At 35.4% G+C, this 72,089-nt stretch overlaps 5 protein-coding genes across 5 annotated transcripts; 3 read left to right on the top strand and 2 right to left on the bottom strand.

Moving 5' to 3' along the window:
* Window positions 1-10,099: 10,099 nt before the first annotated feature.
* Window positions 10,100-12,212, top strand: LOC111397886. The gene is made up of 7 exons (XM_023024854.1): window positions 10,100-10,494; window positions 10,536-10,599; window positions 10,742-10,869; window positions 10,915-11,317; window positions 11,445-11,798; window positions 11,886-12,005; window positions 12,150-12,212. The coding sequence occupies exons 1-7, from the start codon at window positions 10,100-10,102 to the stop codon at window positions 12,210-12,212; spliced, it is 1,527 nt and encodes a 508-aa protein (XP_022880622.1).
* An 18,942-nt stretch (window positions 12,213-31,154) lies between these two features.
* LOC111397885 lies at window positions 31,155-32,637 on the bottom strand. The gene is made up of 4 exons (XM_023024853.1): window positions 31,951-32,637; window positions 31,726-31,834; window positions 31,293-31,385; window positions 31,155-31,198 (listed from the first exon to the last, which is right to left on the bottom strand). The coding sequence occupies exons 1-4, from the start codon at window positions 32,635-32,637 to the stop codon at window positions 31,155-31,157; spliced, it is 933 nt and encodes a 310-aa protein (XP_022880621.1).
* A 2,152-nt stretch (window positions 32,638-34,789) lies between these two features.
* LOC111396974 (UDP-glycosyltransferase 83A1-like) lies at window positions 34,790-36,769 on the top strand. The gene is made up of 3 exons (XM_023023623.1): window positions 34,790-35,459; window positions 35,552-35,842; window positions 36,039-36,769. The coding sequence occupies exons 1-3, from the start codon at window positions 34,979-34,981 to the stop codon at window positions 36,629-36,631; spliced, it is 1,365 nt and encodes a 454-aa protein (XP_022879391.1). The 5' UTR covers window positions 34,790-34,978; the 3' UTR covers window positions 36,632-36,769.
* A 7,171-nt stretch (window positions 36,770-43,940) lies between these two features.
* LOC111397884 lies at window positions 43,941-46,276 on the top strand. Its single transcript, XM_023024852.1, has 3 exons — window positions 43,941-43,986; window positions 45,662-45,735; window positions 45,890-46,276. Exons 1-3 carry the CDS (start codon window positions 43,941-43,943, stop codon window positions 46,274-46,276), a joined length of 507 nt encoding a protein of 168 aa, XP_022880620.1.
* Window positions 46,277-61,620: 15,344 nt separating this feature from the next.
* LOC111397883 lies at window positions 61,621-63,718 on the bottom strand. The gene is made up of 4 exons (XM_023024851.1): window positions 63,635-63,718; window positions 63,008-63,545; window positions 62,638-62,821; window positions 61,621-62,575 (listed from the first exon to the last, which is right to left on the bottom strand). Exons 1-4 carry the CDS (start codon window positions 63,716-63,718, stop codon window positions 61,621-61,623), a joined length of 1,761 nt encoding a protein of 586 aa, XP_022880619.1.
* Between the last annotated feature and the right edge of the window lie 8,371 nt (window positions 63,719-72,089).

The raw sequence follows: 72,089 nt of genomic DNA, 5'->3' as shown, positions 1-72,089 counted from the left end.
CTTCCAAAGTTCTTTGGTGTTTTTTAATTTACCCACCTTTCTTAAAACAGCGTCAGACAAGTGTAAGATAATTGAGGTATAAGCAAGCTCATCGGCTTCTTTTTTTGTTCTTGTGAAAAATCAGTTGAAAAATTGCCTTCAATGGCTTTTGAAACCTTTTGTTGGACTAAAATACCCTTCATTTTTTGTTGCCAAATAGCAAAGTCACCCTTTCCGTTAAAAATTCCCAAATCAAAACTATGAGTTGTCATCTTCACACAATAGCCAAAAAATGCACAAACCACAATCAAACCATACAAAGTAGTCCTAGGGGTCACAGACAATATACTCCGTTCTAGATTCCCAGGGTTTCGTAAGACTTGCGGTCTTAGATCAAGGGAATGTTCGAAAGGGTAAAGTCACGGTATTTCTAACGGAATAAGTAAGCAGCGGAAATAATAATGCAGCAAAAAATACATCTAGCAGATAACTAGTCCCACAGTAATTTTGATCACTAAAAATTACAAAACTGATTTTAAACCCAAAAAACAAATACTCAATCAAAAGGATCAACTAAGAGCACATAACACTAATTCTAGCACAAGCAATGGTTGCCAAGCAATGACAACCCCCAACCTATTGTCACCCCACACGGTGACGCGCTAATGCTGAAAAATTAACGGTTAAGCCAATTTACCAGAGCGGACGTGTCTGAGTCCGTATTATCGAGAGAGATGCGAATCTACTGCTTTAGGACCACAATCTTGGCCTAAAGTAATTCAGTAGATATATGTAGATTCAACCGTCGATCCACCGGGGGCAAAATTGTCCAACTTTTTCTGTATAACCTGTAACAGAAAATAAACAGTGTCAGTGCGTTCAGGGGATTAAAATAAGCAAACTGCCCGAAGGAAGCTCGCCCAGAACCGCCGCCACGCGCCGCCGTCGGAGCTCCACGCGCTGCCGCCTCCCCCACGCGCCGCGAGGGAGTGCCTCAGCCTGCTGATCCCGAATATGGGTTCGATTTCGTCGGAAAGTGGCTGGATTGGCCGAAAATCAAGGTTGCAGCCGCGGTTCTTCAACCCCAAATCGCGATTGCCACCGATTTTTTGTCAATTTTCAGGCTGGGAAAGCTTCTACTGGGTCTGATACCACATGTAGGACCGAATTCCACAGCCAAGCAGTGCAAAATCGGGCTCAGTTTACCAAAAAATCGACACCAAGGCTTGAGACAACTCCAACACCACCCTATGCCGCCACCGGTCCAGTTGCTATCGATTGGGAAGGAGAAGGCCAAGAAAATACCCACAATATATCAACCACAAAGGTCACAGTGAGAGGGGGAGGAAGAGGCCGAGAGAGAGAGGCTCACAAAGAGGGGTTGTTTCACTCTAATGGAGGCCAAGAGAGTGAGGGGAATATATGCCAAGAATATTGTCCAAAAAGGTAAGTTACAATTAGGGCTAAGTGGTGGATCAACAAACAAGGCTCGACTCAAATGATTGGGCCTCAACAATAATAATATAGCCTTCCAAGGAATGGTGCGAGAACCGTGAGCAACACTATTAAATAGGTTACTTCAAACGGTCCATAACAAAGTGGATTGTGTTGTCTCGTTAATTGCGTCGATGTGCTAACCAATCATTAGGCCGAGGCCGATTGATAATAAACAACCGAGGTTACATCATCGCCCGGGGAGGTCGTTTGACAACAAAATTGCCTAACATCTATCTTATACTAATCTTGTTTTTTCTTCGATTTTAAAGTTTTCCATATATCTTATGTTCTGATATTTCCCAAAGACACCCTCATTGTGAATCTGTATATAGTCCCAATCACTTTAAAAAAATTTCTTATTCCTGGACATAATTTGGTTTAGGTCGGTTTTGACTCCAACTAGAAACCAAAATCAAATTAGTCGGTTTGAGTGAATTTCAACTTATACCAACCCACTCTAGCTTTTAAATCGAACCAAAACCAAAGGTTTGGTTTGGTTCAGTTTGGTTATTTAGTTTGAACTTTTAGTCCAAATTGATTTTTTTTTAAATTGTCGAAGTTTTGGGCTCGCTTAGATTACAAGAACTAAAATAACTAAATAACTTTATATTAGTAGAATTATTGATTAACAAATAAAATTAGGTTAATAGAGACATATCAGTCGAAAACTTAATAATTTTGTTGCGTTTTTATGCATTATGTAGCTTGATTGTTTGAGTAGGAAAAATGCTAAGTATAACATAATGAGCTTGTGAAAAAAAATTTCGAGTGCTCTTAGTTGCCAACAACATTATAGATCGGAGGGAATCGAGATACAGTTATGAGATTAGGACTTATCTTTTGATTTTTATTTTTCTTTTAAAAAAAGTAAACGTGTAAATGAATTGGGTTGGTTCAGTTAACCAACATTTTGAGGTTTCAAACTATGACTGGACCAACCCACCATGATTGTATTTAAAAGCTAACAAACCAAATCAGTTACCTGTATTAAACTGACTCGAGTTGATTTGGTTTGGCCGATTTTTTTTTTGGCTCAGGCCTACTTTTCACCATAAAATTCACATTATTTCCTTTTTATATTCTTGTGCTAATACTATGCTGAACCTCTTTACAGGACAACCCATGAACATTCAAATAATTCAACTTTCATCAATGATGCCTGTCATGAGAACAATGGATTTCTATTGAACCTGTGTAAGTCATGAACTGATACAAAACTCTTCGTCAAATTCCGGGTAAAAAGTGTAAAGCTAACAAAATCAGTAGATAGGTTGATCTGCAACTCATCAAATTGATTGGAATCAGGAACATTTGCCTCATATCCGGACATTTTACCCATAGGCTCTCTTCTAGCTAGCAACCGGCTCAGAAAATCAACAGGCTACTTCTGGCGAGAAGACTTAGGTTGGGTCAAGTACCTTATCAAAAAGTAGGACAAATCTTATGGTTGAATTTTGTCTTTTTAATTCTAATTCTTGAAGTTGCAACACATGATTTTGTAAGTGGGTACTTGAATTTATTTGGATTTTGTGTTCAGCAGGTTGCCTAGCATGGCTTGATTAACAACCTCAAAACTCTATCATTTATGTTGCATTTGAGAGTTTTACAATCAGTTCCAAAAGCCTGTTTGGCTTGATTTTAATTTAAGTCAAAGTCAAACAATCAATATTAATCACATCTTTTATGGGTCCCACAACTTTTCAACCACACGTTTCAAAAACTTCTATCACAGTCTACTAAAATGATCTAATTTTAATCCCTATCGAGCACCCTCTAATTTGTTCGAGAATTTAAAATTTTTATTGAGCACTTCCATCAAGTGCATGTGGAATTCATTTTCAAACATGACTTGAGCATATTTTTCAAAGTTAAGCGGCAATGAGACTCGATCTCAACATCGTTACTACCATGTTGAACAATCTTATCTTCTATTTGCAATAGACTTTGAAGAAAGAGTGCATGGTTGGGGACTTGTGGTTAGTTGGTCGCCACAACAAGAAGTTCTATCTCACCCTTCTATTGTTTGTTTCATTAGCTGCCATGGTTGTAATTCTACCATTGAAGGCATAAGCAATGGAATCTCCTTTTCGTGTTGGCCCTATTTCACAATCAAATGTTTAATACGACCTACATTTGTGATTATTTGAAGATTGGATTGGAATTGAAGAAAGATGACAATGGAATCATTAGACATGAAGAAATTAAGGATAAGTTGGAACAATTCTTGGGTGATGAAGGATTCGAAGAAAGGGTGTTAATCAGATTAAGAAGATAAATAAATCTAAAGGGTAGACTGAAGGGGAATTGAAATTGAGCACTTGTTTGAGGCAAGGATTTTTTTTTTTTTTTGGGTCCAAAATGGATTTTGAAATAGTATTTTGATAGATAATGTATTGTTAAAAATTAAGGAAAAGTTTATGGTTTGTCTGTAATATTATTATTGAAAAAATGTGTATTTGAAAATAAGAGAGAGAAAAATGTAATTTAAAAAATAGTGGGGACCAAACAAGGGCTGAATGTTGATATTGGGGTGAAGGATGAAGTTGGTTAGAAGGGAGAAGAGTTCGTAGTTCGAGACCATCTCGGAACTGTGGTGGTGGCCGATGCTTGGACAATGGTGGGAAATTTCGAACCTGAGGTGACGGAAGCCTGCCATGCAATGGAGATTAATTTTTGTCAAAGGTCATGATTTCCAGGTATGGTGATCGAGAAAGATTGCTTGAGAGTCGTCAGCCTTGAAGCTGAGTTTCAGCTTACTGTCATATGCTACAATTCAATTTGATATTGCAGCTTTACTTGGACATGTAAGTTATAGTTTGTATCAACATGTGGGGCCATAAACTTGCATCTCTAGTACCTGTATTCTAATACTGGGTTGATTGTACCTTTTTCTTTTCCATGAAGTTCATGGTGATTTAATGAACTAGTATTATTATTCTGTTTAAAAAAAATTAATAAGGACAATGTAATACACAGTGAAAACTGTCAAATTTCACTCTCTCTTAAAGCATAATCTGACTTGGTTGTCAAGAGTATATCAAGGATAGGAATTGTTGGGCAATTTTCCCTTTTGTTAGAATAAATTCACATTCCAAGCAAACAACGAATTTAAATATAAAAAAATATGTAAATAAAGAAAAAACACACCAAATTTACATGAAAAAACCTATTAGTGTAGAGGGAAAAAACCACATGGAAACTTTGGCCAAATTCTATAATAAACAGAGGTCACAATATTTAGGTTTATGCCTAAAACTTAAGTTTTCAACAATTTGGGAAAACAACCATAATCAATCTATAAGAAAACAATAATCTCAACCTAAAAACCATTGGTTTGAACTTGTGAGATCTCCGCTCCAAGTACTACAACTCCTTTGTAGCACTAGAGTAATCTCTCAGAGAAATTTCCAATTTGTTTTTCAATAGAGAACAAACCTATGTGAAATCCACATTACAAGAAGGAAGTAAAATACTTGCTTCTTCTCTTCAACGTTTCTACGAAGCCGAAACAAAGTTTTTTTCCTCTGTTTTTTATTTCTCTTGGGATCCTATGTTTTTGGATTTTACGTGTAGCAACAGTCAAGAAAAAGAGAGAAAATTAGTCCTCATATGTTGACCTACCAACCATAATAGTGGATTGGGCTTTTAATTCCCTTATGGGCTGGACCAAGCCCATATAACAATTCCCCCTCTCTAGCCTACTGTGGAAGGAGATTATCTTCTAATAGATTAGTTAATGTCCATGCTGTCCAGCTTGACACAAAACTCAAGCTTTTTTCTGGTCACAATCTTTGTCATCATATCAGTTGGATTCTTTTCGATATGAATCTTCTCTAACAATATCAATTGCTCTGCTACTACTTGTCATAGCCAATGACATCTTACATTAATGTGCTTCATCAAAGAATGATAAGTAGCATTCTTGCTCAAATCTAATGCCACTCTGATTGTCGCAATAAATTACATACCCGTCTTGTTTCAAACCCAAATCTTGGAGAGACCATTTCTTCCAAAGCATTTCTTTTGCAGTTTCAGTTGCTGCAATATATTCAATCTTAGTTATAGATAATGCAACACACTTAAGTGATTTTGACTGCCATGAGACAGTTCTCCCTGCAAAAGTAATCAATATCCTGAAATTGATTTTCTACCATTAAGATCACCATCCATATCTACATTTGTATAACTCTCCAAAATTGGTTTTGAACCTCCAAAAGTCAAGTTCATCTTTGAAGTATCTCTCATATATCTAAAGATCCATTTTACTGCCTTTAAACGATCTTTATCGGGATTAACAAGAAACCTGCTGACCACCCCAACTGCATGAGCAATGTCTGGCTATTACAAACCATAGATATATCAAACTCTTAATCGCTGAGGAATAAAAAATTAATGCCATTCTTTTTTTTTTTTTTTTATCTTCCTTCTCAGAAAGACAAGTCATCTTACTCAATTTGATGTGACTATCATGTAGTGTCCCAACTGGTTTAGCATTTTTCATGTTAAACCTTATCAACACTCTTGTTATATATTTCTTCTGTGATAACCATAACTTTTTAGCTTTCCTATCACGAAAAATATGCATCGCCAAAATTTGCCGTGTCGGTCCAAGATCCTTCATGTCAAATGACTTGAGCAAATCTACTTTTAAACTGCGAATCAACTGAATATCTTTTCCCACTATCAACATATCATCAAATATAGCAAAAGGACGATGAAGTTACCACCATAAAATTCTTTGACATAAACATAATGATCTGCATCTGTCTTGGTATAACTATGACATACCATAAAGGAATCAAACTTCTTATACCACTGTCTTGGAGCCTATTTCAGCTGATACAAACTCTTTTTCAACCTGTAAACCATATTTTCTTTTCCTTTTACTTCAAATCCCTCTAGTAGAACCATGTAGATTTTTTTCCTTCAATCCCCTATGAAGAAATGTGATTTCACATCTAACCGTTCAATCTCAAGATCCAAACTAGCTACTAAACCTAAAACCACTCAAATGGATGACAATAGGAGAGAATTATCTCATCGAAGTCCATCCCTTTCTTCTGATCAAAGCCTTTCACCACCAATTGAACTTTATACTTTACTAGCTTTTTACCATCTTTCTTCAGCTTGAACATCGATTTATTTTTCAATGCCTTTTTATCTTTAGAAAGCTCTGCTAGCTCATAAGTATTATTCTTTAGCAAAGAATTCATCTCTTTCTGCATAGCTTTCACCCAGCTCTTTTTGTCCTTATAAGATTGTACCTCCTAAAAGTAATATGGCTCCTGATAAGTGCAATAAATGCACAAACATCACTAAATTACGAGTAAAATATTTAAATTGTGGCTTAAATTTGTTCAATTGTTGGATTGTAGGGTATAGTGATGGACATGGTGGAATTCACAAGAAAAAGAAGCAAAAAGGACCAAAACAAATCAAAGTGATAGTTCAGGGCCCAAAGTGCAAATATCCAAAAGATGAGCCAAAGGAGCAATCTAAAAATTAATAGTGCCAAGTACTAATTGGAGGTTATTATGAGGTGATGGAACAAAATGGTCGAAGAAAAGAGGTCAATAGACAAGAAGATTTAGTTTGGGGACTAAAACGGCGCAAAGTGAAAATTTGTTATACCATGCAATTGCGACCGCATATAACCTAACAGGGAATTCCAGGACCCAACCCACTTCTACCATGCGGTTGCATGGTGAAAAATTCTACCGCGATTCTGCAGTTTCCTATTTTCACCAATACTCTTCTCGAATTCGATTGGGACGCAATATAAAAACCTAGAGCCATCATATTTCGGGGAAGAACGTATTGGGAGGCAAGAAACCACATCTTGGAGAGGATTTTAAGCGGAATTAACGAGGATTTACACGAAGATCATCAAAATTTCAAGCAATTTCATAACCCGGTGATGTTTTTTCTTCAATTTATCATGTATTCAGTAATTTTCTCCATGATAGGCTAGATTTTTCATGTACTAGGAGATCGATGTACCATATGATGTGATTTCTTTAATTTCTAGTTTTCAATTTGACAATAAACACGTATTGAATGTTTGAATGATTTATATATAATAATTTTTGTCCATAATTAAGTGCACGTAATTATGTGATGTTTGGTGGTTTATTTCATCTGTTCGAGAGAAGAGAAATAAATTAGACACAGTGTAAATCGTTGTAGGGTCCGATAGAGGATAGAGATATACCCTTATGGTTTGCGTGAATCTTTAGATGTTCATAAAACCACATGCATTCTTATATATACATTTGTCATAGAGATATAGGCCAGTTGTGTATAAGAATAGGTTCAATACATCTCAAGAGAGAGTGTTAAATAGATTTACGAGCATTGATTCATCAATAATTCAATCGTGTTGTCATTTTGTGAAATTATGGTTAAGTTTGATCATTGTATGGGAATTCGCGATCCTAGTGCTTTTAATTTTCATTGAATACAACCAATTCACGTTCTAAACACATAATTTGCATTGTAATTCATTAAAATATCATTTTGCATACTGAGTTCATTCCAATCTTCAAGTTTGCATAATTAGGGTTTTACTAAATTAGGGGTTTTCTAAGAATAAATTCCTATTTTGACAAATTTGTTTCGGTTAAGGTTAAAATAGTTAGAATTGAACTACTCAATCTCTGTGGGACGATACTCAAAACTTAACATTCCACTTTATTACTTGCTAACGAACTGTACACTTGCGGAGAATTAAATCAAAAGAAAATATTTCGTGAACAAGTTTTTGGCGTCATTGCTGGGGATTGAGTATTCATTTTTATCTATATTGGCACTAATTCGAACATCCATATTCAAATTTTTTGTTATTTTGTTGTGTGTTGTTTCATTTTATTTAATTTCATTTTTATTTGTTTGTTTAATATTTCATTTTAACATCTCAGGACTCTTTTTGACTCTTCTCACAGATTTGCATGTTAAGGTTCGCTGAAGGAGAATTGATCCCAGCTGATCCAGAAATCGAACGAACTCTACATCGAAGGCAGTGAGAAAATAGAGAGGCATAACAACAAATGGCTAACGTGCAAAATAATCCAATTTTTCGGGCCAATGAAGAAGGGGCAGCGGATGAAGGAAATATACTTGTAGGAGATTTCATGACCCCTCAGATAATTCAAAGCCAGTCAAGCATCGTGTATCCACCGTTTGGACAGCCGAATTTTCAACTGAAAACTAATGTGATACAATTATTTCAAAATGGCCATCAATTCTATGGAAAGATCGAGGAAAATCCACATACGCATGTTTCTCATTTTTTTGGAGATGTGCCAATACTTTAGATATCAAGGAGTCTCAAATGATGCAATCAGATTAAGGTTGTTCCCACACACACTACGTGACAAGCAATTGAATGGCTAGATCTGCAACCAATCGCAAGCATTACCACATGGAATGATCTAGCACAAAAATTCTACACTAAGTTCTTCCCACCTTCTAAGATTGCAAAGCTCAAGCACGACATTTCTGTCTTCCACCAAGGCAACTCGAAGAATTTTGATGAAGCTTGGAACAGGTTCAAGAATATGCTGAGCAAGTGCCCACACCATGGGATTAGCAAGGGATTTCAGGTCCAATACTTCTATGCGGGATTGCTCCTAGCCTTCAAAAGCATGGTTGACTCGTCATCAAATGGATCATTATCCACAAAGACAATTGATGAGGCATTGAAACTTTTTGAGACTATGGCTACGACTTCGGCTATGTGGACATCGAAATGAGCAGTTCAGAAGAAGACACTGGGAGTTTATGAAGTGGACGTTTATTCTACCTTTTCAGAAAAATTGAATTGTTATTTCACAAGGTGAAAAACATGACACAATCAGCTACCGCAGTATAGTTAAAGAAAGCCAGTTGTGAAGAATGTAGAGCTGAACATGTAATAGCAGATTGTCCAATCTTGATACAAGGAGTAGAGCAGACAGAGTTTGCTCAATGGGGACAGCGGCAGCAAAATAACACATATGGGAAAACATTTAATTCGAGTTAGAAAAAGCACCCCAACTTCTCTTGGAGCAATCAAAGTCAGAATATGCCACAGGGTCAACATCAGCAGCTAGAGAAAAATCCTCAATTAGAAGAGATGTTTGGCAAATTCATGGAGAAGACTAATCAATACATGGAAGCAAACAATCAATTCATGAGGAAAATCGAGGCCACTCTTCAAGACCAGAATGTAGCAATCAAAAATTTAGAGACTCAAATGGGACAAATGGCAGTTGTTTTGACTGGCAGAGCACAAGGCAGGTTACCAAGTAACACAGAAATAAGCCGGAAGGAGCATGCTAAGGCAATTACAACTCGAAGTGGAAAATAGCTGCCGTAAATCCACGTAAAAAGGTCAGGTGCACATCAAGAAATAGAATCTCCAATGATAGAAAAACCAAAAGAGCATGATGAGTAGATAGAGGAATTCACCCGACTTGAAAAATCAAGCAAAACACAGGGTAAAGCAACCGTTAACCCTCATGAGCCTCCCATACCATTTCCACAAAGACTAAAGAAGTAGAAGTTGGAGTAACAATACAAGAAATTTCTTTAAGTCTTCAAGAAACTCTACATCAACATCCCACTTGACGATGCACTGTTACAGATGCCTAGCTATGCAAAGTTCTCGAAGGACTTACTATCAAATAAACGCAAGCTAGGGGATCAGGAAACAGTAATGCTAATAGAGGAATGCAACGCCAGAATTCAGAAAAAGCTCCCACCAAAATTGAAAGATCCTGGGAGTTTTATTGTTCCTTACATGATTGGTAAAGTATATTTTGATAAAGCTTTGTGTGATCTTGGTGCAAGTATAAATTTAATGCCTTTATCTATTTTCAGAAAACTTGGCTTGAAAGAGGCTAAGGTAACTACAGCGACACTGCAACTGACAGATGGGTCATTGACACATCCCAGGGGTATAATAGAGGGCGTGTTTATCAAGGTTGAAAAGTTCATATTCCCTGCAGATTTTCTAATCTTGGATATGGAAGAGGACAAGTACATTTCATTGATACTGGACAGACCATTCTTGGCAACAGGATGACCCTTAATCGACGTTCAGAATGGATAGTTGATTTTGAGACTGGGAGAAGAGAAGATCTCGTTTAATGTTTTCAAGGCAATGAAACTACCTACAGAGACAGATAACTGTTTCCAGATCGATGTGCTTGACAAAGTGGTCCAAGACTAGTTCTTGCTACATAACCCCTCAGATACGTATGAAGCTTGCATCGCACATTCGCAGCCAACGCAGTCTGATTCAGTGGAGATAAAAACATGTGCAATATTTTTGGACACCAACCCACCTTATACACGTAGAAGGCATTTTGAGGAGCTTGGAACAGGACCCACAAAACCTCTACCATCCATTCAGTAGCCACTGAAATTAGAACTCAAGCAGCTACCACCTCTTCTCAGATATGCATACTTGGGGGAGTCGTGTACACTTCCAGTGATCATCTCGAACACAGTCAGCAAAGTGGAAGAGAAGAAACTGCTTAGAGTACTCAGGGAAAATAAAACAGCAATTGGAGGGACCATAGCAGTTATCAAAGGGATTAGTCCTTCACTGTGCATGCATAAGATTCTCATGGAAGAGAATTTTCGGCCAACCATTGAGAGTCAACGAAGGTTGAACCCAAGTATGAAGGAAGTGGTTAGATCAGAGGTTCTCAAACTTCTAGATGTTGGAATCATCTATCCAATATCAGATAGTGCATGGACTAGCCTAGTTCAAGTGGTACCAAAGAAAGGAGGAATAACGGTAGTGCCTAATGAGAAGAATGAGCTGATACCGATCAGAATAGTCACAGGATGGAGGGTTTGCATCGATTATCGCAAACTCAATGCAGCAATAAGAAAAGATCACCTCCTTCTCCCGTTTATAGACCAAATGCTGGAGAGATTGGCAGGCCACTCACATTAATGCTTCCTTGACGGGTATTCAGGTTATAATTAGATACCAGTGGCTCCAGACGATTAAGAGAAAAAACCTTCACTTGCCCTTACGGTACTTTCGCATACCGCAGGATGCCTTTGGCCTTTGCAACATCCTTGTCACATTTCAATATTGTATGATGGTGATTTTCTCAGACATGGTAGAAAAATTTATGGATGACTTCTCGGTCTTCAAGTCTTCATTTGACAAGTGTTTGGAACACTTGAATTTGGTATTATTAAGAAGCAGGGAAACCAATTTAGTAGTGAACTGGGAAAAATGTCATTTCATGGTGCAAGAAGGGATCGTACTTGGGCATCGGGTCTCAGCAAAAGGAATTGAGGTGGACAAAGCAAAGATTCAGGTTATTGAAAAGTTATCGACACCAACATCCGTTAAAGGGGTTCACAGCTTCTTGGGACATGTCAATTCTACAGGAGATTCATAAAAGATTTTTTCAAAAATTACCAAACCTCTCTGCAACCTGTTAGTGAAAGACGTGCCCTTTGAATTTAATGAGGAATATCTGACTGCTTTCAACACTTTGAAGGAGAAACTTACGTCAGCGCTGGTAATTTTATCACCTGATTGGGAGTTACCTTTTTAGTTAATGTGTGATGCCAGTGATCATGCCGTAGGAGCAGTATTAGGACAATGAAAGAACAAGATCTTCCATGTAATATAATACGCAAGCTGAACATTGAATGATGCCCAGATCAACTACGCGACCACTGAGAAGGAACTCTTGGCGGTGGTCTATGCCTTTGACAAATTCTGATCATATCTCATGGGATCTAAGGTCATAGTCTACATAGATCACGCTGTATTGAAGTATCTAATGACAAAGAAGGATGCTAAGCCGAGATTAATCCGTTGGGTATTACTACTACAAGAATTCGACATTGAAATTAGGGACAAGAAGGGTAGTAAAAATGTGGTGGCAGATCACCTATCGTGATTAGAACAAAAAGAACCAGAAGCATCAGTGGAAATCAATGAAAATTTTCCAGATGAGCAGATGTTCAGTGCAGAAGAAGCCCCATGGTATGCAGATATCATCAATTATTTGGCTAGGTCAATCCCACCACCAGAATACTTGAGTCGCCAGAAGAAGAGTTCTTTACCGAGCTGAAATATTATTTTTGGGAAGATTATATTCTTTATAGGCGAGGGGCTGATCAAATTATGAGAATGTGTATACTTGAAGATGAAGTACTTGAAATTCTTGAGCATTGTCATTCATCTGCATATGCGGGGCACCTTAGAGCTTCAAAGACTGCTGCTAAGATCTTACAATCAGGATTCTATTGGCCTACATTATTCAGAGACGCCTTTGAGTTTGTTAAGAGGTGTGATAGATGTCAACGCACTAGTAATATCTCAAAAAGGAATGAGATGCCACTAAACAGCATATTGGAGGTCGAGATATTTGACTTATGGAGAATCAACTTTATGGGACCATTTTCCCTATCGTCTGCAAATCAGTATATCTTGGTCATGGTTGATTATGTATCAGAATGGGTGGAAGCAGTTGCATTGCCAATGAATGATGCGAAAGTGGCAATTAGGTTCTTTAAGAAATACATCTTTACTAGATATACCACACCGCAGGCAATAATCAGCGACGAGGGCAAACACTTCTGCAATCGCCAATTCGAGCAATTATTGAGTAAATATGGGGTTAAACACCATGTAGTAACCCCATATCATCCACAAACCTCAACGCAAGTTGAAGTATCCAATCGGCAGCAGAAAAGAATATTAGAGGTTACATTGAATTCCTCCCAAAAGGACTGGTCTAAAAAGTTGGACGATGCATTGTGGGCATAAAAGACATCATTCAAGACACTGATAGGCATGTCTCAATTTCGCCTAATTTTTGGAAAAGCATGCCACCTTCCACTGGAGATAGAACACTAGGCATACTGGGCTATGAAACAGTTGAATATGAATTTGAAAGCCGTCAGTGAAAAACTTTTATTACAACTCAATGAGTTAGATGAATTCAGAATGGAAGCGTATGAAAACTCCAAGCTTATCAAAAAACGCACCAAAAATTGGCATGATCTACATATTCAGAGGTGAGAGTTTGAAGTGGGGCAGAAATTCCTATTATATAACTTGAGGCTCAAGCTTTTCCCTAAAAAATTAAGATCAAGGTGGTTGGGCCCTTACACTATCATTAAATTTCTGCCATATAGAGCTATACAGGTCAACCATGAAACGAAAGGAATGTTCACAGTTAATGGGCAAAGGCTGAAACACTACTGGGACGGGGACTTTTCCAAGCAAAAGTTCACCGTTCAACTCAGAATAATTAATTGAAGCAGAAGTGGAGGAGTCGAACTATCGACTATAAACTAGCGCTGAGTGGGAGGCAACCCACTGTATCCCTTAATTTGTTCAATTTTCATTTGTATTAGCTTAGAAAATTTTAATTTCATGTTTGCATTAGGTCATTGATCATCCATGCATGTCAATAGACTTTAAACTCCGTTCACACGAATTCCTAGGCATGGAGCACATGTTCGGTAAGCTTGAAGTGGTTTGGGGTGATTGGGGATATAATTCACACATCTCAAGACAAAATGACATTTTCAAAAATTTAAAGGGCCAATGTGTGATTGAGAGTTCAAAATTTGGTTGAGGTCGTATTTTTGGGGGGAAATCAAATTTTTTTACTTTATTTTGTTTTGTTTTATTTTATTTATTAAAAAAAAAGTTGTCTATGCGGTTGCATAGACAAAGTGTCCACGCGACCGCATGGATACCTACCAAAAATAAGGAGGGTTTGTACTCAACCATGCGACCGCATGGATTGCCAGTTACAGATTTATAACCCGTAACTTGGCCATTCAATTCCCATCTCCCTCTCTATTCATCTCTTGCGCCCAACACACACAGGCATCGACACCTCTCCCAAACCCTCAATCCATGAAAACAACACAAAATCACACACAAATCTTTGTTTTATCACACATTGAAGTGAGTAGAGACTTCCAATCCTACAATTCTACTAAAGGTTCCAAGGTAAGTAGCCTACACACTACTTTACAAATTTCAAATTTGGGGATTTGGCTTGTCTTAATTTTTAGTAATTGGTGAAGATTGGGTGTTATGTTATGTTTGTGATTAAGATGTGAATGTGGGAGCTAATTGATAACGCATCAGTACCAAAGTAGGAAAAATTTCATAATGCACACAATGTGTTCGATTAAATGCTGAAGATATGAGCTTTATGCAGTTTTGAAAATTTTGCTTTTGTCATGCATTACAAATGATATGAATAGCAATTAGGTAATGAGAATTCACATGAAGGGCCATGAAAAATAGAACACCCAATACCACAACACATAGGCACAAGAATGGTTAAGTCATGGCACCTCACGTCTCCTACTTTGTACCATATTTTGACAACCCAAACGATCTTCAGATTAATTAAAATTTGAATATGTGGTAGACTGCATTGAATACTTCCATATGCCCAAAAATTGCTCGAGAAAATTTTGATATTTCTCAATGATGCCCGGGGTCAAACGTGCGTACTCAGTCAGGTGTCCAATTTTTATAATGTGTATGTTTAGGCCTAATTTTCTTAGTTTTTCCTGTTGGCACAATATTTATACTATCTTGAACATCATATCTTGAATATTGCACACCAAGGTGTTATACATGCATCTAGGAGTAAGGTTGGGAATTCGTGCATCTAAAGTCTAAGGTTGGGAATTCGTGCATCTAAAGTCGACTTTCGTATTTTTGACATGCCTTTTTCTTTCCATTCTATGGTTTTGACAATAAATTTGATTTTTTTGTAGGATGCCGCTTAAAAGAACTTCGAAGGGCAAAGAAAAAGTCGGTTCATCCTCCGAAACTACATGAACTAGGAACTCGAAGGGAAATTACAGAGGTTCTTTAGTGCAGAAACCATTGCCCGGTATGAGAACATCATACGCCACTGGACAATGAACCTTGAAAGACCAGTTAAACTTGAAGATTTCTCGAGGTTTGAATTGGTGAATTTGGTCCAGATTTGTGGGTGGGAAAAAGTGGTAGAGAGACCTCATCCAGTTTATGAGAATCTAATTCGAGAGTTCTATGCAAATTTCAACAGTGAAATCGATGCCCTAAGTTCAGAGCATATACATCAGACATGGGTGTGAGAGAAATGGATTGTGTTCTCCCCGGATATCATCCACGATTATTATCAGCTCAACATGGAAAATGTGGTTCCCATCCCTACTGAATTCAACTGGACTGAAGTAGCTGAGATTTTGTTGGGATGGGAAAGTGCATGGCCCCTAGCAATTGCTGAGCGGCATCAGATAGAGTTCACACCATCCATAGCCAATTTATAGCTCTTCATGTGCCAAAACATCGAGCCCATATCACACAGAACCACATTTTCTGATCAAACAGCAGGCTTCATTTACCATCTGGTTCGGGGTTGCAAAATAGACCTCGCCATCCTTATCTACAATCAAATCCAAAATTTGGGCACTTGGCAGGATCGGCGTACCACTTTAGTCTTTCCCAGCCTCATTATTAGTATATGTCGGGCTGCAGGTGTTACAATCTTACCAGAGGAGGTACTTGAAAACCCTGCCCTCTAATAAAGCATACTACATTTTAGGCTCAGGAGTGAGCTCGGTTAAGACATCGAGGAGAACAAGAGAGAGAGCGACGAAGACAGCAACAGGCCGTATAGGGCTAGGGACCCGATGATGCTGAAATGCCCTAGGCGGCACCACCACCGATGGCAACTGACACACAGTTACTGTATCAGATGTTTACGACTCTCACAAGGGCTAGCCGCGATATAGAGGGCATCCAGCAAGCCCTAGGGTCTTTGACTACTGACATGCAGATAGCCAGATGTGATATCAGTACCACTCAAACTATGGCATAGGCTGCATATTAGGAGGCACGATTAGTTAGGCGGGAGATGGAAACTATGAACGAGCGGCTGAGCATATATGTGGATGAGTGGATGGAATACAGATAAGAATGAACGACACTTGGGATTGAGTGTGTAACATGGAGGGCGAAGTTAGAGCACAGAGTAGCATGATGAGAGCCATGCAAGTAGAGCAAGTCTAGCAGTCGGATCTATTGAGGCAGATCTTGGCTTATTTCTCAACATCTACTGGGCGACGACACCGCAGGACCCAACTACCAGGCACTACCACCACAGTGATCAGGGGAGTTTTATTTAACTCATTTTGCTATTTTTAATGCACACTTGTCCTTCAAATTATGCCTTTTGAAACTTTTATTTTTCACATTGAGGGCAATGTATTGTATAAGTTTGGGAGGTGGCGGTATATTTTGAACGTGACACATTTTGGAAACAAAATTATCAGTATGTAATGTAATCCTTTTGAAACGATCACATTCCATCAATACCTTGTTACTGATTACATGTTGTGTACCTGATACGTGATTATTGGATTATGTATTAAGTTCATTGCATGCCTGTGTAGGTTTGATAGCCTTGCTGGCAATGATGTGATTATTGTAATAGGTATGTATGGAAACTATGAATATAGTGCAGAATTTGATTAACTGATACTTGTTGAGGTAGTACTTGACATTCCATATGCATGCCACTCATACCATACATGTCAGGTGAGTGATTGGGTTTGAATAAAGCAGGAGAAACCAGAATAACCTCGATTGATTAAACCGTAAATTAATGTAGACCCATAAACCAAAGTGCCTTGATGAATAAATTGGAGACGGTTTAACAACTATAGGGGAACATTGAGATAAGTGGAGGTTTCATGTATGAATTACGATGTGTAGATTGCCTAGACAAGTGAGATGAAAACTAAGAGAAAGTCTTCAATTGGGGAGTTGATTCGAGAGACCAAATGTCTAGAAAAAAATAAAAAGGGGCATAATTTTTAGTTTCCAAAAATGTGACACCTTTCCAAGCTTTTATGACTCGAGCAAGTAAGCCTGTAAGGATATCTCGAAATCTGGTGCCCTAAAACCAACTGATTTGGGAGGCATCGGCCCAAAGCTCGTTACAAGGGTCATATAGAAAGCAAGAGGGAAAGAAGTTAATAAAAAGTCATCTGATCAAGCATTTATAACTCGAGTGAATAAGCCTGCAAGGGTTTTAAAACCTGGTGCCCTAAAGCTAATTGGTTCGAAAGTCACTGGCCTAAAACTTACTACAGGGGTTGTATAGAAAGCAAATGAGAAGATGACATAAAAAATAATAATTTAATGAAAAATACAAAGTATGATAGTATAGAAACATCCCTTGGACATTTGGTTGATAATAGTCACACCTTCAATGTGAGGCAAGTAATTTAGTTTAATCTTGAGTGTTAAAGCAATCAAATAAAGGAGAGCCTTCATTTGTTGACATGCAAACCCGTGATGGTGAGATCTATCCAAACAAAGAGAGAGTAAGGACTACAATCACCTAAACCTCTAACTTTAAAACACAATCTCGGGATATTTGAGTGAAAAGAATAAGTTTGGGGGGTTGTGTATCTCTCGAGCGAAGTAAGGATATATTTGACCATTTTGGGGTCGGGATTGAACCTATCATGAGCTAGTTATGTTGGCATGATTTCACACACACACACACACACACAGTGAGTCCTACATCCGACAAGTAAAGGTAGATTCTATTCTCGCACTATTGAAACTGTTTCCTGTGTTAATTACTGAATTCCAATCCTGAGATAAGGCAGGTTATTAAGCCATGTTTGTTAAGATTTAAGTCACTATCTTGTTTGAGGACAAACAACAGTTCAAGTTTGGGGGATTTGATAAGTGCATTTTTGTGCACTTATTTAATGCACAAACATGACTAAATTACGAGTGAAATATTTAAATTATGGCTTAAATTCGTTCAATTGTTGGATTGTAGGGTATAGTGATGGACATGGTGGAATTCATGAGAAAAAGAAGCAAAAAGAATCAAAACAAATGAAAGTGATATTTTAGGGACCAAAGTGCAAATATCCAAAAGATAAGCCAAAGGAGCAATCGAAAAATTAATAGTGCCAAGTACCAATTAGAGGTCAATATGAGGTGATGGAACAAAATGGTCGAAGAAAAGAGGTCAATAGACAAGAAGATTTAATTTAGGGACTAAAACGGCACAAAGTGAAAATTTGTTACACCATGCAACCGCATGGTGTTATTTCCATGCGGCTGCACATAACCTAATAGGGAATTCCAGGACCCAAACCACTTCTACCATGCGGTCGCATGGGTTAGCACCATGCGGTCACATGGTGAAAAATTCTGACGCGATTCTGCAGTTTCCTATTTTCACCAAAACTCTTCTCGAATTCGATTGGGACGCGATATAAAAATCTAGAGCCATCATATTTGGGGAAGAACGCATTGGGAGGCAAGAAACCACATTTTGGAGAGGATTTTAAGCGAAATTAATGAGGATTTACATGAAGATCATCAAGATTTCAGGCAATTTCATAGCCTAGTGATGCTTTTTCTTCAATTTATCATGTATTCAGTAATTTTCTCCATGATAGGCTATATTTTTCATGTACTAGGAGATCGATGTACCATATGATGTGATTTCTTCAATTTCTAGTTTTCAATTTGACAATAAACATGTATTGAATGTTTAAATGATTTATATACAATAATTTTCATCCATAATTAAGTGCACGTAATTATGTGATGTTTGGTGGTTTTTTCATCCGTTCGAGAGAAAAGAAATAAATTAGACACGATATAAATCGTCGTAGGTTCCGATAGGGGATAGAGATATACCTCTATACTTCGCGAGAATCTTTAGATGTTCATAAAATCACATGCATTCTTATATATGCATTTGTCCTAGAGATATAGGCCGGTGGTGTATAAAAATAGGTTCAATACATCTCGAAAGAGAGTGTTGAATAGATTTAGGAGCATTGATTCATCAATAATTCAATTGTGTTGTCATTTTATGAAATTAGGGTTAAGATTGATCATTGCATGAGAATTCGTGATCCTAGTACTTTTAATTTTCATTGAATACAATCAATTCACGTTCTAAACACATAATTTGCATTGTAATTCATTAAAATATCTTTTTGCATACCAAGTTCATTCTAATCTTCAAGTTTGCATAATTAGGGTTTTTCTAAGAATAAATTCCTGTTTTGACAAATTTGTTTCAGTTAAGGCTAAAATAGTTAGAATTGAACTACTCAATCTCTGTGGAACGATACTCGAAACTTAACATTCCACTTTATTATTTGTTAACGAACCGTACACTTGCGGTGAATTAAATCGAAAGAAAATATTTTGTGAACAGCTCTCCCTCATCAGTTATCAATAGATAATCAAGTATAGGATACTTGGTTGATGGATAAGCTCCCTGGTAGATTTTCTAATCTAAGGCTCCAATGTAGTAGGTTGCTTTCCCTGCTCAACATCCTCTAGATTATTCTCATCAGTCTCTGCTGGCTCAGCAGTATGACTATCAACACGAGTTCTATTATTTGAGTGGTACTTTCTGAAGATAAAGAGATAGGTATAAGGTCATCGACACCTTCAGTAACACGTCTTTGATTCCCAGATTTCTCGAAATCTGCTAACTTATGATTTTCATGAAAATTCACATCTCTACTTCTAATTATTTTCTTCTTTTTTGGATCTCATAATCTATAGCCAAATTCTACATCTCTATAGCCAACAAATATGGAAGCATTAGCTTTATCATCTAGTTTAATCATTGTTCCTTAGACACATGCAAATGCTTTGCACCTAAAATCCTTCAAGTGAGAATAAGAAACATCCTTTCCTATCTACACCTTTTCTGGAATCTTAAAATCCAAAGGAACTGATAGAGACCGATTGATTAGATAGCATGATGTTCGAATTGCTTCACCCCCAATTTGATTTAGGTAATCTACTCATCTTTAACATACTTCTGACATTTTCCACAATGGTACGGTTCATTCACTCTGCCACATCATTGTGTTGGTACCAGAAACTATCTTCTCATGTCTAATACCATGCTCTGAGCAGTAATCTTCAAATAGTTTAGAAGTGTATTCCTCTTTATTATTAGTTTGGAGAGATTTCAAAACCTTTCTGCTTTTCTCATTCGACCATGGCGTTAAACTTCTTGAACTGCTGAAAAACATGGTCTTTTGATCTCAAATAAAACCCCACAACGTTCGTGAAACATCATCAATAAAAGTAAGAAAGTACTTATTGCCACTAAGAACTCCACCTCAATTATACCATAAATACCAGAATAAACCAAATCTAAAATATTAGATTTTCTACTTGAGCACTTCTAAAAGGAGACTCTATATTGTTTACCAAGTAAACAATAATTACAAGAATTTAATTATGTACATTTGGTAAAGGAATGAGGGACTTTCTTGCCAAAATCTACAATCTTTTCTCACTTAGGTGAACCAATCGCCAGACCACAAGTCTTGTGAAGAATCACTTTCAGTTGCATTCACCGCTTCACTACACACCTTTACTTGTGTCTTATAAAGTGTGCAACAAACATTTCCTATAGCAAATATCAGTGACCCTTTTATTAGTTTCCATCTTTCACTGTCAAAATAACTGTCATATCGTCCTTTATCAAATGCATGTGTAGATAGCAAATTCAGGCGCATGTTTGGAACATGTTGCACATTCTTCATTGTCAGGCTACATCCGATATTAGTTTGAATACAAATATCACTGATTCCCACAATGATTGTAAAACTATTATTACTCATTTTCACCCTGTTAAAGTTACCCGATTTGTATGAAGTTAAGAACTCACATCTTGGAGTAATGTAGTAAGAAGCCACTAAGTCAATAACCTATTCAACAAACAAATCTGCAATATGACAAAACTGCTCATCTTCTGCGAGAAAAACTGCTACCACTATTTCCTCATCTGAAGAGCTAGCTGCTATATTTTGATTAGTTTTTTCTAATTTTTCTCCTCTTTCATTTTATTTTTCCAAGTCATGCAATGTTTCTTTATATGATCCTCTTTATTACAATAAAAACATTTAACATTTCATCTTACCTTTGACTGACTTCTGAAGTTATCACGTCCCTTAGGATATTTGCTTTTACCCATTCCTTTGTTATTAGTAATAAGAGCCTTTACATATTCTTGTCTAAGTCTTTCCTTTTTATTTCTTCATTAAACAAATTGTCTTTAACTAAAATAAGTCCAAGCACACCATTCGGAAATGAGTTACTAAGTGATACAACCAAAGTCTCCCAAATATCAGGCAATGAACTCAGAAATAATAGTGCTTGCATCTTATCATCTAGCACTATTTTCATTGTGGTCAACTGATTTACCAAGTCTTGGAATTTACTTAAATTCTCAGCAAATGATTTTCCCTCATTTAGTTTCAGATTCACAAGCTTTCTAATAGTAAAAGCTTTATTTTTTTAGCGACCTTCTTCTCATAGAAACCCTCTAGTTTCTCCCAAAAGCTATGTGTATCTATCTCTTGAGATATATGATGGAATACTTTAAGATCAACCCACACTCTAATTTATTAAATGGCTTTCTTATTCATCTCCTTCCAATCACTGTCACTCGTACTGTTTGGCTTAGCACTATCACTTTCAATAGATTCATGTAAATCCTTACAATAAAGGATATCATCCATCATAGGCTTCTAAATAAAGTAATTTGAAGCTGATAATTTAATCATAGTGCTCGAAGTGTTCTCCATTTACTTCTACAATAAAACCACAATCACACAACCCAAGCTTTGATACCACATTGTTGGGCAATTTCCCTTTTGCGAATAAACTCACAATCCAAACAAACAACTAATTTAAATACCGATAATAATAATAATAATAAAGAAAGAAAGAAATAAAGAACACACCAAATTTACATGGAAAGAACCTTCCAGTGTAGAGAGAAAAAAATTACAGAGCAATTTTGGCCAAATCCACTATAATAAACAAAGATTACAACATTCAAGTTTATGCCTAAAACTTAAGTTTTCAGCAATTTGGGAAAACAACTATAATCAATCTCTAAGAAAACAATAATCTCAACCTAAAAACCATTAGTCCAAACTTGTGAGATCTCCACTCCAAGTATTACAACTCCTTTGTAGCACCAAAGTAATCTCTTAGAGAAATTCCCACTTTGTTTTTGAATAGAAAACAAACCTGTGTGAAATCCAAACCCCAAAAAAGAAGAAAAACACTTGCTTCTTCTCTTCAATATCTCCACGAGGTCGAAACCAAGTTTTTTTTATTTCTCTCGGTAGCCTCTGTTTTTTATTTTTACGTGCGGCAACAATCGAGAAAAGGGAAGAAATCCAGGCCTCATATTTTGACCTACAAACCATAATAGTCGATTGGGCTTTCAATTTCCTTATGGGCTGGACCAAGCCCATATAACAGGAATCACATCACATGGTACCAAGCGAATAGTATATATTTAAGTGTGAATTGGGTCAAATAGCCTATTTCATACTACATTTTGGGATTTTAGCCTTCGACCAAAATAAAATTTTTAAAATAAATATTTTAAATCATAACTTATAAACTACCTAATATACCCTTATTCAAAACCTAGAAAACGTAATTCCCAATTTCTCAAATCAATTGAATTCATTCCTAAAACCTAAATCTAATAGTTCTTCTCTCACTCGATGGACGATCCCCAAACCAACCCTTCTTATTTTCTCTTTGTGGCTTCCTCATCTTCAAATCCCGCTACATTCAAAATCAGTTTCCCTCATGTTCTTGATCGCAAGGAGGAATTTGGTATGAGGGTTTCGTCTATTTTTTCAAGATTTATGGATTCGAAACTTGCCAAAGAGCTTCCGTATGTGAATGTCCACTTCTAAGAACCAATTTCATAGTGGGTTATTTTATTCATGTTTCTTGTATGTAGTGATTAAGTTTTTATGTGACCTCAGACATAACAATGCCTTGTAGGTTGAAAAAACATTTCTTGTTTTTTATTTCTATTGTTTCTGTTATAAAATGGATATTCTTACGTCACCATAGAGGATGATATGCTTATAATTTGATGTTATTATCCTGTAAAATGTAGTTATCCTCGAATCTAGACTCTGTTATTGTGGAAACCACAGTTATTCCCCATTGTGGATCCATTTCATCTTGAATTGATCAGCATTTCTATAGAATGTAGAGCAATAACCTATTACAATTTAAAAGAGATGATGCGATGTCATTGCATGACAATTTAGGAGATTTCAGAATAAAAGTGAGCACATACTATTCAAAAGTCTTTAAAAAAAATATAGGCCATGGTACAGAAACTTTTTGCATTTGATAGTCTTTTGTGGGGAATTATGAAGAATTAAATTGACATTACCCAAACACATTGGTCACAAGAGGGAGTAATGTATTAATTACTAAACTGCAGAATTGATAATCAAGAAATGAGTTTGGATCGTGAAATCTGTGGCCAAGATATGACTCATGCAAATTAGGGTTCTAGTTAGCGATGCAAGCTTATCCAACTTTTTAAGTCTGAAAGTTGAAATTGAATGTTTGTTCTAAGTAATTGAATTCATGTTAGAATGTTTGTCATGGTTATGCTAGATTTTATTATTAATAGCTATCTTTATTTATGGGTTAATTTATGATATGATGATTCATGATTTTAGTCTGATTAAACTGTGTCGTCTTGAGGTGTTTAATTAGTGTTAATTTGATGTGCATTTGTTTTAACTGATGAAGTTATGTTGTTTCAACTTATTTATCCCAAATGTGTCACATGTAATAATTAGGGCAATCTTTTTTACTTAATGTTCATAAAATGGAAAAAGAATTGATTGAGTGATTGCTATTGAGGCGTTGAGTTGAAGTGAATTAATTCGTGGAACTAAAAGAACCGTAGATGGTATACATGAATCTGATTTCCTAGGTTTTCTCATAATGAAATGGTTATTTGTATTATTCTTTTTATACAACAATTCTGTCTCATGTGTACAAGCATTTAATTATGGTGTACATAAGAAAATGTCTGTCCTATAGTCCCATATAGAATAAACATATATTTTCCAGTTCATAAATGGGTTCATCTTAAATTGATCCTTAATATCTTATGCCAAGCTAATATTCGTTGGGTGCCATGGACTGAACTTGATATCTTCCTTATTATTATTTTTTTATCATTTTTTTCACTTAATATCTTATTTTTGATAAAATGTTTTCAAGTTTAATGTGAGTATGAAAATCCATATGTTTCTATTGTTCACTTTCATTCCGAAATGCACTTGTCATGGGTTTAGTAGTTATTTGGTTGGAGTATAGTTGGTTGAAAATTTGCAAGGAACAACAGTAATTCATAAATTATGTCAGTTTAATGTTGTCATAATATTAGTTTATATTTTTACCGTCATTGAATTCATGGTCAAAACTCAAAGTCTGGCCTTGATGAAATTTTACTCGCACTAGAACATTATTCCTCATTCCTCTCCTTCTATTCAGCTAGTTTTTTATTTCTTTGAGTGCCAATGGAAATTTGGGTTTTCAAAATGCTTATTATTATAGAGTTTTCTATAGTTTATTGATCCAAAGGTTCAGAAACTAAAATCTATGCGAAAACTTGAACATGGTTTTAGTGGAAACTTGTGATTGTAACAGAATGATGGTAGACAGCTAAAATCTTCACATCTTCTTTAGGAATTCTGAAAATGTCACCCTGACCTTTTTGTAATTTTGATAACTTAGCATGATCATTTTATGTATTTCATTACAGAAATGGAACGCTCATTTGACTATGTGATTTCCATTGAACATAGAATTAAAGGCAGACCTTCGTAGAAGTCTTCCCTTCAAAAACTTGGCTATGTTCGGGAAATGTTAGATGATGTTCATCAAGAAATGCTGATGGAATCTTGTTTCGGACATATATCGAATGAAGCACATACCTTTTTCAGCACACCTAGTCCACCAACTTGTATTATGATTGTAACCAAAAAACAAAATGAGATCTGATTTTCAATTGGAGGTAAGCCAACATGATTTTCATTATACGAGTTCTCATTGATAAAGGGGTTGAGAGCTAGTGAGGAGCTTTCGTTGGAGCCCCATATTGTGTCTAATGATAGATTGGTGAAGAAACACTTTAAAAAGTGTAAGAAAGGCATAACGGTGTACAATTTGAAGGAAGCTATTGAAAGTCGCAAAGTGCGTATGGAAGACAAGTACAAGATTGGGCTTGTATATATTTTGGAAACGGTGCTACTGCCTAAAGAAAGCTACACATACATAAATTTAGAACACTTGTTAATGGTTGATGACCTAGAGACTTTTAATAGTTATCCTTGGGAGAGAAAGGCGTTTGGCTGTACAATAGATGTATTCATGAGAGACTGGAAATCATTGATGAAGTCATACTTGATAAATAATGAGAAATATCCATATTCAATTTATGGATTTCCATTTACCTTGCAGGTAATGCTTTTAAAATTACAATTTATTATTCATTTTGTTTAGATTGTAATATTTTGCATGTTATGCAGATTTGGGCCTATGAAGCTATACCATCTATTGGATGGAGATATGGTGAAAATCTACAGGAGGTTGACCTCCCCAGAATATGTCGATGGAATTCTTCCGAAATGCCTAACTCCAAGGATATTGGTGCAAGTCTGGATGAACCAAATGTAAGTAAATTTTAAATATACATCAAAATATATAGTGTACTTTATGACAACTAAGTGGGCCTCTCATTTTTCATATAGATTGTTATTCATTACACACTGAAGCCTACGTCGGAATAGGCATCTAAAGTATATTGGATGGAGATTCATTGATTCGAGGATAAAGTAGAGGATCTAACAGTTGATATCTTTGTGGATAAGGAAAATGTAGCAGATTCATCCATTCGTGATGATTTTCCTCAGCAAACTTGCCAGTCTCCTAATGCCTCTACATCTCCTCGGGATCTATCTTCCTTTCATAGGCCACCTACTTCTACAGATGCTCATACATTTCATCCGAGACCAACTACATCATATCCGTCTCTTTAACCATCTAGAGATGAGTTCGCTTAGGATTTGAGAACGCAATTACTACAGATGGTAGAGATTTTAGAGAGAAAAAATGACAAGCGGATAGATGAGATGCGGTCTTACATAGACCAAAGGTTTGATTGTGTTACATCTTTGTGTAGACAAATTGATGAGAAGATATCATCTATTGTAGAGTGGATTAAGAATTCTAACCCGTCAAAAACACCTTACACATATCACTCTCCTCTTCGTAGTGGATTTATGAATACTGGAGAGGCATATGATGTAAATGAGGATCCACTTGTACATGTAGAAGTTCAAAATGATGAGAATGAAGATGTAAATGAAGAGAGACAAGTGGAAGATTATGTGTTAGCAAATGAAGCAGTTCTTGTTAAAGAAACAACATTACCCGCAGATGGCAATGAACAAAAACAAGCAGCTGATATGAATAACTGTCCAAATCCTATTGAAGTGGAAAATGAGCAAAGACAAGCAACAGATGTGCTGAATGATGATCAAACTCGTGTGGAAGAGAGAGATACCTGTGTACCGATGGATTTAATATCACATGGTGATGCAATGAAGTCTATCCCTAAAGTGGTGAAAGATGAGTTTGATAAGTCAAGTCAGAATGGGCGCGGGATGAGAATCAAGAAAAGGTCATTCATTCTTGAATCTCCATTCACAAATCCAGAGAAGAGGAGGAAGCTTTACAATGTAAATGCAGTTGACCCATTTTGAGAGCTAGATCAAGCTAAGGCAGATGACTTAGAGAATTGGTTGGTTAATGTACCTGACAGGTAACTAATCTTACATTAATTATTTTTGTGAAGTTGTAATATATGTTCTTATGTTATATGTTTTATGCCGTGAACATGCGGAAATGATGTTGGTCATGAAGCCAAAAAGTTTTTTTGTTGAAATTCAGAAGCAATTTGGATGGCTTGATAGTGATGTAAGTATTTTAGCATTCTATATTTTGCTCAGACTTCATTTCATTCTTAAACGGCTTTATACATTTGCAGCACATTGACATAGAATTGTTGTTGATGAGGACACGAATACATACATATCCTACTGTGTCCCACAAGATTGTGCAATTTTGGATTGTGCTTTTACTAACATGTGCACCAAGAGGTTTGAAGATTTTTAGTTGCATAAGAAACAAGAAAACCAGTAGAAGACTTTAAATGGCTGAAAAATATGACAAGCAAGCGACGGGATTCTTGTACATCGTTGTATATTCTCTGCAATGCAATGTGAAAATGAAGCACTGGATTGCACTTAAAGTGGACATTGCCGAACGAACTATATATGTATATGACAGTATGAAGAGTTTGACACGTTTTGGAAAATTGCAAAAAATCATGCGTACAATTTTGAAGGTGATTCCTAGAATGATGAAGGAAAGTTTGTTATTCGGGGAAAACTACTCATAGAAGTAGTTTCTATGGCACTGACATGAAGACGTTCCACAACAAAACAATGTGTAAATAATCTATCTTTAAAATTTTATAGATTTTCACTCATTTTGAGAGTGTATATATTTATTATGACAAATATACATTTGCAGGGGAGATTGCGGGAGATACGCTATCAAATTCATAGAACTTTTATCGGCCAGATTAGACATGAAACTTATGTCCGATGCTATGATTGAAAGTTGGAGGAAGAAATTAGCCGCTGAAGTTTTTGCTATGCATTTAGCTCCATAATTGTTGTTGTGGTATATTTTGCACGTTTATATGGTCAGAAGATATAGAACTCCGATGCTATTTTTGTCTATATGGTAGTTTTTAAATGATTTAGTTGGAAAACATGTGCATGGATGCTATTTTTGTCTAGTCAGTTTTGGATGTTCATCAGTCCTCCTATGAAACTTATGGATGTTGATTTTATCTACTTAGATCTGGATGTTGATCAGTTAGATTTGTCTAACTTCTTTAGATGTTGATTTTCTAGTCAGATTTGTGTAGAAGTTAGTTTTTTTGGATATTGATCAGTCTTTTTTACAAATTTTGTTATTTTCATTATACGGATATTTCATTCAAATATTGAAGCATACATGGTTGAAAGGAAGATGCTGTCTGTCATGACAACTTATCTATATGATGTTGAAAAATAGACTATTATATGAAAAACGGCAGTTCTGCATTTAAAACAACAGCATGCCGTTTAGGTCATACGACTAAAGTGTTCTCCTAAAGTGCACCGAAATGTGCTATGTTTTTGTGTACCCTAAATGGTAGTGATACTTGTAAAAGGAACGCATGTACTGAATGATTACACGTGATTTTTTGTATATCGTATACCTTAAATGGCACCCAGACGAGTAAAATGCTAATATGTCATTTTGGGTCAAGGAGTCTCGAATTTACTCCAAAACTAGAAAAATAATGTTGAAACATCTTAAAAACACTGTACGTTGAAAAATTGTAGAATAGGTTTAAACCCTATACCCTAAATCCAATACCCTAAACCTTAAACCCTAAACTGTAACCATACGTTTGAAATGCCTAGCTGCCGTATTGGGTCAGGAGGTAACGATTTCACTCCAGAACTAGCACAACGAAGTTCGGGACATGATACATGTTCGATATACGTTGAACGACTACACGTGCTTTGATTTGCATACCACACTTGCCCATTAGGTTGTTCTTCATTATCAAGTGAAGTGTAGTGTAGTCAATTCCCTCCAACCATAGAGAAACTCACTATAGTTTCAACAAATGTGTTGATCGTAACGTCGAAATGTAATTCAAACCTTCGTTCTTCAATTTTCAAGTGGTTACGGGCTTCATTACACCAAACAGACATGAAATGAGTGGAAACATCGTCCATACATTTGACACGCCCAACTGCAGTTTTGGGTAAGGAGGTACCGGTTTCACTCTGAAACTAGCACAACGATGTTCGGGACATGATACACGTCCGGTACACGTTGAACGACTACACGTGCAATGATTTGCATACCACACTTATCCTTTAGATTGTTCTTCATTGTCAAGTGAAGTGTAGTGTAGTCGATTCCCTCCAACCATAGAGAAACTCACTATAGTTTAGCCAAATGTGTCGATCATAACATCAAAATGTAATTCAAACATTCGTCCTTCAATCTTCAAGTGGTTACGAGCTTCATTGCACCAAACGAACACGAAATGAGTGGAAACGTCGTCCATACATTTGAAATGCCCAGTTGCTATTTTGGGTCAGGAAGTATTGGTTTCACTCCGAAATTAGCACAACGATGTTCGGGACATGATACATGTCCGATACATGTTGAATGACTACACATGCTATGATTTGCATACCACACTTGCCCATTAGGTTGTTCTTCATTGTCAAGTGAAGTGTAGTGTAGTCGGTTCCCTCAGACCATAGAGAAACTCACTATAGTTTGGACAAATGTGTCGATCGTAATGTCGAAATGTAATTCAAATCTTTGTCCTTCAATTTTCAAGTGGTTACAGGCTACATTGTACCAAATAGACACAAAATGAGTGGAAACATGCCCTATACATTTGAAACGCCTAGTTGCCGTTTTGGGTTAGGAGGTTTCGATTTCACTCCAAAACTAGCACAACGATGTTCGGGACATGATATGCGTCCAGTATACGTTGAACGGCTACACGTGCTATGATTTGCATACCATACTTGCCCTATAGGTTGTTCTTCATTGTCAAGTGAAGTGCAGTGTAGTCGATTTCCTCCGACCATAGAGAAACTCACTATAGTTTCGAAAAATGTGTCGATCGTAGCATCGAAATGTAATTCAAACCTTCGTCCTTCAATTTTCAAGTGGTTACGAGCTTCATTGCACCAAACGGACATGAAATGAGTGAAAACGTCGCCCATATGTTTAAAACGTCCAGTTACCATTTTGGGTCAGGAGGTACCGATTTCACTCCGAAACTAGCACAACGATGTTCGGGACATGATAAATGTCCGGTACACGTTGAACGATTACACGTGCTATGATTTGCATACCACACTTGTCCCGTAGGTTGTTCTTCATTGTCAAGGGAAGTGTAGTGTAGTCGATTCCCTCTGATCATAGAGAAACTCACTATAGTTTTGACAAATGTTTAAATCGTAACATCGAAATGTAATTCAAACCTTCGTCCTTCAATTTTCAAGTGGTTACGAGCTTCATTGCACCAAACGAATATGAAATGAGTCGAAATGTCGCCCATACGTTTGAAACGCCCAGGTGCCATTTTGGGTCAGGAGGTACCGATTTTACTCCGAAACTAGCACAACGATGTTTGGGACATGATAAACGTTCGGTACACATTGAATGACTACACGTGCTATGATTTTCATACCACACTTGCCCCTTAGGTTGTTCTTCATTATCAAGTGATGTGTAGTATAGTCGATTCCCTACGATCATAGACAAACTCACTATAGTGTCGACAAATGTGTCGATCGTAACGTTGAAATGTAATTCAAACCTTCGTCCTTCAATTGTCAAGTAGTTACGGGTTTCATTGCACCAAATGGACACGAAATGAGTGAAAACGTCGTCCATATGTTTGAAATGCCCCAACTACCGTTTTGGGCTAAACAAATAGTGTTGCTGTCATTTTTATCAGAAACTGACTTACAAATCTATTACAATTGATCAAAATATCATCACAATGTAAAGACTAAATTAATGATTAACATCCATCCATCTATAACAAACATAAATGAACATAAATGAACACGAAATGAGTAGACATAGCACCCATACATTTAAAACCATCTCAATCAGATTTGGTTCGAACAAGCTGTGCTGCTGTCTTTTTACCTGAAATTGAGGTACAAATCAATCAAGATTTATCCAAAAATATCACAATGTAAAGAATAAATTAACAATTAACATCCATCCATCCATAACAAACCTGAATGAACAAAAATGAACAAGAAATGAGTAGAAATAACACCCATACATTTAAAACGACCAAATGCCGTTTTGGTCTGAACAAACAGTGATGCTGTCATATTTATCAAAAATCTGTCTAAAGTAGCTATCATACTTTGTCAGACAACTATCACAATCTATCAAAAATCATCATAATCTATCACAATTTCAAGATTATGTTAAACAAAAAATGTTTCTATGCATCTGTCGATTAGTGTAGAGCATTTTTGCAAGTGAGACGATTATGGCCCCTCTGGCCACATCTACTACATTTATGAATCTTTTTCTCTCTCCTCTTGAAGGAATTCAATGATTTTTTCGACGTCTACTTTGTCGTCGATTCGAAAGAGGTGGTAACACCTTTGGTTGATTGGAGATTTCCCAATCAGCTTCATTTGCCACGGGATATATACATTCAGCATATGCTTGTTTCCAACTAGCACTAGTATAATAAGGTGAGCACAAACTGTAACAAGATATTCCCTTAAATTTCATTGCTGGAAGTGCATGTTTGCAAGGAAGCTTTTCCAAATCAAATTCCCTACAACTACAGGTTCTTGCCTCAAGTTCACGATATGCATTTCATTCTAAACACCGACATGCAACTCATACTTATTTATTGGTACCACTATCAGTACCTTTGCATCATCATACTTTTTACATATTTTATCCTCAATGGACAGGGTTAGAGTAGTTGCACATTTTTTAGCCTCAATGTGTCTCTCATAAAACCATTTCTGTAAAGTTTTTCTTATTTGCTCAACCATATCAAGTATTGGAAACTCCTGAGCATTCTTGAATAACAAGTTCAAAGATTTTGCATTGTTAGTTGTCATAATATTGTAACGGATTCCTTTGAAATGTGCTCGGGACCAAAATTCATACCCAACCTTCTTTTCCATGTATTGTCCAACTGCCGTACTTTTACAATATAGATTTGCCATTGATTTTTCAAAATTAATCAAACTATACTCCTTTGCAGTTGCCATAAACAATGGCAGATTATCGGTCTTATGATAATTTGACTTTATGTTTAGTTGTAGATGCCACATGCAACATTCATGATGTGCATAAAGATAAACAATCTTTATAGCATTACCAATGATATCCTTGCGATCAGAAATGAAAACAAGCCCTTCCAACATACCCGTTACCTGAAACAACTTATTGAAAAACCAAGTCCATGATGCAACGTTTTCAGAATCAACAATGCCAAATGCAAGAGGATATATCTGAAGATTTGCATCTTGACATGTGGCAACAAGTAATGTACCTTGAAATTTGGATTTCATAAATGTTCCATCCACAGAAATGACATGTCTCATTGACGAGTGAAAACCACGTATGTTTGGTCCTAAAGCCATAAAAAATTATTTGAATCGGTTCTCATTATCAACCTCAATGAATGTCACTGTACCGGGATTATTCTTCTTCAGAATATTGCAATAGTTGGTCAATCTATCATAACTAAGATTAGGTGAACCCTTAATAGCTCTATAGCACATTCTCTAGCCATCCATGCCTTATAATAATTTATATCTACGCCAAACTCCCGACGAATATCATTTTGAATGTTCGAAGTTTTGTATATAATGTTGGGATCCTCAAACTTCGACATGATGTGTTTTCTAATCATCCAACAACTAGCTTGCCTATGATCTTTGTGGCGAACATCCAATGAACAATTATGATAACGTGAATACTTTCGAATTTCAAATTCGTCACTTTCCTTCAATCGTGTTGCCTGCAAACGCCATTTGCAAATTTCCTCAACACAAACTACTATATATGTACTCTTATTTGACTTAGTGACCTTAAATTTAAAGGAGTTTCTTACATCAAGCATTTGTAGTGATACCTAAAGATCCTTCTGGTTGCGAAACATTTGGCTAACGTGCACATCATCGACGTCAGGAATCTTCATTGATGTTCCACAAGGATTCGGACAGGCAACAACCTGGGAAATGCCCATGATCTCATCTACCACTGTAAAAGGTGTATTATGAGTAACATTGTCTTCATTTATCACATGAGAATCATCTATGTAGTTGCCATGTACTACTTCTACCCCATCCCAATAATCATCACTTGTAAAGTTCACACAATTGTTTTCACAATTTTGATTACATAGAGACAACGGTCGCATGTAATTGTCATCAGATTGATCTTTTTGCATATTCAATTCATCCATATCCACCGCATTGTTAGTTGCAACAACATTTGAATTGTATTCATGATTCTCTTTAACATTTACAATATCAATATCCATGTCTTGTTGATTAGAATAACCCTTTTCTACAAGGGTTATACAAATTGGAACTTTGTCATGCAAAGAAAGAAACCAACTCACATCCATATCGCGAGTAATCTTCATTGGTGGAACTGATAATTTTGTCATGCCGGGAATGAGAAATTTCATCTCGATGTCATACATATTGGGATCAACCTTAACTGCTTTTCGGATTTCATTATACAACTCTGCATATGAGATTGTTTTTGATACAAAAATATTTGTTGTGGTGTCTTCATCATTCCCTATCCATTTCCAAATCCATCCACCTTCATCACTCTTTTCAAATTTAACAAAATAACAAATAACAATCATTGCACCAGAGTCCATATTTGCAATTCAACAAAAAAAATAATAATAATATATTACTCCATTAATTGTCAAAACTGAATACTATGAATCATAGTTTTAATAACAAACAAAAAGCCACTCATATTGTTACATAACAAATTCAAGCAGAACAAAACGACATTCCGTAGTTTAAAATGTGTATGTGCCGTTTAAATTTATTTATGATAATAAAATGCAATAAAAGAATGGAGAAACAACTAATTTTCCAATAAGTATATCAATACCACCATTGTCGTATTAAAACGGCAGCCAGCTGGGAAAAAAGGCACCCAACTACTGCGAAACGGCACCATTCCGTTTCAATATTTTACAGCAAATTTTGATTATCCAATTGATTTTTCTCATAGTATACAACTAGAAAATAACAACAAATCGATAATTTTCAATTTATAAAGCTCAACTTCAACTGTATGAAATTGATTCTTGCTAACCCACTTCCAAAATTTGCACTATTTAATTTGCTCTTGGTTCAAGAATGGGAACTTCAACATGCAATCATTCATTGTAAGCAAGAATAATGCATATGAAGAAGAATAAAGCTGAATTTGAAGGTGGGTTTAATATGGTGAAAATTGACTTGGAAACGAGATAAATGAAGGGGATTTATATTTGGGAATTTGGGTAATATTGATCTCCAAATTGCACATTTTAGTCATTTCAATTTAAGGGTATTTAAGACTTTTAATATGTAATCAAATAGACTATAGACTATTTGAACAAAAAGTATTGATATTGGTTATTTTACCAAACATTGTGGTTGACTAGGCTTCTTTAACAAATCCCCTATATTTAAATGTCCTGCACATTTCTCGGGGTTAATAATAAGTTGTCTGTATTATTGGTTTAGTGAAGACAAACAAAAATGAGTTAAAATTTTCCTCTCATAGCATTCTTTAGCTGGTCAACGATACTCTTATCATCACCATCTCCACCCATTAAACTAGCCGTCTCACTCTGGCCGGCAGAAACAATCACTTCTGTTACGACCGATCAAAGTTGAATTTTGCCGGGAGGAAAGGAAAAACATGAAAAACTGCCATGTTTTGCTTGTACCATATCCAGCACAAGGCCATGTGATTCCCCTAATGGAACTTGCACTCCATTTAGTAAAACATGGCTTAAACGTCACATTTGTCAATACCGAGTTCATTCATGAACGATTGATCAAAGCATTGCCAGAGTCGGACAATATACAAGAACTTGTACAGATGGTTACAATCCCTGATGGGTTAGAATCCTCTGACCACAGAAATGATGTCGGTAAAGTGGCAGAATCCATCTTTACTGTCATGCCGGGTGAGCTGAAGGATCTTATTGAAGGGATTAACGACTCCGAAAGTAATAAAATAAGCTGTTTAATTGCCGACGCCCACATCGGTGAGGCTTTGGAGGTTGCAGAGAAAATGGGAATCAAGAGAGCAGCTTTCTGGCCGGCCGCAGCCACAGTATTAGCCCTGATCGTAAAAATTCCGAGCCTTATTGACGACGGGATCATAAACAGTGATGGTGAGTACAGTTTAAAATATATCAGAAATCATGGGTCCATATATATATGAGCAGTTATTATGCTAACACTACTGTCAGAAATTTCTTTGCAGGAATACCAATGAAAAATCAGGTAATTCAGTTTTCTCCAGCTATGCCCGGCATAAAAACTGATGATTTGAACTGGACCTGTATTAGCGATGATCTGACAGTGAAATTCATCTTCAAAATCATGGTACAAATTTCAAAATCAGTGAAATCAGCAGATAGGATAGTGTGCAACTCATCTACTTGGTTGGAGTCTGGGACATTTGCCTCATTTCCAGACTTTATACCCATAGGCCCTCTTCTGGCAAGCAATCGGCTCGGAGAATCCGTAGGAAACTTTTGGAGAGAAGACTTAGGTTGTATTTAACTATCTCGTTTTTAAGCTCTAGTAGTTTATTTTCCTATCAAATGTCTTAACAAATGCAAAATTTTGATTAACTATTTACCATGAGACTTGATATTTGAACTTCGTGTGCTAACAACTCGACTAAATGCATCAACTCTTAAATTGGAAATGAACGTATGAATTTATCTAAATTTTGTTTTCAACAGGTTGCCTTAGATGGCTTGATCAACAACCACATAACTCTGTCATTTATGTTGCATTTGGGAGTTTCACAATATTTTATCAGAATCAGTTCCAAGAACTGGCTCTTGGACTTGAAATGACTAACCGGCCATTCTTGTGGGTTGTGCGGCAAAACTTAACTGAAGATTTGGACAATGCATATCCAACAGGTTTCAAAGAAAGAGTGCGCCATCAAGGGCAGATGGTGAGTTGGGCACCGCAACAAAAACTACTATCTCATCCTTCTATTGCCTGTTTCATCAGCCATTGTGGATGGAATTCTACCGTTGAAGGGATAAGTAACGGAATCCCTTTCCTGTGCTGGCCCTTTTTCCTCGATCAAGTTTTTAATCAGAGTTACATTTGTGATTATTTGAAGATTGGGTTAAAATTGAATAAAGATGAAAGTGGAATCATCAGACATGAAGAAATTAATAACAAGTTGGAACAAGTTTTTGGTGAAGAAGGATTTAAAGAAAGGGCTTTGGATCTTCAAACAAAGATCTTGAATGATATTAGACGAGGAGGGAGTTCTTATAAGAAATTTAATGATTTTGTAGCATGGATTAATGATTAAAATGTTGTTTATTTTGCTTCTATTGCTCACTACATGGAAACATGTTGAGTAAGGGAATTCGAGAACCAATATTTAGTCAGTCAGTGAACTTCGTTTTGCATAATTCAGATATTTAATTTATCCTTCCGTTTAAATCAAGTTTCTATTCAACTCTTTCAGCAAATATGATTTTTCATTTTAAGAGAGGAATGTAGTGATAGACAGTATGGTTGAAATATAAATGTATATTGACATAATTGTGATCCTACAAAATTCAAGGCGAACTTGATATAACATTTTGACTAATGATATTTATAGCCAATGACTTTAGTAGTTATTTTACGTGGGAGTACATTATTTGATGCATTAAATTGTTATTTGAGACAACAGAATTATATGAAATTAAATGCATTAAATACAAGTTGTCATATAGAATGATTACTACAATGGCATGGTATCCTTAACTTAAAGTTTAATAGATTTTAAAACTTTATATAAATTGAGGTGTCCCCAACTTAGATTTTTTTAAGAAATAATTAAACATTTAGTAAGTGTCCTCAATAATTACTTGATTTAGAAGATTCTCTTCAATTTGATTGATTTTAATAGATTTTAAAAGATTATAGGCCACAAATATAAATACCAAAACACGTAACAATTCTGTCACCAACCCTCACAATTTCACAACTTCTCTCGCCTTTCTCTGCAACAGATTTTTTGCCTCTCTCTAGCCTTTCTCTGACGTGGAAAAGTATATAGATATATATTTTTAATCTGTGTATATGCATGTTAAATTATCAAATGATCATGATTTTGGAAGTTTTAACAATATTTTTCTGTAGAATATTGGGTGTGATTAATTCGCTAGTGAAATTATTATTATTATCATCATCATCATCATCATCATCATTATTATTATACAGATATGAATTCTTTCATCATCGGTGAAGTCGAATCTTTATTTTTCTCTGTAGCATTATTCATTTTTTGAACAAGAATTCTTTTATATTATTAACTGCAGACAAGTAAGAATGAGTTTAGTATGGACAATTGTTAAGTACATAATAGAGTAATCAGCTATAAGTGGGGCTCATAATCTATAAGTAGACAATCAACATATGAACTGGTGTTTGAGAAGGGGTTTTGATGGACCCTTAACTGTCATTGAAGGAATCACTTGTTGCTTAAGGTTGGTGGTTAGATGCCAACATCCTTCTCTCCAATTTCAATGGACCTTTGGTCTTCAGAATGAAAAACTCATCAGTTGCAGCATAAATTCCACCCCATGTTGTGTCTTGATTTTTATCTTGGATTGTGGATATGACATTGCTGCAGAATTAAAACACTGATTATATATACACTAGTTTTTTTGTCCGTGCAGGGGGTTATGTTATTTTGAAGGTAATTTTAGCATCTTAAATGTCAAAGATTGACGACAAATACGTGTGTTGAATGAGATTAGTAAAATGAAGTTAGTTTGACGAAGTAAATTTTTTGTATAGTTTCTTTTATAAAATATAGATATAAAGTGTTTGGAGAGCATAGACGATCATTTTTGAGAAAGAAGCGATTGTAACACATTTTCTCTGCATTTTATGTGACCCAAAAATATTGAAGAGAGGTAAGTTATTAGTATTTATGATGCAAAGAAGAAGTTTAGTGGACTTCAATAGTATAACTTAGCTTTTCCTGTTGGAAGATAAAGACTTGAATTGAGAATTTCAGCAGAAACATGGTATGATTTACCATATTTGTAACACAATCAAATTTTCCAATTGAAAAAGCAATAGTTCCACCCAACCAACACCTAGAGGGGGGGTGAATAGGTGTTTATGCGGAATTAAAACAATTAATTAACTGATGCAACAAGTCACATCAATTATGCATTGCCTAGATTCATTCACATACTTTATCTACCTAAGTTGAATTACCGGTTGAAAAGTAAATAACAGAAAGCAGTAAAAACACAACAAAATGTTGACGGAGAAAACCTAACTGGGTAAAAACTCCGGGCACAAGCCAGTAAAGATCCACTATAGAAGATATTGACTTACAGTACGTCAGACATTATTGATTCTAACAATATTCTGACCTCCTTACTGTATCGACCACAACTATCCTGGATTTTGCAGATCTGCGCCAAAATCCCAGCTTTGAATATCTTCTACCTCTTGTGAATCACCAAGCACTCCAGCTCTTCAAGCAATTTCTTTCCCGGATCTTCAAACAGATGATCTTCTGGAAGTTTATATGGAGATATGAAAGAGTGTTTTGGTTTTGTGAGGGTTGATGTTTTTATTCAAAGAACCATGAGAATCAAAGATGAAAAGAATGAGTTTATTTTGGCTCTTAATCCTTTGGAAGTTGAGAGGAATTGTTGTTTTGATGTTTGCCAAAGGTTACTAATGAAAATCGGTCGTTTTGTTTATCTAGTAGGTCGAATTTGGTAATATAGAACGTTAAAAATTCGTGAGGCATTAAAATTACCAAAGGCCAGATAACACAGTCGCTCGAGCGAGGTCCTGGAGAAACTCGAGCGACGTACCTTCGCTCAGGCGATAGACCAGCGAAACTCCAGCGAGGTCAGTTCTGCAATTTTGGCTCTAGCAAGGTCAGGGCGAAACTCCAGCGACATCAACGCGCCGTTTGCATTTTCAAAGCATCCCACTTTACCCTAGACCTATGCTATGACCTTTACAAAATTGCAACTTTAGTCCCTGAACTATTTGACCTGTACAATTTAGTCCTTGACTTTACAATTTTGACAAATAGGTCCTTTGGTCACAGATTGCCAATTACACATTTTCCTAACACCAATAACTGTAGAGGTTGAAGTAAGGAATGCGACTTAATGCCACTGTATGATAATTTATCCATAAAGTGCATTTGAATGTGAGCCACCATTTCATAATCGAAAAAATAGAAAATGTAAGAATTCCATTAGAACTGGACATATTTTAATAACGATGTAAAGAACTTTTAGTCTAGTAATTCTTGAACAATATTGATACGACGAGTATATTTCTATCACATGTTGGATATAAGACCAGACTATTGCACTTTTTGGTAGGAGTGTACTAATTAGAAATAAAGGAGTGTACTAATAAAAAATATAGGAGAAATTACATTAAAACGTCATTAAGGAAGACAGAGATAGCTACAGATGATATATAGTGTGCTCGTCTCTCAGTGTGAATCAACTTATCTAAGCTATGAACATCTGGTAGAGGTTGTAGAAAATTGGTTATGGAAAGAAACAGAGAATATTGTAATTGATAGGATTATTGGTTGGATGATTTATTTCCTTATTTATCGTATTGTATTTTTCCTTTTTCATCCCATGCTTTGTAATATAAATAGGCTGTATTAGATTTGTAATATTTATAGAGAAATAAAGAAGTTTCATTCTTCATGGTATTAGAGCATAGGATGTCCTAACCTAGCAAACCGATGGCTGAATTCCCTGTCAACAACCAAGAATCAATGACCTCTAAAACTTCTCCGTCCTAAAATAGAGGATAATCCTTCGATTGGCTCCAATAATCTCGAAAATTCATCATTCCAACTCAAAGTAGAAAAACTGAACGGGAGAAATTTTCAAAAATGTGCCCAATTCATAAAATTGGTCATCGACGGAAAAGGAAATTGGGTTACCCTACCGGTGATGCAAAAAGACCGATCAATGCTCTCCGAGTCTGCAGAAGTGGAAATCTGAGAATTCAATGATGATAGCGTGGCTCGTAAATTCCATGAAGCCTTCTACAAGGAAAACTTACCTCTTCCCTCCAATGGCCAAAGACTTGTGGGATGCCGTGAAGGAAACATAATCTGATGCTGAAGACATGTTACAAATCTTCAAATTTTGTGGCAAACAAAGCAAGGACTGAGGGATGTCACTGAATACTACATGGAGATGGTATCCCTATGGCAGGAACTCGACCTTAGTTTAGAGGAAGAGTGGGAGTGTTCAAATGACAGTGCATGGTACAAGAAAAAAGTCGAGAACGAAAGAGTGTTTGAGTTTTTGGTCGGACTAAATCAAGAACTCAACAACGCCAGAGGTAAGGTCCTAGGCTAGCGACTACTAACGTCCACTCGCGAGGTGTTTGTGGAGGTTTGACTAGAAGAATCACCACGACAGGTCATGTTAAAAGACTCATTTGGGTTGAATAATGAGATGTCAGCCTTAAAAGCACAGCTTGGGCCACAAGTCCTTAAGGAAAATGGGCCAGTTAATCTTGGCCCGAAAATAGAAGTGTTAATAGGAACTGGGCTAGCATTTTTTGGGCCTGGAAATGAAATAAAAATTGGGCCAAAAAGTGAAACAAGTTTTTGACCAGCAATTAAAAATGGACAAGAGGCATTGGGCTTGTCATCTAAGGGAATAGCCAGTCGATCTTGCCAAAAACAACAGCAAGGACAGCCGTGGTGTGAACATTGTCGCAAATCAAGGCACAAAGAAGACACTTGTTAAGATATTCATAGGAAATTAGTGGACTGGAAAATAGAACACAAGGAGCCGAGAATATCAAACCGAGACAAACATTAATCCCACTCCTAGCGAGACATTTAAATCAAAATAGTTGGAAAAATTCTTTTCTAGTCTCCAGACATCTAGTCAACCTTTTTCTAAAGGCTCCTCTAGTTCTTTAGCCCACAAAGGTAACTTTTTGAAAGCTTTAAATACTTCACGACACAAAACCCTTTAGAATATTGATTTGGGTGCGTCTGATCACATGACGAACTCATATCACTTATTCTCTTCATGCTTCACATGTGCTGGAAACATTAAGGTAAAAATTGTAGATGGATCACTCTCATCTGTTGCCAAAAAAGGGAGTATTAGAATCTCTAAGTCTTTAACACTAGAATTGGTCCTTCACGTCCCAAATTTGTCGTGTAACTTGTTATCTGTTAGTCAACGTACAAAAAATTCCAATTGCTCAGCTAACTCTTCCCATCATATTGTGTCTTTCAGGACCTTTCATCGAGGAAGACGATTGGAAATGCTAAAGAGTGTGAAGGACTTTACTACTTCGAGGAAGCTGATATGAATAAGTTAGGTCAATTTTCAAGTTGTAATTCCACGTCTGTTTTTAGGGATAGTAAAATTCTGTTATGGTACTATAGAATGGGTCATCCTAATTTACAATACTTGAAGCGTGTACTTCTTTCTTTTTTCTTGAATAAAACATCAATTGAGCTTCAATGTGAAAGTTGTGAATTTACAAAACATCAGCAAACAAATTTTCCAAATTCCACATACAAATCATCTAAGCCATTTGCCATGATTCACAGTGACTTATGGGGACTTTCTCATGATCCCAATCGTACCCACAAAAAATGATTTGTCACATTCATCGACGACCACACTCAAGTATGTTGGGTCTATCTACTAAAGCACTTGAAATATAAATTGAATATTCCATTCTTAACAACTTAAGCACTTGAAATATAAATTAATATTTTATTTCAAAATGTGCGAGTATAAATATATTTACTCGACATGCAAACACTATCCGACACTAATGTCATACAGAAATTCAAGAGTAAAAGCTTTTCATTGGTAAATTTTGTACAAGTGATACTATGCTTTATTTATACACGAGAGAGCATCAAAGGAAAATATAGATTTCGTAATATCTGCTTTGCCAAAATAAGAGTAATAACGGTCACAAAGAAATTCATTTGCTAGTCCTTATTTTAGGACTAGCAAAATTCGAATTACTGTTCATATAATCTTCTCTAATGAATGCGCAAAACTCTATAAATGTTCAAGAATCTGCTCTTTAATTTCAGGCACAAGAAGGTTCCAAAAAATCAGAAAGAAAAAATTATGAAAATTGGTGGCAACAACTTTCCGAAATCAGTAATATAAAAACATAAAATTGGTTATAATATATTCATCAAAATAACTTATACCAACTAAAATCCACCAAAAAAGAAAAAAAGAAAAAAAAGGGGATTTATTTTTGAATGTAAGGCCACATTTCTTCTTTTGCCCGTGGCTTCTACTAGTACCTTGGAAGTTTTCCTCTTCATCTCTCCCCATTGATTGGTGTTTTTGAGTTTCGACCTAGAACTTCTATGGCACGTAACAACGTTTTTTAAATTGTTTGAAGGTATATCAAAATAATATAGAAACAAATAAAAAATCATAAAAATTGAGAAATAGAGTTTCTGGTAGAGTCATTTTTGGAGATTTTGGAACCTCAAAATTGGGGGTCTCTGACGATTATTGCTTATTTTTGGAGAGCTTTCAAGCGACGACCGTAGCATGATTTGGGGGCTTTGAAGACCAATGGAAATTTGATGATTAAGGATATTAAAAGGTCAACCCTATTAAGAATAATAGCCAAAGTTTTTATATTTATATTTTAGTTTATATTTTGGTATTTAATCAACGTGAAATTTATTTCTGAACATGCCAATATAAGATGATAGCTCATTTGAACAGATCAATCTTAAAATTCACATGTTCATTTTTTAGTCTTAATTGGATCAAATTGCTTATGGGAGCTTAATAGACTGATACTGTATTAAAATTTGGGATTTTATCTTAAAATGTTAATGTTATTAAGAAATAATCCAACCTCTTATATTTATTTGTTGGTTTATATTTTAGTATTTAATCGATAAATGATATATTCCTTAATAAAGGTTCCTTGTGAAATATAATTTCAAATTTGGTGATGTAGGTTTCGATTATGGTGAGTGTTAAATTATAGGCCCGTTTGGTAGAGATTTTGAGAATTGATTTTTTGACCGTTAGAAGAAAAGTGGGATCCACATGTGAGAGAAGAAGTCAAAAATTACAGCTTGAATAGTAAAATAACGGTCAAAAAATTAATTTTTTGGGGCAAAAAATTCCTACCAAACGGGCCTATTATTATTTTCCTTAAATTGAAAAGTATAATCATAAAAATTATATTTCGTTAATTATCTGACTATATATATATATATATATATTCTTTACATTTAATTATTTGCTATTGAAAGAGTCAATCCATAAAATTATACTTAAATTAAAAATTTTAAATAGGAAATGAGTTTAACTTTCTACGTTTGAAGAGTCAAACTCAACCTCCTATAATGGCCTTTTTTTTTTTTTTTTTTCAAATCTCATTATTCGACAATGAAAGAATCAATAAAAAAAATAAAAAAAGTAATTGCTTTGTCATACTTCAATTTCCCATCATTATACCATTGAAAATTCATTAAACAAAATTACCATCAACTACACTCTACAATTGATGCAATGTTCTACAAGAACATGTCAAGGGCAATTTGGAAAATTTAAGTGAAACACCCATTGAAAAGCCAAGACCAAATGCCAGACTGCAACAAGGTATTCAGGGACGAGGACCGCAAATTCCGTAAATGAGAAGAAAAAATGCTCAAATAATGGGCCAAACGTCCACTCATTTTTTATTAGTATTTTTATAGTGATACAAGATTCAATACTTCACTTCTTAAATCATTCAAGTAATATTCAAATATTTTAACTATTGACATCTAAAAATTATATATTTAAAAAAATGAGGAGAACATAATAAATGATTGTTGAAAAAAGTAAAAAAAAGAAAAGAAAAGAAAATAAGTGTCGTAAAATGTATGTTTATTAGGGTTTTACATGTGAATGACAATTGTACCCTCGCAACCCTTGAAATTATTATTGTTGAATCCCTAATTTTTCTCTATAAATATAGGGCTTTGGTTCTTAATAAAATATACACAAGTCTATTGACTTCTCTCTGTTCTCCTTTCACAACACGTTATTAGTACGATTGTCTCAAAATAAAAGTGAATTCGTTAGAAGGTAATAATCTTCTTTTGCATAATCATTTATCGCATGTACCAAAATTAATTTGGTGACATGTGAAATCTCAGAGATGGTAAGGATTAAATCGATGTCAATTAACCGGATTAGGCATGGACTTAGATTTTCTAAAAAAAAAAAGCTTTGGAAGTAACCATAATGACATTTTTTTATGAGTATTTGCACCAAACTAGAAACATATAATGTTTAGCTTTCATGTCTAGTGCAAAGTTAGTAAAACTAACTAATTTAGAAAAAAATCATATATATCTACAATTCATGCATGAATTAAGCCAAATGACCACATTTGTTGACACACCTCTCACAGCCAAGGTGTGGGTCCCGCGGCAATAAAATAATGCCGACCTCCTCATGTGAGTGTGTTGTGTCAACCGATGTGTCAACAAATATGACTATCTAGCATGATCCTGCATGCATCCACCTCATGAATTCACGAATCTTGATCCCTGCCTTTATTTACACGAATGTGTTGATTATTAATTCTATAATTATTACAATTGATATTTGTGCCTATCAATTCTATTGTAATGAACTTGTGTCCACTATCATTGCTTTGACCTTTAACATAATACTATTTAATCTTGTGACTTTAATTTTGTGGTATTAGTTTGTAGATTGAAGCAAAATCCTTAACATATTTGGTATCTTTTACGTGTTGGTGAAAGATTTAATTAATTATGTTGACTTCTATATATGAAGATTTTTTTCCTAATGCATGTTTGGTAATTTGTATTCATATTTGTATGATAATTAATATTTTTAAGCTGATTAAATAACTTTAGATGTTCTGTTATAAATTTTAGATCATTTTATTGCTTCTGAAGTAGCATAACTTTATAATTAATAATCTAGAAGAATATTAATTGTGGATATGTCTATTATAAATGATTTGTTGTTGGTCCAGAAATAGCACAACATTATAATAAATATTCTTAAAGAATATTACTTGCTTCTGAAGAATATAAATTATAATTTTCAATATTTTCAATATTCCAGAAGAATACTGATATATTACTCTTGAAGGAGTTATAATAAAATACAACGTACTCCTAAAATAACACATGTTTCAAAGAATATATTATTTTAGTGTTTATTCCTAAATGAAAACACGTAACTTATATCATGTTGATATTATTACTTAATTAACTATTATATGATGTTTAATCACATTCTTCAGAATTAATTATATTTTCTTTTATTTTATTATGTAGTTAATCAAATGACAAATATCACGAAACTCGAGTTTCCTGCATTTGATATATCTGGTAAAAATTATCTATCATGGGTACTTGATGCTGATATCTATCTTATCTCAAAAGATTTGGAAGAGATAATAAAAGAATGAAACAAATAATCACTATAAGATCGTGCAAAAGTACTCATCTTCCTTCGTCATCATTTTCACAATGGATTGAAAATTGAATATCTCACTGAAAAAGATCCACAGGTTCTTTGAAAAAAAAATAACTGAGAGACTTGATCATCAGAGGAATATAGTCCTCCCCAAAATCCACTGTGAGTGGATGCACATTCGTTTGCAAGATTTCAAAACTATTAGTGAGTACAATTCTGAACAGTTCAGAATATATTCAAAATTGACATTGTCTAAAAAAATTATCATCGATGAAGATATGTTAGAGAAATTTTTTTCCACCTTTCAAGCCTCGAATGTGCTTCTGCAGCAGCAATATCGTGAGAGTGGTTCCAACAAGTACTCAGAACTTATATATTGTCTACTTATTGCTAAACAGAATAATGAGCTGCTGATGAAAAATTATGGGTTACGTCCAACTAGTTCTGTGTCATTGCTTTACTGCATTGCCTGAAACAAATGCAATATCAAGACAAGGACGTGGACGTGGACCTGTACACAGATTTGGACATAGAAATGCAGTGGAATAAACTATGGACGAAATAATCAACAAAGTTATCAACAACAATGCAGCAATTTCAAAAGGCACAAAGCAAATGAAAAGTAGCACATCGAAAAAGGTGCACGAAGAAAGTTGCTTTAGATGTGGAATGAAAGAGTATTGTATACGTACCTGTCATACGGCAAAATATTTTGTGGATCTCTATCAAAAATCAATCAATGGAAAGGAAAAAGTGGAGACAAACTTTGCTGATTATGATGGACCAATTGATGTGACTCATATGGATGTCTCTGATTTCTTTACTGATTCAAATGGGAAAATTGACCATTTAACTGGGAATGGTACGATGAAGATATATATTAGTTTATTTTCTGTGTCTCCAGTATTTCCTTTGAATTATGTTTTTACTTTTTGCAAAAAAATTTGAACTTTTTTATTGCATCGTTAATTTCACAATATTAATTATGCTATCATTCTAAAATTTAAATTCAAAATTTTTTAATATATCTATTTTATTATATTGATATATTTATGGTGGATTATCAAGACACCTACTTGATTGATAGCGCAACTACGTATACTATTCTTCAAGATAAAAATTTTTTTTGACTTAACATTAAAAGAAAATAATGTCAATACAATATTAGGTGCATCGAATATCGCTGAAGGCTCTGGAAGAGCTTGTATTATTTTATCAAATAATACAAAATTATATAATACCGATGCACTTTATTTGTACAAATTTAGAAGAAATTTGCTTAGTTTTAAAAATATCCGTTACAATGGATATCATATTGAGACGACACAAGAAAGTAATGTCGAATATCTTTACATAACTTCTTTTGTATCTGGTCAAAAGCAAATAAAAGAAAAACTTCATGCACTCCCATCTAGCATGTATTATATATTTATAAAAATGGTTGAATCAAATAATGTCATAAACCAGAAGTTCGTTAATCCAAAAAAATTTATACTTTGGCATGATCAACTTAGATACTCAGGAGCTATAAAGATGCGTCAAATAATAAATAATTTACATGGACATTCTTTAAAGAACCAGTAGATTCTTTTACCAAATGATTATCCATGTGTAGTTTGTTCGTAAGACAAGTTAGTCATTAGACCTTCGACTATAAATGTCAATATTGAATCTACAACTTTCTCGAAAAAAATTCATGGAGATATATGTGGGTCAATACACCCACCATGTGGGTCAATTCATTATTTTATAATATTAATTGATTCTTCTACTAGATGGTTGCATGTTTGTTTACTTTCAACTTGGAATGTAGCATTTGCTAGATTACTTGCTCAAATTATAAAATTATGAGTGCAAGATTACTCAATTAAGACTATTCGCTGATGCTGGTGAATTTAGATCACAAGCATTCGATGATTATTGTATATCAATTGAGATTGTAATTGAACATTCAATTGCACATGTCCATACACAAAACGGTTTAACGGAATCATTTATTAAATGTCTACAACTTATTGTTAGAGCATTACTCATGAAAACAAAACTTCCAACTTCTGTTTTTGTACGAAAGAGAAATGAAAATAATGAAATTATAAGGTACAAAGCTCGACTAGTAGTTCAAGATTTATCACAAAGACCATGAATTGATTATGAGGAAACATATTCTTCCGTAATGAACATCATCGCTTTTAGATTCTTAATTAATTTGACTGTATCACAAAAACTTGATATGTGCCTTATGGATATAGTAACTGCATATTTGTATAGGACTTAAGGTGCTTGAGAACAAATGATACATGCCTGAGAACCATGTTCTCAATCAAATTGCAAAAAATATTATATGGATTAAAACAATTTGGACGCACGTGGTATAATCGCCTTAGCAAATATTTGTTGAATGAGGATTATAAAAATGATGATGTCTCTTCATGTGTTTTCATAAAGAAAACAAATATTAGATTTGCAATTGTGACACTTTATGTTAATAATTTATATTCAATTAGAACTCTTGAAGAGCTCAATAAAACTTCTAATCATTTAAAAAATCGAATTTGAGATGAAAGATTTGGGAGAAATCAAATTTTATCTCGGATTACAGATTGAACATTTTGCAGATGAATTATTTGTTTATCAATCTACGTATACAAAAAGAGTTTTAAAACGTTTTTATACGGATAATGCACATTCATTGGCATCACTTATGGTGGTTCGATCACTTGATGTGAAAAATGATCTATTTCGTCAACTTGAAGATTGAGAAAAGGTTCTTTGTCTTGAAATACCATATTTTAGTACAATTGGAACATTAACTTATATTGCAAATTGCACTCGACCCAATATAGATTTTTCTACAAATCTTCTTGCAAGATATAGCTTTACACTAACTCAAAGATGTTGGAATGATGTTAAACATATTTTTCGTTATCTAGAGAGTACTATTGATTTAAGATTATTTTATTATCAAAAGTCAGGATCTGTTTTAGTGGGATATGTAGATGCAGGTTATCTATCTGACCCACATAAAGGTAATTCACAAAAGGTTATCTATTTACACGTGGAGAAACAGTTATATCATGGAGATCTATGAAGAAATCCTTGACAACTACATCCTCAAATCATCATGAAATTATTGCAATTCATGAAGCAGGCCAAGAATGTGTATTTTTGAGAAACATGACCCATCATATTCAAGCATCATGCGGGGTTAACTTCAAAAAAAGATAGTCCAACAATTTTGTATGAAGACAATGCAACTTATATTGCATAACTTAGAGAAGACTATATCAAAGGTAACATGACGAAGCATATTTCTTTAAAATTCTTTCATACATGGCAAATCATATTTCTTTAAAATTCTTTCATACACATGAACTTTAAAAGAATGACAATATCGATATCCGACAAATTCGCTCAAGTGATAATGGGGCCGATTTATTCACAAAAGTATTGCCAATATCTATATTCAAGACATTAGTTCATAAGATTGGAATGCATCGACTCAAAGATTTTCAATGATCAACATCGATTAATGGGAGTAGCTGTACACTTTTTCCTTCACATAGTTTTATCCTACTGAGTTTTCCTAACAAGGTTTTAATGAGACGACATTTATTTTTAACACTCCATAATAACTGTACTATTTTTTCTTCGTTTGATTTTTTTGTCCCATTAAATTTTTTTCAAACAAGGTTTTAACGAGGTAGATATTTTTAATGTGTCATTCAAGGGGGAGTGTTGTAAAATGTAAGTTTATTATGATTTTACACGTGAATGACAATTGTATCCCTACAACCCTAGATATTATTACTATTGTATCACTAATTCTGTCTTATAAATACAGGGCTTTGATTCTTAATAAAATACAACCAAGTCTACTGATTTCTCTATGTTCTCTTCTCTTTTTACAACAATAAGGAATTTATTAGAGTGTATCAAAAATTGACTCTATATCATATACAAGATACTGTTTAAGAATAAGGAAACTCTCGTCATATAACTAATAGCTTATTTAGAAATCAAATTACACACTGAAATCAAGCTTAGAGATAAAGAGAGAAATTCAAAAGAGTATTATTCTCGGGATGAAATGAAACTTGTTTGTATATTCATTGTTACAAAATCATGATATGTGGGGGAAAAATGTCCCTCTACATTCAATTATTAAGCAAAGCAATTTGGACTTATTTGAATTGGTTAAGACAATTGAACGTGGATAAATTATATTAATTCAAGAAACATTGCTATCAATTAACATTTTAATAATATTCAAAGGCAATTATCAAGTATACTTAGAGCTTGTTTGACAATCATTATTGTAGAAAAAAGTTTTGAATAGTAAAATTTAGGAGAATGTCTAATTAAAAAGTATGAAAATGTTTTTGGTATACGTGTATAATATATCATTGTGTGAATCTGTGATTAAAAATTATTCTGTAAAAATCATAAAATAAATTAATGTGTGTCAAACAAGCACTTAGTAAAATAATTAGGCTAGAGGAGATTGCTCGAAGATTGGTTGGACTTCTTTGAATGGAGTGGATAACGGTTCTTTAGAATTAAATTACTTATATATATAATATTGTCTACTTGTTAGATAAATTTGCAACAAATAATTCTAATTTCCAAAACATGGTGAGAGATGGAGAAATCTATACATGATAAGAGGGCTAAATGTAGTTTTAAAACCCTAATTTCCATTAACAAGCAAATAAATGCCCAGAATTTTTTGGGGGGGGGGGGATGAGTCCCACTATGCCTAATTTCGATTAAGTAACAACTTCAATTAAACATGCAATAAGTTGCATTATAATAACGTATATTGAAGTAGAACGGACTGGATGTCTTATCGTTTGGCCCTCATTTTCTAAAAATGAAAATGGGTGGAATAGTATTTTTTTTGGAAAATGAGTGGTTGAAAAATAAGTAAAAATTTTCGATTTATGTGTAATATTATTTTATGAAAGATTGTGTAATTGAAAATAAGAGAGAGAAAAATAGAATGTAATATAATAGATTTTAATGGGGGCCAAACAGGGTCTCAATCTCCTGTGCTAGATATTGTTGTAATGGTAATGTATGTTCATTGTGTTTTTAATAATGGAAGATAGTAGGTGAAGAGTGAACATGAGAGGATCATGAAAGATTTATTTGTTGACTTTAATGAATTTCATTACATATAAATGTCACATCACAAATTTACTTTACTTTTCTTTTTTAAAAAAGGAGACAACACATTGCAATTTTTTATAAATGTCGCATCACAATTACTTACTCGTGAATCTACTTTATCAAAGTGTTACTATTTTACAAATACAATGTCACATCATAATTTTGTTACCATTATGAAACGATAGAGATAAGACCTGAGTTCAGCACATAAAAGCATGTGTAAGAATTTGATTTGATTTTTTTCTAAGCTCTTCTTAAGGTATGGTCTAAATAATATTTCATTAATTAAAGACTGATTGTATTTTCTTAAGACTTAGGCTTTGTAACATCGGTTGCTGCAAAATTAACTTTGGTTTCTTTTGTTTAAATATGATTTTGAGATACCTTTCACTTTCAGGCTTCCTTTTATGAATTAACAAACCTTGATTGTCAATTCTCAACATTTTTAAAAATTAACGCATTTTGTATCGTGTTATTTGAACGAATATCACTCACGCTACTTCAACATACGAGTCAACAAAAATTTCAAGAAAAAATAAGTAACACTGTATACACATATGATATGAATTTAGTTGAATATTAATTTATGATGTAATTAGTTGTAGTATGAAACTATTATTACTTGCTATAATTTATTATGTTTTCGATTTATTGAACTATTAATTAGCATGTTGGTTAAGCAAAAAGATTTGTCCAAGTTTTATATATGTTTTAGGAAGATACTGGGTGTACAGAACCCCATTTGACAGATTTCCTTTAGAATACTCACATATAGGTGGGATTTGGATTTTAATCATTTTTTAACACATGGGGTCCAGCAATGGAGCCGATCTAATGTTAGGCTTCTATTTTTGTTCGGTGAAAATAATTCTGTACAAACAGAATTATCCTATGTTTTATACCTACATAGCATACGCTATCACTCAAACATGCTGACAGCTTTAACGTGTTTCAACTTTCATGTGATCGAATAGGTTTTCATTGGATCACCTGAAAATAATTATATGTATTACTTCTAAGCCCTTATTTGAGCCCCATTTTTCAATCAAATTGCATTTTAAAACAACGTTTTGTTGGAAAATTTGTGGTTAAAAGGTAAGAAATTTTTTTGAATTTGCGCGTGATATTATTTAATAGGAGAATGTGTTGTTAAAATAAGTCTAAAAAATGAATTTTTGAAAAAATGGGGGTCAAACATAGGCTTAAATACTAATCACATTGAGAATTAGCAGAATTCTTCATGGCTCATGATTAATCTTTACTTAGATTTTTTTAACTGAACTACTATAACTTCCAATCCCCATTATACAAATCCTCGTTCTTCAAACCTTCAAGTCTTCTTTAATACTTCAATATGTTTGTTACATGGTGGTGAGTGGACATCAAGAAACTAGTAAGTCGTTTGACCTCCATTAAATTACATTCTATTTCTCTCTCTCTCTCTTATTTTTAACTACACAATCTTCCATAAAATAATATTAAACGTTAATCGAAAAATTTTCCTTCCTTTTTAACCATTTACTTTTCAAAAAAAACACTATTCTGCTCCTTTTCATTACCAAAAAATGGGCGCAAACTGGGGCTAAAAAAAATCATAGAGCTCAATTTTGGGTAAATGAATTTGGAATAGAGGCATAAGAATTAGCCCCTGTTTGTCTATCATTCTCCAAAATATTTTTCTTTCTTTCATTTTTTATTTTATTTTTATTTTTATTTATTTTTTGTTGTAGTTATGTATTGTGCCAATTGGCATGCAAATTATTGAAATATGCAACTATATTTCTCGAATTTTTTACATTATTAATTCTGATATATGGTCTAATCACATGTAGCATGCCCTTTGATTAAATTCTTTGATAATTCGTGTCATTGCTTTTGGATCAAAATTGATTGGCATATTGTTAACTCTAGTTTATCCATTAATATGTCACATTGTCTTTTAGTTTATTATGTATTGTAAAAACATATACCATTAAATGAAATACACATATAAATAAATAATTTTTTATGTGATGAATACAATTACAAATTGATATCTTGTTAACCTGACAATGAATTATGCTTGCTATGCGTCTAATGAATGTAGTTATAACAAACTTATATGTCATTACTAATAATATTATTCATATAAATCCTTAAAGGATTTAATATGCCTAATGCTCATAGTTCAAATTTTCAAGAAACTTATTTTGATAAAAATTATAAAGATACTTATATAGAATTTGAATAGTCTTAATGAATATTTGTTGAAAAATTGTACAAGGACAATTATAAGCATATGTATTCTTATGTAGAAATTAAAATCTAGATTTTCCATTACAAACGGTGATTATTTAAACAATTTTGAAACTCCTGAATAGCATCCAAATGCAATTGATTACTTGAAATTCTTGATTAAAGATCTACAAAAAATAAAATTTTATCTTGACCCACAGATCAAACATTTAGCTAACTGAATTCCCATTCATTGATCAACTTATATAAAAAAGATTTTTAGAAGACTCTTCATGAAAAAACGGACACTTTCATTCTATACTTGATAGTAATAATGAATAACTTATTTAATTATAAGTACTATAACATAGTGCCCTATATGCACTATTGTATCTTGCTACTAGTCCATGATTCTAAATTAGTTGGTTTTGATGATCTTGGGTAATATTTGCTTTACAGAAAGCTCATCAATCATTTATCCATTCACATATGACTATCATGACAATTATGTAGTAAAATGTTTACAAAAAGCCATTATCTACGGCAATGGTTGAGAATTTGATCAACAAGATATACATATCTCAAGTATAATCATAAGGAAAATAATATATATTTAGTGCTTTTTATCTCTTGATCGATGTTTTTTCTATTTGATTTTAGGCAAGGTTTTTAAATGAGGCAAATTTGGTAAACATATTCAAAGCAATAATATACTCTTTTTTATTCACTAGAATTTTTCAAAATGATTTTTCCTAGTAAAGTTTTAACAATGTATATTATTTGTGTATGGACGTCCATGTAGAGTTACAATTACTATAGTTAAGAATGTTAATAAGTACTATAGTTATGAATTTTGTAACCTGCAAGATATTTTCCTTCAATATAGCTTATGATTATTTATTTATTTGTTTATTTTTTTTAATTTTTTGGTTACTTCCAGCTTTGTCCGACATATGATTTTACTTTCATATATTATTGTATACAGGACATTCGGATAAAGAACCAACAAGATTTGTTTTTAGTATAATTACGTTCGACCATCATGCTCACTACTATTAATCAGTGACAGATGAATGTCTTGCATAAAGATGTTATTGTTTGGAGGCGAATAACAAGACAATATGCCACATAGTTCACCAAAATTATTTCATGAGTTTTAGATTCATTTTGATATTGAGGTCATTGAAAGATATAGTTTTGAGTTCATATAAAAATCTATTGATTATAAAATTACTAGTAGTTGTATACTTTTTCTTTTTGTTTAGATTTTGTCTCATTGGGTTTTCATCATTAGGTCCTAATAACGCAAAATTTAATTACTTGAATTTTTAATANTATTATTTGGCCCTTGTGTAGGAACAATTTTAGTGTTTCTTTGGGAGCAATCCTTGTCTGATTGAATCAAAATTCTGGCAGTTGAAGTCGTAATTATTGACTCCAAAATCAAAATTTTGTCACAACCATAAATGCAAGCACGTGATATTACAATGATACCCCTTTATACAAAGCCCTACCCCCACTCTCACCATAGTACAAAGGGTATTTTGGGAATATTTGCAATAAGCCTCAATTAAAGAAATTCAAAAAAACATAGCAAGGGCCCACAAACGATCAAAAATTCATTTTTGTATCTCTGGAAATTTCTCCCAGGCATAGGCTTATATATTTCTCCAAGAATTGATTTTAGTGGAAATTACACCACATGTCAAAATCTTGATTTTTAGTTACACAAATGTCATTCTTTTTCTGACATTACAAATATGGCAATTTATGAAAATTTTGGACTAATTTATCTCTCTGCATAAATGTAATACCTTACAGGTTTTGCATTAATTGTAGATTTGACTAGACAGAATTGTGTCAAGGAGGAGGTGTGAGGAGAAGAAAAACAAAGAAAAAAAAAGCAAGATGAAGGAAGAGAAAGCCAAACGTCGAAGCGCCTCTCACCGAAATCACCGACCCTCTCTCTGCAATCGCCGACCTCACTTCCAGCCTTGGACGACGATTGTCAACGTCGAAATCACTCCCATTGTCAGTCGAATCGCCCGAAGCTAAGCACAACGTCGAAGGCTGTCTTCTCCCTTGCGACTGCCAGAGAAACCGAACAAAGGCGAAGGTAAATCCACCCATCTTCTGACTTCCCACTTTTTTCATAGGCATCTACCCATCCACCCATCTTTTGTATAGTGCATTTTGAGAACTGGGAAATTTTGCAGTTTTACACTTTCGCAATATGTAAAATGAGATGTAGGGTTTAAGATGGCCGTCCATTGATTGTTTATTCTGAATGGTTATTTCTGATTTTTTGTTATTGAGTTTAACACGTATGTTTTCCCCTCCCTGTGAAGTATTGTGTTCGATATTTGTTGAATAGTGGGTGCGATACTTTATTGAACATATTTTTTGTTCTTATTGAAGCTAGATATATATTTTGTTATATGATAATATTAATGTTGAACAAATAATTGAACAAGGATTCCATAAAATTTTGTGATTTCTTAAAGTGTGTTCATGTGTGCAATAATGAGTTCAGTTGTATGGATGCATACTATAATAAGAAGCTATAATTTCTATATTGTGTAAGTGGAGAATTTGAAGTGGCGTTTGCAAAGGGGGTTTTGATGGATTCTTAATTCTCATTGAAGGAATAAAATGTTGCTTACTTTGGTTTACTTTGAAATGATTTGTTTTGTTGAGTTTGAGGTGCAGTTTTGAGTTTGTCTAGCCTAGTCTTGTTTTATAACAATTTGAAAATTGTGTTTTGATTTTGCTGTAATTTTATAGTTATGACTTCTATGAGTTATGATTTATGTTCTCATTTAATTGGCAATTTGGCATTCAAATGAGAATTGTGAATCTATGATTTCGGATACATAATTTATGTTGTTGAAGAAGGTGAAGCTCAAAGCCATATCGTTTATGTTTTCTTAGTTATGTTGAAATTTTGAGTTCTGTAATGTTTCAATATTTTACTTTTTACTAAAATCAAGATTAGTTAGATGACCTATTCATCTTGTGTTTGATGAATTGATTTAAAATCATGTATTACCTGAGTGTTGTATTGTACATGAAATTATTTGGAGTCTGGCGACGTTTCGTGATTTGCTTCTAGTATTTGTGAATTGGGTTGGATGATGGAATGATATTAGTTTTGTGAAAAAGTGCTTGCATTCGTTTATGTCTTTTCCTTTATTTTTTTGTTAGTTGCTTTATTTTTGAACAGTTTGTTTTGTGATGGCTATAAAATCCAGTATTCTATATATGAATGGATAGCTTTTGACGACCCACATAGTTATCTTAGAGAGATTTTACGTAATTGGAAGTGATTTAGCAATGATTTAGAAGTTCAATGCCTTCCACTAAACTGTCATTCCCGACAGTAGAGCTCAGGTTTTCTCGACAGTTAGACCAACCTTCTTGCATGTTTGGACATCAACTATCGGTATCGACAGATCTCAACCGATCATCTATCGGTACCGACGGTTGTAGTAAGTTTTTCTCGACAATTGAGTGTGTCCATGCATTAGTGTGTTTCATTAAACTGCTATTTATGATACAATATCTTTAAGTTTATCCAGTAACCCCAGTGAGTTTTATGAATGCATCTTGCAGGACACAGGAGTGATGGAGTTTGATTATTGTATTCCAGAGGAGGCAAGGTTGTGGGCCCACATTTCGCAGAGAAGTAACTTGAAGTATGTGAAGACAGTGATGGACCTTTTCGATGACCGACAGCGCGATGAGTTTCGAAACTCCCCCTTCGGGTATCTGGCCGAGGTTGCAGAGATTCAATTCTCTGCCCAGCTCATCCAGCAGCTCGTGTTCAGAACCATTCGCATTGACAAGGTTAACGAGCTCTAGTTCAATGTGCAAGGCAACATGATGAGATTCGGTCTACAGGAATACACCCTTGTGACGGGGTTAAGATGCGGTGTATTCCCGGAGGGTGATGAGTTTGATCGAGTGCTGGAGAGGAGAAGGCTGAAGGAGAGGTACTTCAAATCCATGGAGAAGATATCGTTGGCACAACTTCAAACTACTATTGCCCAACCTTCGACGACCCGAGCCGATCGCTACAAGCTAGGGCTCGTGCTAATAGTCGAAGGAGTTTTCAATGCCTCTGATAATAACGTCGGAATTGATTTGCGTACACTATCTATTGTCAACAACCTAGATATCTTTTTTGCCTACCCTTGGGTAGAGTCAGCTATCGGCATTTGTTGCACGGATTTCGGGGTTTTTGGGCAAAGAAATTCCTGAAGGCGAAGAGGAGGCAAGAGAAGGAGGTTACATACACTATTCATGGCTTTCCCATTGCCATGCAGGTACACAAGTTTTAAATAGTAGCATATCATGCTTTATTTATTTGTCGTCATGTAGCATCGTGCGTACCATCTCAGTTATTTTATTTCTGTTCGTCTTGATGGAACAGGCTTGGGCGTACGAGGTAGTTCCCGAGATTGGGGAACGTTTTGGTCAGAGAGTTGGGGAACGAATGCCACGATTGCTTAGGTGGTCCGCACAAAAACAACCACAGCATCGTACGTACGATGCATTCTTCAAGAACCTGCGGGTATGGATACCACATGTGTTACTTTTGTTATTCACGTTTCGTGTCATTCCTGAAGCTTTTCGTTTCTAATGTATAACCGTATATTGCAGTTGCATGTCTATGCCACACTTCGTCCCACCAATGTTGAGGCGGAACAGCAGTATTTCTCCACTCTCGTACCGTACGATGATCCTCCGGTGCCTGTGCTGGATGAGATTGCCAGGAATGTTGTGGGGCCGCAGTTTAATGCATCACACGGAGGTAGTGGAAGTGGCAGTCAGTTGGTGAGGCAGGAATCCGATGACGGAGTCTCCAGTGGAGGAAGTGGTGAGGATGAGACGTCTGGAGATGAAGGTGCCAATACCGAGGAGAGTGGCGAGGGCGCCAGTGAGCGATCCAGGGTCGGTGTGGATACTTGTCGAGGGCAGACCGGTGCGTCTTCCACACCTCCAGCGACCCACATTTCTTCTCCAGTGCGAGGGCCGACGATGGAGACACAACCAGTTGGCACATTCGGATAAGGCCTCACCAAAGAGGAGGTGGAAGAGTTGTTGTTCGACCAAAGAATTCTCTTTGAAATGCGACTCCGCACCGTCAAGCTTGAAATCGAACAGCACGTGACATCCGAATGTAAAAAACTCGGAGCTTTCTTTGCTACCCTCGTGGCCTCACCTGCTCCGACCCCCGTTGCAGCCGTGATGCCCGCCGATACCGAGGCTGGAGTTTCAGGTAGTATTCTGCAAGGTATGAATGTTCAATACATAAACCGTTTGGTTTATATTTTTCACCTATGTTCGACAATAGCACATGCACCTGTAGCTCACATTTTTTTCCATACAACAATTACAAGTTAGAAATACATGGAGGAGAAATGGAGCCTTCCCCGGATGAGCGAGACATGCGAGCAGATACAAGAACTGAACATGTACAAGGTACATGGGATATTTATGAGCGCATTGAAACTTGTTATTTGACGAACTTTGTATGTTGTGGAAGTTGGGAAACCTAATGTATTCACATAGTTTTCATGTTCTCATCAACAGATGGAGGAGACATCGCGGCTCACCCGGACAACGTACACGACCCACTGCCCGTAGCAACCGACGAACAGATAGGTACGTTGTCATGTGCTACGATTTTTCCTTACTATATTCGATGGGAATTATTTTTCTCATTTTCTTTCTTCCTGTACGCTTCCATTAGCTTCCAACTGCAAACGTCGAACACATACGCAGTTACATATATGTTGTAATATCAGATGGAGGAGCCATGGAGCCCTCACATGCGGCCCCAAGCAACGATGCCGACTTACAGGGTTGCGATGTTACGGATGGTGATGGTAAGTTCATTCTCTGCATCACTTATTGTATGTTACGTATGGTACGTGAAGGGTATTTATGATCACTAACTCCCCCTCCTTTTGAATTCTCATAGGCGATCTCACTGAAGTCCTTGTTCCCGCCAGTATAGCCGAACCAGGACACGAAATTCCTACGACGAGTCGGCACTCGGCACGGGTGCGATGTCCAGCTCCTGCGGCTAAGACTCCGTATACAAGGGCGGCGAAGCGAACAAAGAAGTAAAAGGAGTATGAATTGTCGGGACAACACAACGGTGGTGTTGTAGTTGGTAATACCCTGTCAGCGATTTGGTGGAGGTGGTGATGGATGTTAACTTGTTGGATAAATAACTTTTGCTTGAATTCATTTTACATTACATTTTAATTACTCTTGTGTACCGTGGTGATACGTGGACAGATTCCTCATATTTTATGTTGCTTGGCTGATCGGTAGTTGTAGTGTTTATGAATTGTGTCTAGTATTTTAACTTTGTTGATTGTATGAGTCAGGTTCATTTTGTTGTTCGGTATATGTTTTTGTTGGACATATTGTGTGCGCTTATTTTCTTTTGGAGGAGGGGAACAAGCGTATGCAACATGTCAATTTCCCAAAATGCTTTGTAAGTACTGTTTTGTTGATATTGTTGATATTCGATTTATTTTATTATAGATGTAGTAATATACTTCGAGTCTTTAAGATTTTCTAATTTGTGTTACGCTTCTTACACCCGTGTTGCTTATGTTAAATAGTGAATGTTTTAGTGAATGTTATATTTGATAAATTTATGTAGTGGACATAATATGATGTAAACACTGTCATAATATGCTTTAAATACATGTGCAGGTATGTGCGCATATTTTTCGTTGTGTGCTTATGTATGTACTTATCTGTTGTTCTAATTATATCTAGTTTTCACTATAGCTTTAATTTGGGACGATATTATTACGATAAATTCTCAAAGTAAGGCATTAAGGCACATACATGAGATGCAACGAGAAGATGAGTCGTTACAAGTGTCAAGAGCATGACAACCACAGTAAAAGTAATTCATAAATCAATGAATTGAGTAAAAATAATTATTTCGTTGTTCGTCTTCCATGTGTGTTGCGATGATGACCCGTACGTGTGAGAAACTATACCATTACAACCATGGCAAATTAAAAGTAGCAATTTGATTGAATAGTTTTTTGTTGTAGATATGGACATTTCCTTAATTGTGCACATGATTAAAGAGTGTTTAACATTGTACTAAGTATGGGGAAATGGGGGATAAAGGTACACTTCATTTATTCAACTATCACACCAAGTGCATTTCAAATTTATAAGGAGATTGGACTTGGTGGTTGGGTAGATGGAGACCATAATTGTTTCCCCTTCAATTAGCTTATAAATACTGTGGGATTTCATTCTCACTTACAAACAAGTTCCTTCAAGACCATTGTCACCCATTCACCTTCTCACAGACACTTATCATTCCTTCAGTACTACTATACGTTCACGTAATGAGTTCTTCCACTGCCAGTTCTTGGTTCATCTCCGCTTTTTCCAATTTATATTTCGTCAGATGAGGAGGAAGTTAACCCTCATATTGGGAGGGGAGCCATTTCTCCTATTCCTTTTCCCAACTTAGAAGTTGTTTCCAACGAGGGTGCGCAATCACCAACTGGAGTCCTCAATGAGGAGTTCGAGCTGGATGTCGGATACGAGGGGGATTCCGATGATGAGGACGACTGGATGGCGTACGATCCCCCAAATGTGGTAATTATCATCTCTTCCGACGAGTCAGGTGAGGATAGCGGGGACGGTGGTTCAGTTGTGGACGACGACTAAAGTGACACCCATGGAATGTAGTGAATAAGTACTGTATAGTAAGGTATTTTGTAGGGATAACTTTAGTTAAGACAATACCAAAAAGTCCACATGAACATGTCCCTAAGATGCAATTCGTGTCATTTTTTTGCGTTTTCCGGTCGAACTGTCGAGAATTACTAAGACTATCTGTCGGGTACGACATGTCAACTGTCGGGCAATAAGGATAATATGTACAAAAATGGTTATGTATTTTGCAGTATGTAAAACGGCTATTGTGAAAGGTGTGTATCATGGACTAACTTTAATCCATGATTTACGATGACGCAAATGATTGTACATTTCTTCGGGATTCAAGATTGCGTTTTGCACTACCTTTAATTTCGATTTAAGATGATGCTAATGATAGTAAATCTGTAGGGAGATAGAAGATTGCGTTTCGAAATGGAAAAAAAAAATATATGTACAGTATCAAACATTTTCCATTCTCGTGTTTAGAGGTCACAACATGTATGTGTGATGCAGACCGTGAGTGCAGTGCAAGGTTCCGTCAACCGTCGAGAATAAGTAACACATCTATTGGGACCGACATTTGAACTGGGCAAGATGTTTACTACGTGCTGGACAGAGAGTGAAATTTTTATGTGCACAACAGGATGCGCAACATGCAAGAACATTAATGATCACAAACTGTAAATCATAACTTCATAATGTTCGATGTAGTAAGGAATAATTAACATACAACATCTATTAACCTGCAAATCTTTAAGGAGCATGTGATACACGGGGGGTTTGAACACGTGGTCCGATTATGACCAACTCTACCACAGCGGGTACATTTTCTGGTAGACCATGCATACTCATACCTAGAACGCTTACGGTGGGTTGGTGGTCTACCTGGAGGACGACGTACGAGTGGTGGAAAAATAGGAGTACATGTAATTAAGCTCGGAACAACCCAATCCACTTCCCTCGGAACAGGATATATAGTTTCGCTGTGGGCACCCTTCCAGTAGTCCGATGAATAATAATGGGAGCAAAGCTCGTACAACATCTTCCCTCTAAAGCAAGCAGCATGACTTGCATGAATACATGGCATACGGTTTAGTTGGAACTCACGACATGTGCAGGTTTCTTCGGACAAGTTAACTATGTCCGTGTTGTTGGATATTCCAACCTGCGTCAAGTTGTTTGTCAGGACATGGGCTCGAAGCCTAGTTCCATTTTCGAAAGTCGTCCGTAGCTCGTTCTCCATCCTTGGTGTCAATAAGGTACTGCATTTTTCCGCATTTGCTCGACGTTCGTAAAACCACTTCTGCATAGTACTTCGAATGTGTTCAACCAAGCAGGTTATCGGTAACGACCGGGCTTCTCTCAACATTGTGTTCAACGACTCTGCATTGTTGTTTGTCATAATATTGTAACGGTGTCCAATAAATAGTGCTCTGGACCAAAATGAATATCCCGCTCGCTCCAAGTACCAGTGCGCTCTTTCGCTCACTCTACGAATCTGTTCCATGAGTCGTTCAAAGTCCTCGACCCGAAAAGTTGTAGCAGCTCGTTTGAATAGAAATAATAGGCTTGCGTTGTTATACCGCTGTATTAGGTTCTTTTCCATATGCCATATACAATAACCATGCTGAGACGACGGAAACAACTGAGAAATAGCTTTCTGAATACTCTTTTTCCTGTCTAAAACGAACACGAGTTCTTCAGAATCCCTATAAGGTCTTTCAAGTTCGACAAAAACCACTTCCACGATTTATTGGTTTCAGCATCCACGATTCCCCTTGCCAACGGATAAATCTGTTTATTACTATCTTGGGCAGTTGCCACTAGGAGTGTACCTTTGTATGGACCTTTCAAGTGACTGTCATCAACACAAATAACGGGTCTTAAGTACTGCATGTATCCACGAATGCTTGCACCAAAAGCTACAAAGAAGTAACAAAACCTATTACAAGAATCAACTTCGATGTGGGTAACGGTCCCCGGGTTACTTTCTCCTACGACGTGACAGTACGAAGATAATTTCTGAAAACTGTCCCTTGGTGTACCATGTAGCATATTTAAGGCATGGAGCTTCCCCCTACGTGCTTTGCTATAACTGATTTTCATACCAAACTCAAGTTCCATATCACGTGCAATATGAGTAGGCGGATATGATCGGTATGGAGTATCCAATTTTCCCAAAATGTGCTCTGCAATTACAGGACTAGTGGCATGCCGATGTACGTTACGACGAAAATCAAGGGAACATGTGTGAACTGCAACGAACTTACGGATCATGAAGATTGCAGATTGCTTGACAATAGAAGCACGTATCATCCACTTGCAATTATCATCCACACAGACAACTGTTAACATTTTCAAGCTTGACCTGCTTACCCGGAATTGGAACTTCTCTTGCAAAGCAAGTACATGAAGTTTCGAGTACAACTGTTTCTTGGTAAAGAATATTTGCTTCTCGGCGAGAACCGATGTATTTGCAGCTGTAATCCACTCATCTGTGCACGAACGTCTGGAATTTGATGACATTGTCTCGTCTATTTCAGCAATAATAGCACAATCTGTACCATGTAATGGGTTCTCTAAGTGTTCGACGGATGCTGCAGCCTCTATACGCTCAATTGGAGGTTCGGTTTGCGACACACTGTGCTAATGATTCATCTCGTCATGTTGTACATTCAGTGGACATTCCGTTGGGCCGAACAAGTTCCCTTCACAGTTTGCATCTATTGCCATACCAACAATCGGGAGCTCGGATACCAAATATGTGATGCAGAGTGCAGTTTCCTTATGAACAAATATGTACCACTGTAGATCCTCATTGTCGCGTATCTCTGCCGGAGGTAGATTCAAGTTTCGGGACTTTGAACTTCAATTCGATTGCATTGCGGGATTCAACGATACCAAGTTTCTCCTTCAATAGTAACACAAGTTTTGCTACGGTAATACTTCTCGACACTAAAATGGAAGTGGTTTTGTTCCCTCTCCACTTCCATTCATCATCTGAGTGAACGAAGTTTCCTCCATGCGACACGATGAATCTGAAATCATGACTCATACTTGAAATGTTGGGACTGCAAAAGTGAGAATTCTGCACATTCATATGTCGACATTTCATAACATCAAATTGGAACACGAAAATACTTACATCCATGTACTACCAAAGATATAAAAGATGATCAGTTTTCAGGTGTCAAAATCGACAATTACATTTTCTATCCCGACAGTCAGTAAATGTCGAGTTCGACAGTTAAAATGTCTAACCCGACAGTTTTCAAGATACTGCTCGACAGTTCTACTGCCATAACTTTCGAGAAAGATAAATTTCATGTGCTTCACTGTTTGACGAATTTATTGAAAACGGTAAAGGCCATAATAAATTCTGAACTACAATATCATTGTATCTTTTTAGAAATGAACAAGGTATCATTTAATGCTTCATTAAATGTTGAATTATATATGGAATACTTCACATTTTCTATATAATATTGGTATAATTTTTCTTTATAAAATATACCAAAAATTAACTACATCAATGAATAAGAGATTGAAAGGGTTCATTTAAATATGATCATATTGTATTGAACATTTAAAGTAGTCAACTATGACATGAGATGAAATTTTTTCTACTACCTCACCTTTCAAATTTGTCAATGGCTTTCCTTGTTTCCTTGTTGATGATGGAGTGGAGATGATGAAGAAGAAGAAGCTCTTTCAATTCGTATGTGTGTGTGTATTTTGTAAAGATTTCACCCCTTTTTTAATAAAAAAAATTTTATTATACAATATAATATCATATCTTCAATATTAAATTTAAAGCAAAAATAAATTAATCACATCATAACATTAATTGCATTCAAATCAAGCATTTATTGCTCCGAGAAGGTGTTAAAAGGTAAAGTGGACATTTTGTAGGGAAAAATTGACATTCTTAGAAGAAATTGGTGAATGTCCAAATTTTTTTTGCATTTTCAATTTTAGTGACATTTGTGTAAATTTCCCTTGATTTTATTACCTTTGGAATGGGGCCCGCATATTTTTCCACACCTAACACGCAAACAATAGGTGACCTTTCAAATGCATACTTTATGCTAATTGTCATTTATGCCCTTCATTGTTGGGCAAGTTTAAAATCATAGCAAGGTAGATTGGTAATTTTAAAAAATGTAGTCCATAATTGTAGATGCTTTTGAAATTCTAACGGTAACAATTTTCATTAAAATTTGCTCTTAATCAATCCTAGACAAGCGCAAAAAATCAAAAGAGACCTTGTGTAATTAGTCAATTTTTCATAGTTTCAAGTGATTCCTTTACTTAACAATAATGAAAAAAAAGTTTGTGTTCGTTATCTCTGGACTTTTACCTGTTTATGTTTAATGATAGCCTCACGAGTTTGGAAAGGACTAAAATATAATAAATAGCATTCTATCTTCAAAAAATGTAAGTATGAGAAGACCGAAACAAAACAGAAAAAATAGGGAGAGAAGAATAAACAATGAACCGTTTACATACCTATCGAAAATCGAGTTGAGAGTTTGATGAGCTACAAAACCTTGTCCTATTTCTTTGGATTGTCTTTGGTCTTCGATTTATTATCTTTTAAGATTATGGATAAGACAAAGACGAGGATAAAATTGCATTTGCTAATTTTCTTAAAAAATATATAAAAACATGAGTACTTATAGACACTGTTGTCGACGTGAGGCGTATATAAAGTGTATTCCTAGAATCACTCTTGAATGTGGTTAGTTAGGAAAGTTTACTGACACATCCCACCCCGTGTAACACCACTAGATCCGGATGTGGTATGCGTCGATGATAGATACCAATTAAAAGTAGGACCCACCATCAAAGCTACTACAAATACAATATATCACTTTTTATACATTATTTTTCTAATAGGGTTTCGACATTATCTCCCCTGTAAATAGGACTAACCAACCTGTGATCAATTTCACACAAATCCCAAACTATAGCACAACACAACAAAGATAAGCCGAAATCTCAACCATTACCAAAAAATAAAATGAAATATACATATGGATACAAAATACAAAGTGAGCCCTATAACTATCTACAAGTGATGTGAAATCACATCTAGACATGAACATGCGTCCCAAAACACTGACTACATGTTCTATGAAGTGAGTCATACTAAAAAACTCTGTCTTGTGACTCTGACTCCAAAATCAAGGCTCAACTCTAAAAAATGTCCAGATTCTCAACTGCTGCCTGATAAGGAAAAACGTGGAAAAATATATAAGTTGATAGCTCAGTAAGTGAAGAAGTTAAAAATAAATATACCTTTTCATTTATACATTTTTATTGAAAATAAAATTCATATCATTTGATAATTCACACGCTACCATCAGGTAATTATAGCCAAAAAATGAAATATTCACATAACATCATCAAATATCATTTTAAAATCATGATATGAATATCAGCTGACAACCATTCTATAATCTCATCACATCAAATGTGCTGAAAAATCCACCAAAAATGTACTCTCTGACTAAAATATATAATCCGCCCCTCGGGTTAAGAACTTTCGCCAATGGCCTTTGGCCCCCTCCGTGAACGAAAGTCGGTCTCAAAAACTTCTCATAATCAATTTTAGAATACGGTCAAGGCGTTCATGTGCACTATATGTACACGATCAAGACCAATGTTAGGTCAAGACCCTCTGTGTAGGATAGAACAAGGTCAAGGCCCCTCTGTGAACTAGAAGAAGTATATAATCATGGGTACTTTTCTGGCCGATCTCAATATTGCATGTCTCACTTACCAAACAAATCTCAATATCACATGTTTTACATACCAAGTTACAAATATGCCATTGATAATCTTTGATATTCTACATATATCATAATAAAAGAGATTTCCATAATAATCATGTAATTCGAACACATAATTGCATATACTTTAACAATATATTTAATTTATAAATATTTTAAAAATATTTATATTTTTCCACTTATAGAACTATGTACGCAGAAATCAACTTGATTGGTACGCTGTTCCAATATCCGCATCGCCGTTTGAAATATGATATAATTTTTAAATCAATAATTAACTATTTTAAGAAATTCCATTAATTAAATAGGCGATACCCAAACTTAATTATTTCACGTTTAGGTGATTTCTAAAGTCTTTTTAATTACTAAAACTAATTTTTATTCATTTTACTCAATTTCATAGTTTATTATAGTTAATCCCTTCAATAAAATTGAATTTAATCTAACAATCTAATAATTATAAAATCAAACATAACCTTTAAATAAGTAACTTTTACTTACCTTTTAAAATTGAAAAATTCAAGTCTAATAGTATAACTCATTTAATTCCTAACACGTTGGCAAGTTCCCCCCCCCCCCCCCCCCCTTTTCCCTCTTTTCCCCTTTTTCCTTTCTCTTTTTCTCTTGTTCTTCTCTGTACTCCCTTTTTTGTGTGTGTTGTTTGTTATTAATTTGGTTTTGGGTGGAATTGGACCGCCTCGTTATTCTACATTTTTTTTGTTGACTTTATTTTTTATTATTATTAAATTTAATGTATTACAAAACTCACCCCCTTAAAAGAATTTCGTCCTCGAAATTCAATAGATCATGTATGAAAAAGTCGTGGATACTGAGAACGCATCTGCTATTTACTTTCCCATGTCGCTTCTTCTATAGCATGATTCCTCCACAAGACTTTAACCAAGGGAATAGTCTTACTACGCAAGGCCTGTTCCTTTCTGTCAAATATCTGAACTGGTTCCTCTTCATAAGTAAGATTTCCTTTCAGCTCTACTGGTTGTGATTCCAAAACATGAGATGGATCTGAAATATACTTACGAAGTATGGAAGCATGGAATACATCATGAATTCTGGACAATTCTGTTGGCAAAGCCAATCGATACGCAACTGGACCGATGCGTTCAACAATCTCATATGGGCCAATATAGCTCGGACTCAATTTACCTAATCTTATAACACCTTTCCATGGCGACAATCGCAGGAAAACTCTATCTCCAACATCAAATTCATGGTTTCTTCTGCGTCTATCTGCATAGTTTTTTGTCTATCTTGGGCTGTCTTTAACTTTTCTTTAATTATCTTTACTTTCTTAGCAGTAATCTGGACATATTTAGGACCCAATAACTTTCTTTAGCCAACTTCATCACAACATACTAGAGTTTTACATTTCCTACCATACAGTGCTTCAAAATGAGCCATTTCTATACTCAAATGATAACTGTTATTATAAGCAAACTCCATCAAAGAAAGATGAGTATCCCAATTCCCTTTGAACTGTAGTACACAAGCTTGTAACATGTCTTCCAAAGTCTGAATAGTTCTTTCTGACTGACCTTCTGTTTGTAGATGAAAAGCTATGTTGAAATGAAGTTTAGTGCCCATAGCTTTCAGCAAACTGGGCCAAAATTTAGAAGTGAAACGAGAATCTCTATCTGAAACAATAGATACTGGTGCCCCATATAAACTGATTATCTCATCAACATATATTTTTACCAATTCATTTAACGAGTAAGTGACTTTAATAGGCAAAAAATTAGTAGTTTTTGTCAATCTGTCTACAATGATCCATATGTCATCATGTCCACTCTGAGTCCGTGGAAGTCCAAATAGAAAATCTATAGTAATGTGTTCCCATTTCCACTCAGGAATAGGCAACGTTTGTAACAATCATGGTTTTTTCTGATGACCTGGTTTCACTTGTTGGCAAATGAGGCATCTGGATACAAACTCGGCCATTTCTCCCTTCATTCCCTACCACCAATAGTGTTCTTTGAGCACACAATACATTTTTATACTACCTGGATGCATCGCGTAAGCTGAACTATGTGTCTCTCTAGAATTTCTCCCTTCAATTTCGAATCATCTGGAACACATAATCTGTTTCCCATAACTAAAGCTTTGTCATCTCGAATGGTATAATCTGTATGCTTACCTTTACTAACTTCTTCTTTCAATTTGCTCAACACTGGATCTTGAGTTTGAGTTTCTCTAATTGTGTCAATCAAAGTAGGCCTCACTTGGAAGTTGGCAAACAATGCTCCTACACTGGTACCTGATGATTGGGCATCAGAAGCTCTGAACTCACCAAACAAAGATGAACATATTGCGTTAGTTTGGGTAACAGGACTCGATATTTTTCTGACTGAGAGTATCAGCAACTACATTAGCCTTCTCTAGATAATAATCAATCTTACAGTCGTATCTTTTATCAGCTCTAACCATCTTCTTTGCCTCAAGTTTAACTCTTTTTGATTGAAAATATACTTTAAGCTTTTATGATCTGTATATATTTGGCATCTCTCACCATACAAGTAATGTCTCCAAATCTTTAAGGCTATAACAACTACAGCTAGCTCTAAGTCATGTGTAGAATAACTCAGTTCATGTTTCTTCAACTGCCTGGAAGCATACGCGATAACTTTCCCATTCTGTATCAAAACACAACCAAGACCCTGACGTGAAGCATCACTATATATCACAAACTTTTCACCGGAAGATGAAAGGGTAAGAACCGAAGCTGACACTAATCGATTTTTCAATTCGAGGAAACTTCTTTTGTAATTTTCATTCCAAATAAATTTAGTATTCTTTTTAGTCAAACTGGTCAAAGGCAGAACAATTTTAGAAAATCCCTCTACAAAACGACGATAATAACCTGCTAAGACAAGAACACTTTGAATTTCTATCACATTAGTAGGCCTTTCCCATTTTACCACTGCCTCTTTTTTCTGTGGGTCCACATAAATTCCTTTCGCTGATATGACATGTCCCAAAAATACAACTTTATCAAGCCAAAATTCACATTTACTGAATTTAGCATACAACTGTTTATCACGTAGAGTCTGTAAAATGATTCTGAGATGCTCTGTGCGCTCGAGAGTACACTAAAATATCATCAATGAATACAATCACAAATCTATCTAAATATGGGCGGAACACAAATGCTGCTAGTGCGTTGGTCAACCCAAATGGCATCACAAGAAATTCAAAATGACCATACCTTATTCTGAAAGCAGTTTTTGGCACATCATTGTCCCTGATTTTAAGTTGATGATATCCAGAACGCAAATCAATCTTTGAAAATACTACAGCACCGTGAAGCTGATCAAACATATCATCAATACGTGGCAAATGATATTTATTGCAAATTGTCACTTTGTTCAATTGTCAGTAATCTATGCACAGTCGCATGGTGCTATCTTTCTTTTTCACAAACAAAACTGGTGCTCCCCACGGAGATACACTAGGTTTGATGAAACCTGTGTCTACCAATTCTTGTAACTGAACCTCTAGCTCTTTCAATTTTGCTGGTGCCATTCTATAGGGTGCCCGTGAAATAGGTGCAGTTCCCATAATTAGATCTATAGTGAACTCTATATCTCTGTCTGATGGTAAGCCTAATAATTCTTCTGGAAATACATCAGGAAAGTCCTTGACCACTGGGATGTTTGCAAGTTTTAGTTTGCTAACATTTGTATCAATTACATGAGCCAAATATGCATGGCAGCCCTTGTTGAGTAATCTTCTAGCGTCAATAGCAGATATCACACAAGACGGTAAAATTCTGCGCTGTCCATTGAATATAATTTCAGGCTGTCTAAACACAACCTTCTTTCGGAAACAATCAACTGAAGCTCGATTTGTTGCCAAAAAGTCCATACCCAAGATGACATCGAAATCATGTATGTCAAGAGGCATTAAATTTGCCTTGAGCTCGTTCTCCTTTACCTTAATCCCAGAACCTCGATATATATTGTTTGCTAATAGTGATTCTCTTATTGGTGTATTCACTACCAAACAACTACCTAGAGGTTCTGACTTTTGATTCGCATATAAAGCAAATGCAAATGACATAAAGGAATGTGTAGATCCAGGATCAATCAAAATACGAGCATTTCTATAAAAAATAGACAACATACCCATGATAACATCTCGTGACTCCTCTACCGCCTGCTAAGTCATAGCAAAAACTTTACCCTGGGTCTTCGGTCGTCCTGCCTGTCCTTTTGATTTTGTACCACAACCGCTCACAATATTGGACTGGGCCATACTATTTGCACCTACTCTGTTAGCTGAATCATCTCCCTGAGTTTGATTTTGTCTTGTACTACCAGCACTCTGCTGAGAAACATCCTCTGTGCCATGCCACCCTTTTGGAATACAACTGGGCAATTCCTTTTCAGTTGCCCTTCTTGGCCACAGCGATATGAAACACCAACTCCCTTGAACTTTGAACACTCTCCAGGATGAGATCTTCCATATAATTAGCAAGGAGAAAATCTAGCGCTAGTAGAACTCTCTCCCTGTCTCGGATTAAATGATGGCTGGGAAAAACCTGAGAATAAGTACGACTGGCCAATGGCTACTATATAGTACTGGAACTGAATCTACGACCCTGACTTCCTCGAAATGTAGATTTGAATTGACCTGAACTAGACACACCAGGTCGAAATCCTCTACTGTCCCTCCGTGGTGGTCTATGGCTAGAAGCACTTGCCATTGTCCGACTACCGCTTGCTCTGAACATTGTTTATTCTCTACCACTTGGCCTATTAGAAATGCTCTTTTCTACTTTCAAAGCTGATTCCACTAATTTACCAAATTCATTCAGCCTGCAGCTGTTACTATTGATCGAATCTCTTCAATTAACCCATTTTTAAATCGTCTACATTTATCAATTTCGTTGCTTACCAGAACTTGGGCATACTTTGAAAGTTCAATAAATTTTACTTGATATTCTGCAACTGTCATCTGCCCTTGTACTAGTTTCAAAAATTCCTCCTGCCTTGCATCTTTATAGGACCGAGGATAATAGGCATCATAAAAGATACTACGAAAATCTGTCCAACTAATGATGGAAGGGTCTAGATATGTGCTTCGTACCAACTGCCACCAATCATACGCACCCTCCTCTGATAAGAAGGTGGCAAGACACAACTTCCGATCGTCTGAGCAACCCATAATGCCAAATACCCTCTCTATCTTGGTCATCCATGCCTACGCAACTGCAGGATCTACCGTGCCAGCGAACACTTTAGCCCCTAACTTTGTAGCCATTTCAATACTAAAATCTCTGTCAGTATTATGCATAGCAGATGTAACGACAACAGCAATTCTTTCAACATCAATAGGATCAGTTCCAATCACATTTCCCTGTTCCCATTGTTCAGAAGGC

The sequence above is a fragment of the Olea europaea genome, chromosome 7 (genome assembly GCF_002742605.1).
Source record: "Olea europaea var. sylvestris chromosome 7, O_europaea_v1, whole genome shotgun sequence".
Lineage (NCBI taxonomy): Eukaryota > Viridiplantae > Streptophyta > Magnoliopsida > Lamiales > Oleaceae > Olea > Olea europaea.
The sequence above is the reverse complement of the archived record's forward strand: the minus strand, read 5'-3'. Positions and strand labels throughout refer to the sequence as shown.

Coding starts and splice junctions, on each gene's coding strand:
- LOC111397886 (XM_023024854.1), top strand. CDS start 10,100: ATGCCTAGCTATGCAAAGTTCTCGAAGGACTTACTATCAAATAAACGC. Junction 11,318..11,444: donor GAATAGTCACAGGATGGAGG/GTTTGCATCGAT, acceptor ACGGGTATTCAG/GTTATAATTAGATACCAGTG. Junction 12,006..12,149: donor AGAAACTTACGTCAGCGCTG/GTAATTTTATCA, acceptor AATGATGCCCAG/ATCAACTACGCGACCACTGA.
- LOC111397885 (XM_023024853.1), bottom strand. CDS start 32,637: ATGAGACATGTCATTTCTGTGGATGGAACATTTATGAAATCCAAATTT. Junction 31,835..31,950: donor AAAAGTATGATGATGCAAAG/GTACTGATAGTG, acceptor GATTTGGAAAAG/CTTCCTTGCAAACATGCACT. Junction 31,199..31,292: donor GTTCATTTTTGTTCATTCAG/GTTTGTTATGGA, acceptor CCTCAATTTCAG/GTAAAAAGACAGCAGCACAG.
- LOC111396974 (XM_023023623.1), top strand. CDS start 34,979: ATGAAAAACTGCCATGTTTTGCTTGTACCATATCCAGCACAAGGCCAT. Junction 35,460..35,551: donor CGGGATCATAAACAGTGATG/GTGAGTACAGTT, acceptor ATTTCTTTGCAG/GAATACCAATGAAAAATCAG. Junction 35,843..36,038: donor CTTTTGGAGAGAAGACTTAG/GTTGTATTTAAC, acceptor TGTTTTCAACAG/GTTGCCTTAGATGGCTTGAT.
- LOC111397884 (XM_023024852.1), top strand. CDS start 43,941: ATGCCAGACTGCAACAAGGTATTCAGGGACGAGGACCGCAAATTCC. Junction 43,987..45,661: donor GGACGAGGACCGCAAATTCC/GTAAATGAGAAG, acceptor TTTATTATGTAG/TTAATCAAATGACAAATATC. Junction 45,736..45,889: donor GTAAAAATTATCTATCATGG/GTACTTGATGCT, acceptor TCACTGAAAAAG/ATCCACAGGTTCTTTGAAAA.
- LOC111397883 (XM_023024851.1), bottom strand. CDS start 63,718: ATGAGGATCTACAGTGGTACATATTTGTTCATAAGGAAACTGCACTCT. Junction 63,546..63,634: donor ATCCGAGCTCCCGATTGTTG/GTATGGCAATAG, acceptor ATGAATCATTAG/CACAGTGTGTCGCAAACCGA. Junction 62,576..62,637: donor ACCAATAAATCGTGGAAGTG/GTTTTTGTCGAA, acceptor CGTTTTAGACAG/GAAAAAGAGTATTCAGAAAG.